General features: G+C 37.0%; 1 protein-coding gene across 1 annotated transcript; it reads left to right on the forward strand.

Annotated features, from left to right (window-relative positions):
• Positions 1-21,226: 21,226 nt before the first annotated feature.
• LOC131146946 (pantothenate kinase 2-like) lies at positions 21,227-50,731 on the forward strand. The gene is made up of 22 exons (XM_058096811.1): positions 21,227-21,681; positions 24,953-25,165; positions 25,338-25,396; positions 27,190-27,306; positions 28,505-28,624; positions 28,724-28,818; positions 28,912-29,005; positions 29,222-29,353; positions 31,163-31,275; positions 31,472-31,664; positions 35,356-35,564; positions 36,335-36,379; positions 36,538-36,586; positions 37,882-37,964; positions 45,820-45,936; positions 46,534-46,597; positions 46,805-46,951; positions 47,077-47,235; positions 48,373-48,456; positions 49,303-49,497; positions 49,680-49,751; positions 50,083-50,731. Exons 1-22 carry the CDS (start codon positions 21,405-21,407, stop codon positions 50,170-50,172), a joined length of 2,727 nt encoding a protein of 908 aa, XP_057952794.1. The 5' UTR covers positions 21,227-21,404; the 3' UTR covers positions 50,173-50,731.
• The last annotated feature ends 21,358 nt before the right edge of the window (positions 50,732-72,089 follow it).

Below are 72,089 nucleotides of genomic sequence, written 5' to 3' on the forward strand. Positions count from 1 at the left end.
ATGTAGCATGGATCAAAGTCTGATAGTATGGATCAAAGTCTGAAGACTATAAGTGCATGATGATTAAAGAAGATCAACTTAAAAGCTCAAAGTCTAAATTAATGAAGAAATATCAAGAGGATTTAAAGAGATGAAAGATCAGACAATTCTGAGAGATCAGAGACTAGCAACAAAGAAAGTTCAAAGCAAAGAAGAATTATTGAGTTCTTAAGACAAGTCTTTGTAAGTACTTTAAGTTTATTCAAGTATGAAGTTTTCATTTTGAAGCTCATTAGGCAAAGAGACTTAGAGACCTTAAGATAAAACTTGGAATATGTTTTTAAAGTTAAAACAAATCTATATTCCAAGCAACAATGAGAGAGAAATCAAAAATTGACTAGAAAATAAAATCATTCAGTGGACAGACGATTGTCTGTTAATAGACAAACGACTAGCTAAATTAACAAGGCTTAAAACTGAAACACAAAAGCTTGACAGACGACTGTCAAGGCTCCGACAGACGACTGTCAGTGAAGAGTGAGAAGACTGTGAAGGTTTCACCAGTCGACTGTTAACCCTCTATGTTATTGAAAGGCTTAAAATTACACATAGACAGACGACTGTCACCATATGGACAGATGACTGTCACCTCATATTCTGATGACAGACGACTGCCACTCAAGGGACAGGCGACTGTCACCTTTCTCCCTATGATTTTCACTCTTATATTAAATGGACAGATGACTGTCAGGACTTCACAGTTGTCTGCCTCGCGGCATTTTTCTGTTTTCCAATGAATATAATTTTTGAAATTAAAATATTTGGAAACTCAAATAAGTTTAATTTATGGAAACAAGTTTAAGTATTCTTGGGGAATAAGCAAGAAGGTTTTCTACATCTATAAATACCCCTAAGACACATTGATTTCCACACCAAGATCATTAAGAACTAACATTCTGCTGTCATACTCTCTCTCATTCTGAATTTCTGAAAGTGCTTCAAATTGCTCTCATCCTTGCTCGAAATTAAGAGAAGTTTTTGCTTAAATCTCTCATTGTGTTTGATCATTGAGTTTCTCATTCTTTCATTGAAAGATATCCACGGTGATAAGTTTCTAAGAGTTTCATTCTGAAATTCATATTCTCAATTTACTGAAGTGCATGAGTGTTTCAAATCTGTACTAATCAACTCTTTGAGGAGCAAGTTCTTGTACATATTGCTTTTCTATCTTTGTAACAGGGTTTGTTGACGATTTGGATATTGAATCGTTGGACCAAACAAGAGAAGATTGTTTGGAGAAGGCCGACTCTAGCCTTACCCAAGGAGTGCTTGTAATTGGTTTTGTTCCGACTGAAAAAGGAACGGTAATAGTGAATTCATGCGCTCACACCCATAATTGAAAATGCACATTTACTTCACTTCCAAACACTTTTTACTTTCCAGGCATCCCTCCCCATTGTTCCCACTACGTACTGAGCATCCCTCCCCATCGTTCTTAGTACGTACTTCACATCACTTCCACAGTCACAACACACACAAACACACACACTATTCATAGAAAAATAGTAAAACGACCTCCTCATGCCTGCCAACACCTTACCCCCATATAAATGACAATATAACGACCTCCTCATATTTTGCCAATGTTATATTGAGATTTATACAAATACAATATAACGAACTTCTCACTTCTACCAACGTTATATTTCAATTTACATGAATAACAACACAACACCATAACATATCACTTAAATACACCATAATAATTAACATATCAATTAAATACACCACATCAATCAACATATCAATTAAATACACCATAGCAGTCGCATTCAATTTATTATATATAAAAACAATTTAATCTTATGCCACACGATTTGAGTATTATTCATACTTAAATAAACTACCTGTAAAAAATATAACATATTACCCAAAATCTTTATTTTTATCCGTTTAATTGATTCATAAAATATTTTATAATACACACACACACACACACACACACATATATATATATATATATATATATATATATATATATATATATATATATATACAATAACCCAAAACTATCATTTTCATATGCCTGAATAATTCAGAAAAATCATATATATAATTCTTGCAATCTCAGATTTCAATTTAATCGGTTAAATTATAAAAATTTCTGACATAATTTATTCCCCTTAACTCACCCCAGGAGTAGTGCCTAGGATCCCCAAATGACTATTCCACTCCGGTTAACTTGTTAAGAATCGAAGTCGAGACCCTGTGGTGGTGTCCGATCATCAATTTGGCTGAATATTGGGGAGAAATTGAATAGAGAGAGTGACTTTACCTTATCCCAAGAGTGGTACCTACGACACTCCTATGACAAATCCACTCCGGTAAAAATGTAGGTGGCGGAGATAGGAGCCTAGTGGTATTTTCCATTCTTCGATTGGCTAAGAATTGGAGAAAAAATTGAAGAGAGAAGGAGATGGGTGGAGGAGAGAGAGATGAGAGAGACGCTATCTGTTTCTCAAAGATATGCTTTCTTGAGGAAGGAGGTAACTTAATATATATATATATATATATTAATATAATATAATTTTATACATATATATCATATTATTTATTTAGTTAACTTAATTTAATAATAATTAATTAATTAATTAATTAATAATTTTTTTTTCGGGGTTACTACACGTACTGGGCGTGGGAGCTTGAATACCCTAGTAATTGATGAGTACTCGTACTGAGTGTGGGAGCTCGAATACCATAGTAATCGAAGAGGACTCGTATCGGGCATGGGAGCCCGAATACCATAGTAACTGATAAGGACTCGTACCGGGCATGAGAGTTCGAATACCATAGTAACCGATGAGGACTCATACCAGGCATAAGAGCCCGAATACCATAGTAACTGATAAGGACTCGTACCGGGCGTGGGGAGCCCGAATACCATAGTTATTAAGGAGGACTCGTACCAGGTGTGGGAGCCTGAATACCATAGTATCTAAGGATGACTCATATTGAGTGTGTGAACCCGAGTACCATAGTATCTGAGGAGGACTCGTACCGGGTATGTGAACCTAAGTATGATAGTATCTAACTCTCTAAGATTCCTTTCCCCATTCAAGCCTATATACCTCACATATACTCATTTCCTTGCAAAATCGTATTGAGTGAGAATATCTTTGAGATCACCCACACTTCCTATACTAGCTTATACTCTCATTGTTATGATTGATTGTTGATTTTTATTGAGAGTTAAACCCAAAGTTTTTCCCATAGATTTAGTTCATAAATTTATTTTATGGGGAAACTTTTTATTAGCTTGTGAGTCTTTGCACTTTTATTGCAAGACTCTTAAGCTTGTCTTGTGTTTTGAAGAAAAATATTTTCAACAAGCTTTGTTTTCAAAAATATCTCATGTGCTTGGTTTTTGAAAATCATTTTCGAGATTTTTGATTGTTTGATTCTAATCTTTGATATTGCACATTGTGATTGAAATTATTATTTGATTCAAAGATCACTAACACATACACTCTCACACTTTGATTGCATATTGACATAATATTGAGAGTGAATTGATTTATCTTCACTGAACTTATAAATCTTATCATATTGAAGTGCATTAGTTATTACTTATGTGTATCGGTACAAATCTGCTTGTATTAGAAGCATCTTTATCTGTACACAAAATTTATATTCATTGTTGTATCCCAGGCGTGGCCAGAGGTGGGTCTTTTCCACCCCATTAAGGAGAGATTGTAAAGGTTGAGGTCAGCCTTGAGAATTTGACCTAGTTGTATTAGATGCCACTCCACCCATTAAGTGAGCCGTAGCGGAATCCTCGGGCTTGCGAGCTGAGGCGGGGATGTAGGCAGTATTGGTCAAACCCTGATAACATATCGTGTGTGTAATTTATATTTCCGTAATTTATTTACTACACATGATGTTACTTTCAATAGTTTGTGAATGTTACGCATGACTTAAATTCCATACTTTATATTTATCTATACATTTGGGATTGCATAGACAGACCCTAGGTTGCGTAATACTGCTGTCATCTAGTTTAACCTAGGAGAAATTTTTAAATACCCAATTCACCTCCCCTCTTGGGAATACACCAATTCCAACAGTTCCACAACCTGCTCCTCAAGATGGTGATACACCTTCTAGTTTCCTTGCTTATCACTAGCAGTTCACTGAGTTTTGTGGGGAAGTGAGATTTGGAATTTGCTCCCTTCAGGACAACTTTGCATTCTCCAAGTTAACTACTCTTCATTGGATCAACGACTAAGTCGCATAGAATAGTAGACAGCTGGTTCTTCTCGTGGAAAAGATTCAATGGAGATAAGTGAAGCAGTATCTGAAGAAGAAGGTGATGAAGAAGGATCTACAGATGATGAAGAAGGAACTGATGATGAAGTTGCAAATGCTTAAATTATTTAGCAAACTTGTATTTGGTTTACAAAACTTGTACTTGACATTTGTATTTCCTAGATTTTGCTTTGTACTTTTCATGTTGTTGTTTTATGGACTCCTTGATTACAACATGATATATAGTATTCTCTATTTTTGTGCTAATACTACTCTTTGCTCTAATATGTCTGTGTTTATCTCTTTTTGAATGATGTCAAAAGGGGGAAAACTTTTGAGCAAAACTGAAAGCACATTACCAAACAGCACATTTCCAAACTTTTGAGCAAAACTGAAAGCATTTTACTAAACTTAATACTGATGATATTATGGTTATGAATTGACAAATATGAAACATTGCTGATAGCTGACATACACTATTGATGATATGGTTATAATGAATTGAAAGATATAAGCTTCACATTGATGAACTTGAAAATGTACTTAAATAGAATTTGATGAACTGAAACTCTGATATGCTATCATATATATGACTTATTATTACACTTATGTTAAGACTATGCTTATTGTAAGAGGGAGCCTTTTTAAGGCTTACTCATTTTTTGCTCTTTATTTGTCATCATCAAAAAGGGGGAGATTATTGACCTAATAAGGCTTAAGAATTTATTTTGATGATAACAAACCAAGGGAACTTAACATATGTGGTTAAGTGATGATGTTTTAGGATATAAGTGGTTTTAATAAAAGATTCAAGATCTCAAGTGCTTGATGAAATTCATTAAAAGCTTGGACTCAAAGATAGAAGATCAAATGAATCTTAAAGACCTTTAAAGAAAGAAGTCAAGATAGACTCAAATAATGGAAGCAAAAGCATGAAGACTTAGTATCAAAAGTTAGAATATTAAGAAGTCTCATGTAAGTACTTCATGAATGTCAATATAAATGGTTGAAGCTCTTAGGAATCATTATTAACTTAGAGACCAGTTTTTGAAAACCACGGAGAATTTTTTTAGCAAGTCTCATTTAAGTTTTACAAAATCAAAAGTTTAAAGTGTTGAAAAACAAAGTTTTTGAAACATTGCAAGTTCATATGACTGACCTAAATGAATCAGTTAACTGACACCTTCAAAGTGTTAAAAATTGAAGTTTTTGGAAATATTGATAGTTCAGGCAACTGACCATGTCTGATCAGTTGACTGACATTTTATACTGACGAAAAATAAACAAACATAATAGGCCTAGGCGACTGACCTTATAGGCTCAGGCGACTAACCCCATTCTGTGTTTGAAAATACGCTATACTTAAAAGGCACAGGTGACTGACCCTGATAGATCAGGCGACTGACCTTCGAGAATTCAAATTTAAAACAATGAGGCAAAGTTTTCAAAATAGATTGCTTGGCCCCCAAATGTTGTAAAAACTTGAGAAACACTCCAAGTAACTTAGGAAATACGAAATATTACCTTTTCTATCTATAAATACATGTTAAACCTAAAAGATTCAATACAATCAACAATTACAAACACTCAGCTTTTGATCAAATTCTCAATCTTTCATAGAGTTCTTGCTGAATACTTTGCTGAAAGCTACTACTGAGTACTTGGTGAATTAAAGCTAACGGTTCTTGTGCTCTAACTGAGTTTTACAATCTAAGAAAGAACCCTAGTGATATTTAATTTGAGCTTCATCTCTCTATATTGATTTTGATTGAAGTATATTGATTTTCAACTGTACTAATCAGCTCTTGTTGAGAGTTCTTACTGTACGCAAGATTGTTTCTTGTTTCTCTTGTTGTTTTTTATGATTCAGGGTTGTTGAATCGTTGCCTAGTGAGAGGGGATTCTTGTTAGAGAGGGAACTCCAAGAGAAGTTGTAACTTAGCTTGGAAATAAGTTGGAAAGGAAAATCCTCCCAGCGATTGCTTGAGGCAAGGACATAGGCCGCTGGCTGAACCTTGTAAAAATCCAGTGTCTCTCTCATCTTCCCTCAATCTCTTTATTTTTCTGCATATATAAATTGCATGGATGCTTACTTAATTGATGAGAATTAATTTGTTATTGAGTATTGCGGAAACCTTAACTAAAGGGAGTACGTTGTTTGATAAGTTGGGGAATCCTTAAAGGGAGTATGTTGATAAATATCAAAACTCATTAACATATTGATTAAATCCAAGTAAATTGTTTGATATCAAAATTTGAATATTGGAAGCTTGCTGAAATTTCTATTTTGATTCATATTGTGAAATCAAGCTTACCTTGTCGATTGGATTGATATACTGAAAAGTTGAATTCTAAATATTGAAGTTGTGATCGTATCATCATTCATACTAAATCTTGGATTGAGTATTGGTTATTGCAAATCATTTGTAATTGTGTGATTGCTGAAAACAAAAAGGTTATAAAGAAAATTTTAAAAACACAATTCACCCCCGACTTGGGAATATACCTTACTTCTCCCCCTAGAACTCAGAAACCCCATCCTCTCATTCTCTCTTCTCCCTCAGTCCCTTCTTCTTCGAGAACCCGAAGCTCAAAGCCTTCTCTGAGATCAAATATCTCCTACAACTCTCTCTCTCTCTTTCTCTCTCTCTCTCTCTCTCTCTCTCTCTCACACACACACACACACACACACATATTCTTTTCTCTTTTCCAATCTTCTGTTCTATGCGAAACCCTCTCTCAGAAACCCCTAAATCTTCTGAGATCCTAGATCGAGCATGTGAAATCTAGCAAGGATGGGTTCGGGACTAGACGTTAGAAGGTATGAAAGAATCAAAAGCTAAGTATTTTCGAACTTGCTTCCTCTTTTATTATTATCATTTTTTTATTGGTGAATAATGCAAATATTGGTTGCTTCTATGATCTTGGTTTTAAGATTTGATGCGTGTCGTCTTCACCCAATGCGTGATTGAGGGTTGACTCAGGTAAACCTAGGTGAGTCACGTGACTATCACGCATTGGGTGAAGACACGTGTGGGTTTAAGTTAGTGGAGGGAATTGGGCTTTTGGCTTTTGGGTTGAGAGGGCCTCGGGTTAAAGTAATTTAATGGGTTGGGACTTCTTTTTTTCTTTTTCTTTTTTTTGAAAAAATGGGTTGGTTTTTAATTTGGAAGTGGGCTCAGGGCTTGGTTGTTTTAATAGGCTTGGGTTAAGTGGGTTTTTAAAAATCAGCTTGGGGAATTTTTAAAATGGTCTGGGCTTGAGGTTTTTTAAAACTGGGCTCAAGTTAAAGAGTTTTAATGGGGTTGGGTTAAAAAAATTTCATGGGCTTTGGGTTAACAATTAAAAATGGGCTACAACTTTAAAAAAAACAAGGATGGGCTTGGAGGTCAATGTTTAAAAAATTTAGGCTGGTAAAAAAAATGGTAATGGGCTTTGGTTTAAAAAGTTAAAGTGAGCTTTGGGGGTTTTAAAAATTAAAATGGACTGCAAGGGTTATTTAGAAAACAAATGGGCTTGAGTGACTTTTAAAACAGAGAGTTGGGTTGGGTTAGTTTTAAAACAGAGATGGGCTGGGTTGGTGGTTCGAACCCGGATTCGGGTTCAAGTTCAGATTAAAGTCTAAGATGTTAGATGGGTCAAGGGTTTGGGTCAGGGGGTTTGGATCAGAGCTCTGGTTTGGGGGTTTAAATCCGAATTTGGATTCGGGTTCGGGGAAACAGGTTTGAGTCTAAGCTCAGGTTCAAAACCTGAAAGAGGGGAAGAGCACCTGCATTCACTTCACACTCATTTCAAAATTAACACACAAATTGAACAATTCCAAAGGGTTTTTAGATTATACCTTCCCCTTTCTCTCCTTCTTCTTCACTCCTTTCTCCTCTAGTTGTCTGATTTCCTACTCTGGTATCTGGTTTAGGTATCTAGGGTGGTGTGTGGTATTTTGAGCATGTGGGGACTCCGAATACCCGTCTACTTCTGAGTGACCTTCTAAGCTCTGCCTTCTGCTTTCTCTGCTCTCTGCTTCTGCATAGTTCTTTGCTTTCTTCTGTAATTCTCCAATTCTCTGCAGAGTTTCTGCAAAGCTTCCTTCCTCTCTCAACTTCCATAGATTTTCTCTTTAATTTCTCTCAATTTCTATAGAGTGTTGCTAATGTTCTCATATGCCCCTTGCTACAATGTGAACCTCCTTATTTATAGGGAGGCTAGGGGTCTTAATTGGCGCCAAAATCCTCTCCCCTCCAACAGAATTCCTCTGAGCTCGCTGGGAATATTTTTGTAACCACTTTTATTCTGCAAATTTATTTATAATTTTCCTAAATTCCATTTACTCACTAACGTGTTGCTTCTCTCTTTGTGTGCAGGTTACTTCAAGGTGCTTTTGAATGCTCCAACTAGCAAACAAGGATTGGACGACCTAAATTTGTTATTATTTTTGTATTTTTGCATGCATGTACCCCCGGGTTTCCCTGTACTGCAACCATTCATTGTACATTTTGTATTATTTATTTCCTTGTATTTGGATTTTCTTCTTTTGTAATTTTTGTATGTACCTCCGTACCCCCTTATACTACAACGTTTCATTGTACCCTTTCTCTTTGTATTTTCATTCTGTTTCCTTTGCACGCACGCATTTCCCTTTTTGTAATTTTCGAATGTGCCCCCATACTCATTCCCCTGCAACTTTTGTGTGTAATTGCTTTTTATTTTCTTGTATTTGTGCTTCTATTTTCCTCATATTTTGTTGTTACTTTATGTATGTATTCTCCACACTGGGACACATGTCCTTCCTTTTCAATAAATCATGACTTCATGCATTTCAATTTGAATCAACCTGAAGTCAAAATGGACTAGTCCTGCCCAAAGAAAACCTGGCAAATGAAAACCGGACCTTAAGTCTGCCCAGTTTTGAAAGTCTCAATTTAAAAATCTAAAAACTTAATTAACAATTGAAAGACTCAATTTAAAAATCCAAGGACCCAAATTAAAAATTTTAAACTCAGTTTAGGACCCGATTTTGAAATTCAACTTTCTGTTAGAAAAATTAATATTAAAATTAAAAAGGACTCAATTTTTTTGAAAATACAAAACTCACTTCACACAACCTAGTCTAATAAGAGAATTATTTTGAAACTACAGGACCTTAATTTAAAACTTAGTAATGGAAATTACAAGGACTCAAAGTTTTTCCTAAAATACTGGGACTCAGACAAGGACCTAAAAACGGGGCTTCTAATTTTGAAAAAGACTTAATTTGAAAATAAGTCGGGACTTTACTTCGAAATTGATATGCCCAAAATATATCAACTGATAAAAGGAAGCCAACACCTAACAATCACTCCCCAAGTCAAACCTTCTGGCGAGAGCAATCAGCTCCAACTCAATAAAGAGGGGAGAGATCTGCGCTGGTGCCTTAAACACCAAGAGTGAGACATGTTGGCGCTTTATAACCCTGGAGCGATCCACGCCCCCGCGTCATAATGACAAATAACCTTAAGGGTCAACCCTTGCCACAATAAAAAGGGGGACACAAACAGGCGAAGGTATCTCATTCTTAACTCGCCTTTACTGTTGCATTCTACCTCTTTGAAACATTTCCTTACTTAGGCATCAGAGTGATCCCCTGGAGTACACCTCAGGTCCTCCAAACCTATTTTGCTTTCACCCTTTTCAAGTCATTGGAAGTCGGAGAGCAGTCTTGCAGGTCATTGCCATTTTTATCCCGCAATAGTTGGCTCCGTCTGTGGGAATCAGCTTCTGAGAGGTGCTCATCTTGCTCTTGACCTCCGATACTCGAATAATGACAACCACTCATGGCTCAAGCTCTGGCCCTACCGCTGGAAAAGAATCACCCTAGTCCATTCACTCCACACTCGTAGAACACTTGAGGGTCACTAGGGAAGAATTTCTTACCTTCTAAAGGAGAATGGAAGCTTCCCAAAAGAAGATGGAAGATATGTTCAACCTACTCTTGCAGCAAAAGAGTCAGGAAGAGCATGTGCCCTACTAACAACTAGTTAGTCCCAACTCGTCTAAGAAAGCAGAGAAACTAAAGGAGAGTGAGGAAAAAATTAACCTCACTAAGAAGGTGGAAGACGTACATAAGAGTCAACGAGCAAAGATCGGCCAAGCAAAAGAAAGGATTAAAAAGATAGATCAAATTGAGAAGACGATGAAAGAGGGTTGAACCAACCCCTTCTACGGGGAAGCCTCTCTAAGATCCTTGGAGCCGCCGTTCACCAAAGAAGTGATGGAGGTGCCACTACCTAGTAAGTTCAAAATGCTGACCTTTGAAAAGTATGAGGGTTTGACTGACCTAGTTGATCATCTATATACCTTTAAGGTGTTGATGCAATTGTAGGGTGCACCTGATGCAATCATGTACCAGAATTTTGCAGCCATCCTTAAAGGTAGTGTCAGGGATTGGTACCAAACCCTACAACCTAGATCAATCAGCTCCTTATCTGAGATGGAGCAGCTGTTCACCTGTCATTTCCTCAACAGTTAGAGAATTGTCAAAACATCAGCCCATCTGATGAGCATGCCTCAGGGGGTACGGGAGACACTAAAAAATTTCATGCACCATTTCCTCACCGCGACCTTGGAGATCTATAACCTAGACATTGGGGTGGTTTTAGCAACTCTAACCATGACCCTTCAATTGGGAAACTTCTTGTACTCATTGGGGAAGAAGCCGCTAGCTAACATGGGAGAACTGATGGCAAGAGCGCAGAAGTATGTCAACTTGGAAAAGATGATGGATACAAGATGAAATCGGATCGAGTTGAAGAGGAAGAGTACTAGAGAGATTGGTGAACCTTCCAGACCCATGAAGAGGCAAGAGAACAGCACGTTGCATGCTAGCTCTAAAGCGAGAGGGCACACCAGCAAGTTCCCCACTTATACACCCCTAAATGCACCATGAACTGATGTGTTGATGTACATAAGAAAGAAAGAGTACATCTTATGGCCCAACCTATGCGAACACCCTCATATAAACGGAACATGTCAAAAGTTCTATTAGTTCCATAGGGATCACAGGAACAACACAAAATAGTGTATTCAACTAAAGAATGAAATTAAAGCATTGATTAAAAAAAAGGCCAGCTGTCGAGGTTCATAAAGAAAGGGGATCGTCAAGGGGAAGCTTGTGAGTAGAAAAAGCCAAACAGGGATGTGAAAGAGGAGCATATCATAGGAGGAATCGTTGTGATCTTTGGAGGATCTGCTAGTGGCAGAGACAACGGAGGTGCTTGAAAGAAGTATTCTAAGCAGGTACTTTTAGCGAAGAAAAGGAAGCCAAGCGGCAAAAGACAAAAAAGAGACGATGATATCACCTTTGATAGCGAAGATGAAGAAGGGGTACAACAACCCCATGATGAAGCTTTAGTAGTCTCCCTTCTGGTGGCTAATTACAAAGTGAGGTGTGTACTAATAGACAATGGGAACTCGACCAATATAATATTCCGGTCGGTGCTCGAGGGAATGAAGATCGGTAGGGAACACCTCAAATCAATCTCCACCCCCTTGGTCAAATTTGGAGGAAACATAGTATATCCCTTGGGAACAATTACACTTCCGGTAATAATAGGGACAACCCCATTGCAAATCACTTCAATGACGGACTTCTTGGCGGTCGATTGGCCATCAATATACAACATCATACTAGGCCACCCCTTGCTCAATGTGGCTTGAGCCATAATGTCCACGTATCACCTAAAGATGAAATTCCTTACCCCACACGGGACAAAGATGGTCAAGGGAGATCAAGCAGTAGCTCGGAATTGCTACATGATGGTGTTAAAAGGTAAGACAAAAGCAAGGGAGACCTTGACTGTTGAAGACCTGAAGGTAAGGGAAGAGTAGCCCCAAATTAGCACACTGGATGATGACCTCACACGTATACCCATAAATGGTAATCACGAGAAGTGTGTGTAGATCGGGAGTCGCTTGTCCAATACTTTGAAAGCAAAACTAAGTGAGCTACTAAATGAATTTGCAAATGTGTTTTCTTGGTCGAAAGAAGATATGTCGGGGATTGACACTGCAATCATGGAGCACAGGTTGCACGTAGACCCCAACCATAAGCTCGTAAAGCAGAAGAAGAGGAGTTTCGTGCTGGAGTGAATCAAGGTGATATATAAAGAAGTGACGAAACTGGTGTAGGCAAAATTCATCAGGGAGGTCAACTATCCAGAGTGGTTGAGCAATGTAGTTCTGAAAAAGAAACTGAATGGAAAGTGGGGGACGTGTATTGATTTCACAGACTTGAATAAAGCGTGTCGGAAAGATAGCTTTCCCCTTCCTCGAATCGATCAGCTGCTGGACTCGACATCTCGGCATAAGCTCCTGAGTTTTATGGATGAATACTCAGGATATAATCAAATCCCAATGCACCGAGCAAACGAGGAGAAAACATTTTTCATCATAGAAAGAGGGCTCTATTGCTACCGAGTAATGCCCTTCAGGTTGATGAATGTGGGGGCAACATATCAAAGGCTAGTGAACAAGATATTCAAAGACCAGTTCGGAAAAATGATGGAGGCGTATGTAGATGACATGCTGGTGAAGAAAGCAAAGGAGCACTGCAAGGATCTAAAGGAAACATTCGAATTGCTGTGTAGGTATCATATGAAATTAAATCCTTTAAAATGCATGTTTGGTGTCTCTGCAAGGAAGTTCCTAGGCTTTATGGTGACGCATAGAGGGATAGAAGCCAACCCTGACAAGATAAGGGCGTTGTTGGAGATGAAGGCCCCTCAAACAAAGAAGGAGATCCAAATCTTGACAGGAAGGATAGCCTCCCTCAGCAGGTTTGTTTCTTGTTCGGGAGATAAAGGTCAGCCCTTCTTCAAGGTATCGAGAAAGAAAAGGAGGATTTGAATGGGGGGAGGAGCAAAGTAAAGCCTCTGATCAGCTCAAGCAGTACCTTGGCTCCCCCCACTACTAACAAAGGCAAAAGCAGGAGAAGACCTCTACCTATACGTGGCATCAACTCCATATACGGTCAGCTTGGTCTTAGTTAGAGAAGAAGAAAGGTAGTACAAACCTATATACTACACCAAAAAAGTGCAGAGCAGAGCCGAGATGAATTATAGCATAGCAGAAAAGGCACCCTTCTCCATCATCTATGCCACTCAAAAGTTGAGACCCTACTTTTAGGTGCACAAGATAATTGTGCTGATAAACTTACCGCTGAGATAGATCCTTTAGCGGCTAGAGAGCTCAGGAAGAATGATGAGGTGGTCGATTGAGTTAGGAGAGTTTGACATACAATACCAACCAAAGCCTGTCATCAAAGATCAAGTACTGACTGACTTCACAACCGAACAATCCTATGAAACAACAAAGAAATCAAAAGTGTGGACATTACATGTGGACGGATTGTTTAACGTAGTCAAAGGGGGAGCAGGGCTAATCCTCACTGCACTGGACGGTTCAGAGACTCTATACACACTGAAATTAGAGTTCTCAACAACAAATAATGATGTCAAATATGAAGCCCTACTAGTAGGGCTGCGCTTGGCAGAAGCATTGGGGGTAGCACGAATTCAAGTATCAAGTGATTCCCAATTAGTGGTGGAGAAGGTGAAGGGAGAGTTTGAGGCTAGGGATCAGAAAATGAAGAAATACCTAGAAAAAGCCCAAGAATACATCAAAGCATTCGCTCATTTTGATATAGAGCACATGCCACGGGCGGAGAATGCGAAGGTTGATGCACTAGCAAGATTAGCCTCAGCTACGAAACCATAATGGATGAACGCCATCTACTTGGAGCAAGTCAGAAAACTATTATATGAGGAGGTCAGTGTTAACCTAGTGGTAGCTAAAGTCAACGAAGGGGATTGGAGAGCTCCTATGATGTAATACCTTCATAACGGATCCCTACTAGAGGACAAAAAGGAGTCTTTAAAGGTAAGGTGGAGGGAGGCAAAGTACACTCTCATAGATAAAGAATTGTACAGGCGATCCCTAACACAACTATACCTACGGTGCCTGAGTACCGAAGAGGGAGAATACGTGCTAAGGAAAATTCACGAAGGAGTATGTGAAAATCATCTAACCAGTAGAGCTTTAGCCCACAAGGCCTTATGGCAAGGATTCTATTGGCCCACAGTGAGGAAGGATGTAATCGAGATGGTCAAATGGTCCGACAGGTACCAATGATGTGCTGGAATATCGCCCCTGTCGTCCAGCCTTCTCTCCCTCCTAATCAGTTCTTGTCCCTTCGCCTAATGGGGACTGGATATCTTGGGACCACTACCTTAAGCGACTAGGCAAAGGAAGTTTTTGTTGGTAGCAATCAATTACTTCACCAAGTGGGTAGAGGTTGAAGCCCTAGCTCACATAACCGAGCGAAACATCACCCGATTCGTGTGGGCATTGGTGGTTTGCCGGTTTGAAATCCCATAGGCCATAGTGATGGACCATGGAAGACAGTTTGACAATGAACACTTTAAGAAATTTTGCATCGACCTGTCCATAGAACTTCTATTCACATCGGTTGCGCATCCCTAGAGCAATAGTCAGGTGGAGAACATGAACCGTACAATATCACACAGTTGAGGATGTGATTTGAATTGTCATGGGGAAGATGGGTGGAAGAGCTCCCATCCATAATCTGGGCTTACCACACAACCCGATGAGCAACAACAGGTGAAACCTCATTCATGCTCGCTTTCGGAGTAGAAGCAGTCATTCCTGCCAAGGTTAGGATCCCCTCTTAGTGAAGGCAACATTTCGATAAAAATAATAACGGTGAAGAACTAAGGGCGGAATTAGACCTCCTTGAGGAGAGACAAGAGCAAGCATATATGAGAATTGCTACATACCAACAGAAAGTGGCCAGGTACTACAACACTCGTGTTAGAGTACGGACATTCCACCCAGGAGAGCTGGTCCTCATGAAGATGTGAGCAAACCCAGTAGAGCCTGGAGTGAACAAACTGAAGCCGAATTGGGAAGGACCATACCAAGTCGCAACAAAAATAAAGTTGGGAACATACACATTGGAGGACGTAGAGGTAAGGGAGGGAAAAAACACATGGAACTTTGACATGTTGAAAAAAATTCTACTCTTGAAATTTCATTCCCTAAAATGTTGTACAACATAATTGAAATCCCAACATTCATAATGTTGTACCACAAAGAAATTCAAAAGTACATTATCAATGTTTAATAGAACCACAAGATGGACTATTCAATCATCAGTCAACTTTACTTCCTTCTGCAACCTCCTCCCCCTCAGGCTTATCCTCCTCATCCATTTCATCCCTAAACTCTAGACTTTCATCACCGTACCCATGCGGGCACACACCAACTAGATAAAGGTTAGGGTGCAATGTCCTGACCTGCTCTCAGCACCTCCTAAAACCAATACGATAAGTCTTGGCAGTGTTAAAGATGAACTATTTGGAATCTTTGTACTCTTTTACCGCGCCTTTAGCGGCATCAGAAGCAACAGTAGCAATAGTAGCAACGAGAATCTCCTCCTTTCGGATCTTCTCTATTTCCTCCCGGAAGGCCCTCTCGTGGAGTGCGGCTTTATGAAGTTCATTTTGAGTAGCAACGTGCTTATCTTTGGCCTCCAAGGTCTGTTGGTACATCTCGGTTAACTTCTTCTCTTGGTCCAGAACCATGGTCGCCAGCGGAGAACCACAAAAGGATATGAGGAGTTAAAAGCAATAAAAATAAAAGGGGCAAGAGGGGGCGCAAACAAAAAAACGGGTTCTAGAGGTACCTGGTACGTAGTATGTCGTATGGTCACAGACAAGTGATCCAGAAGGGAACACCGAGCTACCATTAAATCTTTCATATGTGCTGCTTGACGTAGTGCAGGACCAGAAAGAGTCGGCTCGTGAAAGATGGCCCTGCTAAAAATTTTCGAACCTGGTGATTTCGCCGCAAGAGGGGGCTCGCTCTCGGCTACAGGAAGGGAAGATTCCTCTTCAAGTTCCCTCATTTTATTCTTGCTTATGCTCGATCTCTGCTTCTTTGCCTCACCCATTAGGGACTCATACTTGTTGAAGTCCATATATGCAAAAAGAGAAGAGGAGATAAGGGTACAGAGAACTATTGGATATACAAACATACACATTATGATATCAAGGTTAAGATAAGAATTGGAGAAACGAGGCTGAGCCTACACTGCATAAGGACTTACTCCTTGAGCAGCTCCTCGTGAGGGACAATCCCCTGCTGACCAATAGCTCGCAGGTCTTTAAGGATGGCCTGATCAGAGGGAGATAGCGTGGGGGATATATGACACACTCGAGCTAAAAGAAAAAGAAGAAAGAGGTAAGCAACACGTACCTACACATAGCTCATGCATGCACAATAAGTAGAGAATAAGAAGAGAACATCACCATCGAGAGGAGTATACCAAACTCAAGGCCCAGCATAGTTTAACTCCCTGGATGCAAAAAATTAGTGGGACTTCCAATTGTGAATGGAAGAGCTACCCGGGGTAAATAACTTATAGCCGGGCAAAGAGTTGAAGTAGTACAGTTCCTTCTCTACAGAGTGCATCCTCATTTGAAAGTAGCTCCGCAAGAGGGGCACCATGGGTTGATGACCTCATTGGAGCAGGAGAACAACAAAAGACACCAACGACAGGTAGGAGTTGGGAACAAGTTGTGAGGGGGCTATGCGATAAAAGTGTAACACATTAGAAATGAAAGGGTTAAAAGGTAGCCTAAGTCCTAAGTCGAGATAGTCAGTATATAAACAGATTTCATTCGGACCAGGGTCGAGAGCAGACTCGGAGTTGGTAGGTAACCTAATGATAATGTTTGATGGGATAGCAAAGAAGCGACAGACATTTTGCATATTCGAGGGAGAAAGATCACATCAAGCACTCCTCACAATGATTGGAGTCTTAGCTTGAGACATCGAAGACTCCATGAGAAAATCAAAGTGTGATACAAACAAGGCAAACAACTTACGCTAATATATAGATTGGATCAACTAGGCAAACTTCCCACAAGAACACGAAAGCTACTATGCAAAAGTGGATCAACAAGGCAAACTTTTCACAAGACCACTGAAGAACATGAAGAACAAAACAAAAACAAACATACAATGCCAAACACAAATAGAATAAAGCAACCAAGATAAAGGCGGATGGAGAATGTACCTAGTAGACAGAAGGGGACCCTTTGGGTGAGATGAGGAGTAAAAGAGTGAGTCCACGTCCTTTATAGAGAAGCCTACATGGATCCCCAAAAAGTTAGCATCCTGAGAAGGTGGGAGATCATCTATTCGGGTGTGTGTCTCAAGGGAAATAAATCTAATCCCCATACATATGCTGATGTGGCGCCAATTCCAAAAAGTCTTGATTCTCCCAAGGTATGGCACAATTAACAAGAGATTATTAAATTTTGCAAGGGCAGCGAACGTCATGGAAGAACTTCAACGTCGCATCATAGTGGCCAAACTGACAGGCAACACTAGCAAGGCCAGAATGGAGCCCAATAAATGAGCACAGTTCATTAGACAAACAAAGCCCAACTGATGAGTATAACTCACGAGGCCACGCAACAGCCTAATAAATGAGCACAACTCATTAGGAAAACAAGGTCCAATTGACAAGCAACGCTTGTGAGGCCAGAAGAATGCCAAACAAATTAGGTAGAGAAGGCCCAACTGACGAGCACAACTCATGAGGCCACAAAGTACACCGAAAAAAATGCCACGAAGAGCAGCTTGACGAACACTGCTCCGCAAAAAAAATGCCACTAAGAGTAGCTCAGTTGAAATAGCTCGACAAAAAATGCCACTAAGAGTAGCTCAGTAGAAATTACTCGAAAAAAAATGCCATGAAGAGCAGCTTGGCAGAAACAGTTCGGCAAGAAATGCTACGAAGGGCAGCTCAGCCGAAACAACTCGACAAGAAATGCAGCAAAGAGCAGTTGGCACAAATGGCTCGGCAAGAATGGCCACTAAGAGCAGTTTGACTAAAACAACTCAATAAGGAATGCTATGGGAAGCAGCTTAACACAAATAGCTCCACAAAAAATTCCACGGAGAGCAACTCAACTGAAACAGCTCGACAAGAATGTTACAAAGAGTAGCTCGACACAAACGGCTTGGCAAGAATTGCCACCAAGAGCAACTCAACCGAAAAAGCTTGGCAAGAAATGCTATGGGGAGCAGCTCGGCACAAACAGCTCGGCAAAAAATGCCACGAAGAGCAGCTCAGCAGAAACAGCTTCGTAAGAAATGTTGCGAAGTGCAGCTCGGCCGAAACAGCTCGACAAGAAATTCCGCAAAGAGCAACTCGACACAAACAGCTCGGTAAGAAATGCCACCAAGAGCAGTTTGACCAAAACAGCTCCATAAGAAATGCTATGGGGAGCAGCTCGACACAAATAGCCTGATAAGAAATGCCACAAATAGTAGCTCGATAGAAACAATTCGGCAAGAAATGCCCACGAACAAAGCTCGACAAAAAACGGCTCGGCACGAGCTGTCGTGAAGAACAGCTAGGCAAGAGCATCTCAACCGAACCACCCGAACATTGGCTCAGCAAGCATCGGCTCGAACCAACCAAACCCTTGTGTCATCAGCCTAGCAAAAAGCAACTTGAAAGGCAAACCGCTTGGTTGAGCTGAATGAGAGCCCAACCGGCTCGGACCAGTCGAACCCCCGTGGCGTCGGCTCGGTAGAAGGCAGTTCGGCACACGAATCGGCTTGGTAGAGATGAAGGGGAGTCTAATTAGCTCGAACTAACTGATCCTTAAGAGAGAGAGAGAGAGAGAGAGAGAGAGAGAGAGAGAGAGAGAGAGAGAGAGAGAGAGAGAGAGAGAAAGGGAGATCCCAGTTCGAAATTTCAAAAACAAGTTCCGAAAATTCGAAACTAAGAGGGGACAACTGATATGCTCAAAATATATCAGCTGATAAAAGGAAGCCAACACCTAACAATCACTCCCCAAAAGCAATCAGTTCCAACTCAATAAAGAGGGGAGAGATCCGCGCTGGTGCCTTAAACGCTCAGAGTGATACATGCTGGCGCTTTATGACCCTGGAGCGATCCACGCCCCTGCGTCATAATGACAGATCACCTCAATGGTCAACCCTTGCCACTATAAAGAGGGGGACGCAAATAGGCGAAGGTATCTCATTGTTAACTCACTTTTACTGTTGCATTCAACCTTTTTGAAGCATTCCCCTTACTTAGGCGTCAGAGTGATCCCTCGGAGTACACCTTGGGTCCTTCAAGCCTGTTTTGCTTACACCCTTTTTAGGTCATCGGAAGTCAGAGAGCAGTCCTGCAGGTCATCGCCATTTTTATCCCGCAACAGAAATAAAATGACCTGGACTTGATCCGACTTAAAATTAGTTTTAATAAACCAGGTTTTTTTAGGGTTCTCTGGTTAAAATTGGGGTGTCGACACTTCCTAAAATGTCTTTAATTTATAAATGACTGGTTCCAATTCAATTCAAAACTAATTTACAAAATCATATTTGAATTTAGTGACACTTAACACTTAATTTTACCAAACACCCCCTCAAACTATATTCATGGTTGCCAAAAACCTCTTTCATTAACAAACGATGCAACATCTAATGGATTTTTGTCATCTATATCCCATCTAAATGCTTAGTATTTTTTTTTTCTAGAGAAAATTACCCTTATTAGTCTAAGGAATATTATCATTGATAAATTTTACTATACGAGTGCAACAAAGACGATCGTACAGAAAAGAAAAAAACAATTATTTTGTGCTCAAATGATAAAAATGTTTTGAGGAATTAATTGAAGGGAAACTTTTTTTGAGGAATTAAATAATTAATTATATAAAATAAAAAAATATACTGTTATACATTTCATCGGGTAGTATAATATAAATTAATAAAATAACATATGTTATATATTGCAATCTTTATTCATCCACATGACATATATCTTATGAAATTATATTTTACTATCTAAAAAATTTAATAAAGAAATAACCTGAACTTAATTAAAAAAATAATTTCTTATTATTTATAAAATTTTACAGAATTAAAACATTTAGAAATATTGGGTGTATTAGTAATTTAATAAACTAAATTTTATTTTAGAATTTTAAAAACTCTTTATAACTTTTGCCATTTTCTTAACTTCCTAATACAGTTTTATTCTTCAATTATCTTTCTATAAAAACATATTAAATGCCTCTAAATTTTGCAAATCTTTCTTAAAGAAAATTAATGTGCAATATTGTACTTTAGCAAATAATTTACAAAAATTCGAATAATTCTCCTCCCTTAAAAACTCATTATCGTTTAAATTCAAAACTTTTCATGATCATTAAATTTAATCAAGAAATAATCCAACTCCCTCCACTTTTATTTTCTTTTCCTGGTGAACTGATTTCTATTTTAAAATATCAAATGCTTCCATATTTGTACTACTAATTAGGGAATGTTGGGCAATTTTCAATCATTTCTCAATGAAAACCATCCCATATTTGAATTATTTTATTACATAATAAATTAGTATCTAAAACCATCCCATAAATATATTGATTATTATTTAAAGCCTCCCTATAACTTTGAATATTATTTTTTTAATTGCTAAAAATATTTGAAATAATGCTTTTAGTAATCAATACTAATAATTAAATCAAAAAAAGTAATACAAGGTTAAATTAAAAAAATTATGTTAAGTTTTAAAAAATTGATAATTTTATTTATGTGGGAGTTTCAAAATTTAATAAACATATTAAATTATAATTTATAATAATAAAAAGAAAAAAAAATCATAAAAATAGAGAATAATAAACATCAATTTTTTTAATCTGGGTTTTGGATAATGACTCTTCAGAATTTATGCTGTTTGGTTGTTTGGCTGGGTTAAATTCATTAAATATCAGTAAACAATTCTTCTTTTTTTGTTTCTCTTTTTTACCTGGGTCTTTTTTTATTTATTGGGATAATTCCCAATCTTATACTTGCAAGGTCTTGAGTTATGCCATCAATGCCCGCTTTCTATTGGGTTAAATCTGTATTTGTTTGTTTTGCATTCTTTTTCTCTTCTTAAAAAAACGATTAATTGGGTCTGCGCAGGACCAGTAGGCAAACGGGTCGCTGACTGTAACAGCTGCGGAGTAGGCAGCAGGTGGTGGCGATTTGGTTTGATGGCTGGTCCAACAGATGACCTACTTCTTGGAATTCTCGGTATGAAAGGGGAAAGTGCAGAAGAAGAGGAGAGAAAGAAGAAGAAGGATATAGAGGAGGAGGGAGAGAGAGATATGGCGCCGCCGCCCGCCGGAAACTCGATTCACCGGTCGGGATCTCGGCTGCAGCTCGACCTCAGTGGCGCCGCAATTCAGGGGAATTTTGAGGAAAGGAACCCTACCATTCTGTTGCCTAATCAAACTGATGACCTATCTCATCTGGCTCTGGATATTGGAGGTGAATTGGTTTTTATTAGGTTAATTATTAATCATGATTGTTTTCATTAGTTGGGTGTTTTTTAATTTTTTGATCTTCAATTATGATTGTTCCTTGCTGGGATTTATTTACTTTTTTGTTTTACAAGTTTATCTTTTTTTATTTGCTGCCTTTAACTGATTCTATGCATCATCTTGGAAATGTGTTTGAGCAAATGGGCATCAAAGAGGGGAAAGGGGCTTGATTTTATATCATTTAAATTTTAATTATGCATGCCTAGCTACTTTCCTTTTCCCTGGTACTGTGGGCAGAACCTGGTTCAGCATCTGTCATCTTTAAGAACATGGAATTTATATATGATATTTATTACAGTTTTGGAGGGCGGGCCTTGGATCAACGGTGAGGTTGCTCCTTTGTGACCGTTTGGTCATGTGTTCGACTCTGAGGAAACAGTCTCTCTGCATAAAAGTAGGGGTATGACTGCCTACACTGTGACGACCCTTCCCTTACCCTCGCAAAGCAGGGAGCTTATGGCCTGATGACACCCTTTATATTTATTACAATTTTGATGTGAAATTGATTATCTTTCTTAATATGCTAAATGCCAATGTTATCACCTTGATGATGGTGATGCTAACTACTCGGATGCATTTCACTGCAGTTACACTCTTTGCGTATTGTTATTCATTGTTTGCGATTATGGTGTCATTTTTATGCTTAATGGCTTTAATAGTTACTATCAAAGTGAAGTTGTAATGTTCAAGAACTTGAATACAGATAAAGGGCCAAGTGGACTTTTGCTGCTTTGGCCAGTAAAATATTTTTCCAATATATAATTTATGTTTGTTTTCATCACAGTATCTGTCAATTGGCCCGTTACGTAGTTTTCTTGCTGGAATATGCCTACAAATAGTAATCATTGATTCACTAGGTGGTAAAAATTAATTGCCAATCAGTGTCCAGTCTGTCTAGCACATCTTGATGTGGCACCTTGCTCATGCTTGTGCAGTTCATGCTACCCAAATCGACAAGTATCAACCTCTATTTCACTTAAAAAATGTGTTGAAGAGAAAAAAATTTACCATGCACTCCTGCCAATATTTATGTTGGACGTCCCAGCTGAGAGTATATAGTCTAGAGGGGGGGGGGGTGAATAGACTTTTTTCACGTATAAACGAACAAAAGTCTTGGCAAGATGCAGGCAATTATATCACAATATATGAAATTTAAATCATGCACAAAACAAATAATAAAGAGTATAGGGAGAGAAAATCAACACTGGTATTTTTACGTGGTTCGGCACCAAGCCTACGTCCATGCCTTAGCACCAAGTCAAGGATTCCATAATCCACTATGAATACTCCTTCACCGGCGGAGCAAGCCTTACAACTCGGGAACAAATCCCTACTGCACTTACCAAGAGCCTTCACCAAACGGTTCACCAAGAACCTTACAACTTGGTTCACAAAGAACCTTTACAAGAGGATGATTAAATACAAATGATGCTCCTTTAATTTGAGCTGATAATAAATACAAAAAAAATCTCACACTTAATCTCTCAAGGATTGAATCAAACACAATTTAGAGAGCAAGAGAGATTGAGCACTTTGAAATGAATAACTAGAATGCAAGAGTGCCTAGGTTTTGGATTCAAAGAAATCTTTCACTAAATGCTTGTATAAATCATCAAAACCATGCTAAACAAGTCTATGAACTTGTATTTATAGCCAAAAAGCCCTTATAGCCGTTAACTAGTCATTGGGAGCAACTCCCAAACAAAACTAGCCGTTTTCTAGCCGTTACAGTGTTGGGCACGAGGCCACTGGTCGACCATTCACTTTCTATGGTCGACTTTCTTTGGTTGACCATTCCCCCAATGGTCGACCATTGCCCTGCACTGGTCGACCATTCACCTGGTCAGTGAGGAAAAATGGCTACTGGAATTGCTGGTCGACCATTCCCTTGCTCTAGTCAACCATTCTCTTGATATGGTCAAACATTGCCCTGAATTAGAAAAGTCACCAACATAAAAGTTGTTGAAAATTTTCTTAACTTTCCATAGACACCAAGATTGTCCTATTTGGACCTTTCTAGCAAATGTTATGCCCCAAAAACCGAAAGGTGTTCAGGACTTGAGGCCGCACTACGTTAAACGACAATTGCTCGGTTTTTCTTTGTCAAAAAGCCTTTTGATGATTTAAAACATTTCTTGGACAAAATATAAGAAAGTTATTGAGTCTAATGAAGTTCAAAACTTATCCAAGTGAGTTTCCCCTTGATTATAAGATATCTTGCTAATAAAAACCCATTTGAAAGCTCGTTTGATATCTTATATGCCATTATGTCCTTTTATGAAAAATACTTCTTTGAAGCTTGTGGACATAAGACTCGTTTTGACACATTTGGGACCAAGTATGATAATGTTTGTAAAACCAAGATGTTAAAAACTTGTCCCTTTGAAAACCATGTTTTGAGTTTAGGATTCATTTAACAAACTCTTTAAGTAAACCATGAGTTTGTGTTTATGACTTTAGTGCAATCCTATAAACTCATGTGTCCTAGTATGCATGTGCATTGCTCGACTCTTGCTCAGAAATCATGCAAGAAATAAAACGCAAGAGTTACAAAAAGTTCCTACCATACACACAACCCTTATTACAAATAATTCTACAATTAAGCTTCCGGTTGTGCTGGGTCCTTCCGAATACGTGTTCTTTTGATTTTCCAATTCGCATGTCAACTCGGTCCGATCTTTGCCTTCGATCCAGTACTTTATGTACGAGTACCCGTACTAAATATGATCTGCAAAGATAGGAAGACACTAGGAACAATATATAGGTTAATATCATCAAAACATTTTAAACAATGATGGTGTAGCCACCAAAGCTAACAATTTATTTCTCTATGGCCCTCTAACAGTGAAGCTGCACAGCCGCTCAAGCAAACACGTACCCATGTTCATGTGGAACTGCCATATTCATTTTTGGTTCCGTAGGTCGCAAAGCCATACTTAGTCTCTCAAATTAAATGAATATGATTTTTGGCAGAATATTGAGATTCAACATTATATATATATATATTTTCAAACTGTTGTAGTTCAAAACAAGGGAAAGGAATGTAGCCCATGTATGCACCGTGTATATAAAACCAAGCAAGTATTGTACTCTTCCACTACAATTGCTATTTATTTTGTCATTTTAGGCCTTCAAAGTGATGATTTATGGCCTGAACCATTGGTGGCATCTTAAGGGATGACCTTCTAAATTATAATTTATCATTGGTTTGTTTTTAGGATCTCTCATCAAGTTGGTATACTTTTCAAGACATGAGGACCGATCCGTTAACGATAAAAGGAGGAGATCCATCAAGGAGAGATTGGGAATTTCAAATGCTAATAGGAGGAGCTACCCTATTCTTGGTGGGAGACTCCATTTTGTGAAGTTTGAGACAAGCAAGATTAATGAGTGCTTAGATTTTATATATTCGAAGCAGCTTCACCGTGGTGGTAGACATCTCTCCACTGTTCTTCCAATTTTTTTAGTTACTTTTCTGTATTGTTGTACATAGTAGACTGCACTACCTTTGAAATGCATGCTTTTGGCTGTGGAAAATTTATAGTTTTCTCCAAGTTGTTAGTCACATATTGTTTACTATTCTGGACATTATTTCATGGATAGGGATGGATTCTCCTAGTTGGCCGTCGGAGGCTCCTGCTAATGAAAATGCGATAATTAAGGTATAGTTCATGTAATTATGTTTTGAGTTTACTTCTAACATTTTCACTTTCAGTTTTCTGGAAGATGAATTGGCGCATTCACTCGTCTGGAAGTAATTAAGCTTTAGACAATATTAACAAGTGAGAATATGCTATTGAATTTTTTATCAATGATGAAGCAAAATGTATGACTGAGAGGGCACCAGGGTGTCCCAACCCATGTAAAAAAGTCATTTACAAGCCAAAAAAATGAACGAAAAATTTAAAACAATCTGCAAATGCTTATCACAAATCCCACCTGAAGTGTAACTCTTCAGTCTTTTTTTTATAGAAAAAGAAATCCATTAGATAAAGGAAGAATGTACAATCAGGAGAGAAGACATCTCCTTAACAAAATCTGAGAATCCCCAAAATACAAAAGCAACAAAACAAAAAAAGAAAACACAAAAAAATCAGCTCGCCCTAGAAGTGACTTTCAATCATGCTGAACATCTGTCGAACACATCCCCTTAAAAGTTCCATTGCCCACACCCCACAAAGAAGCCATAAAGAGCACTTTCTCCCACACCAACCAATATGGGATCTTCTTCCCTGAAGAAATATGTAGATTATGTTCCTTCCACACGCCCCATAACACTGCAAATAAAGCACAATTCCATAACAAATACCTTCGTTCCTCCTACCAAACCCCACAAAAGAAATTGCCAAGAATTCCTCCACTGTGAGAACAAACCCAGCTTTCTCCAAAATAATTAAATAACTTATTCTGAACCTTTCGTGCAAAATCGCAATGCAATAAAATATGAGAACCAGATTCTGAACAATCCAAACAAAACATACAAAATCAGGGGATAGAGCATTTAAAGGTCTCCTCATCTGCAGCAAGTCATTAGTATTTAACTATTTATACTATTAAGCACAACCAACCAAAGAAATGCTTTGATTTTATGGGGGATTTTAACCTTCCAGATTACTTTGTAGAGTGGAAAGGAATGATTAATACCAACCAAGAAATCAAAGAAAGATTTACACAAAAAAGAACCTGTGGTAAGCAACAACCAAGGACAACTATCATCCTTGGACGACACCCTACAGTTGTTCAACATAATTGCTCTTTAGTCTTTAACCGCTAATCTTTGAGCTTTGAGAGAGATACTTCCTCTCCCTCAAAGCTCTTCTGTTTCTTTTGTTCCATGAAGCCGCATAAAAAAATGAGAATAAGATAAATTTTCTCCTTTCTACACTGGTCCTTCTGCCAATTAGGGCCCGAGCTCCTTTACTGAATCTGTTACCACCCACAATAAACCCACATTGAAAGAGCCACATTCCAAGCTCCTTAGATCTTCTTGGCTGTGGCACTGATTTAAAGTATGCTCTTGTAAACTTTAGAAAATTAGAGAATGTTTTCGTTTGGCATTTTACATGTGTTGACCACAATGCAGTAGCAATGTCATCTTTGAATCTGTGTTTTCATTTTGCCTCAAAACCATATATATTCCATATTTTTGGCTCTCTTATTATGAGGCCCTCGTTGAGAATCTGCCTATTTGTTGGGCCCTGCAATTTCAATAGATCTTTTTCTCTTTGTTTGTTTGTTTGTTCCAATCTATAGGCAAGTAGGAAGTTCCTTATTTCTTGAATTATGATAATGGCTTTACTGCCACTGATCAGTTAACTAGATGTGGACATGGTATGTGAATCAGCAAATGATGAAGTTTGTCTAGTGTGACATACAAAAGTCCAGTTTCTGCTTGTAGTTGGTGATTATTTTGCTTATATTTATTTATTTATTAACCAGTTAAGTTCATGAAAAGGCCACAGGTGGTGGGGCTTACAAGTTTGCAGATTTATTCAAAGAAAGGCTTGGTGTTAGTCTTGACAAAGAGGATGAAATGGATTGCCTCGTGGCTGGAGCCAATTTTCTGCTGAAGGTGAAATCCTGAGTAAAATACCATCTTCTATATGTACTAGTGTGCATGTACAATGCTACATGGAGATTTAAATACATTTTTTGTTTGGTTCTTTAGCCTTTCCAATCAGTGACTCTGTTAATAGTGCTGATTCTGAAGTTTAGAAACTTAGCTTCTGGTTCTGCTCCCCTGATTATAGCATAGATGGTTTCCCAGTTGAAAAATATGAATAGCTATTTTTTCCTTATTTAAATGTACTCATTTATATTCTTTTCATTGCTACTGCTCTATATAGACAGTGTTTAAGATGCTGAGTGTTACATATAAGTTGAACTTGATGATCCAGAAATAGTTGATTTTAAGGTAACAAGGGCTTTAGTTGGTATTTTATTATGTAGATGACTGTAGCTGAACATAAACGATGACTATATAAAGAAAAGTTTGACATGAGGATTTTAATTTTCATGCAATGTATCAGCACGTGTAACTCAGTTACCATGAAAAAAAAAAAGTAATTGCCATAACTCATAAGTTGTATCATAGCCTTCCTCTTAGCACCACTAATAGGTGATTTAGAATTTGGAAGCTCAAAATGAGGACATTTACTTCTCCCTTTCCATGTGCAAGATTTTTCCCTCCTGTATTTGTTATTTTTATTTTTATTTTTTTCCTTTTTGGGGGGGGGGGGGGGGGGTTGGCCGGTTGTGTAGATGGGTTTGTTTTTTATCTGGTTAGAGCTATAGTTTCCCATCTGAAGATCTCTTGCACATAATTGAGGAAAGTAGAAATCAATTTATTGAGGGTGAAGAAGAATGATCTATTTATCATTCACAGATGCAGATTAGATAGAGTGGGATGAATTTGCAGTTATGGAGTATAAGGTTGATGTTTTGATGCTATTATTATTCACCCATTTAAATTAACTTTCTTTTATCTATTTCTTTGAAATCCTATATTTTTTTGTAGTATCAAAGCCATATAAAAATTTGGCTCACATTATTATGCAATGAAAAACTCTGTAGAGGATGAAAACTACTATTTTCTTTTAAGAGAATGATTTCCACCAACAGAGTACCAACATCCAGAAGAAGTTTTTTTCCTGATTTTTTTTTTCATCCATATTCGTGGGACTGTCAGATTTTTTTTAATTTATTTTTTTATTGTCATTGGATATGTATTCTGCTGAAATTCTCAACAGATTTTTCTGTGCTTTGATTAGGCAATCCGTCATGAGGCTTTCACGCACATGGATGGTCAAAAAGAGTTTGTTAAGATTGACCATAATGATTTGTTCCCTTATCTTCTTGTTAATATTGGTTCTGGTGTTAGTATTATCAAGGTATGTTCTCTTCTCTGTTGTTATTTACTGTTGAACGCCTTGAGGTATGCTCTTGCAAAAACTTCTGAAATTATGATCTATGCTTCTTTTTTGAAATAGGTTGATGGAGATGGAAAATTTCAGCGGGTAAGTGGGACGAATGTAGGTGGTGGTACTTATTGGGGATTGGGAAGGCTGTTAACAAAGTGCAGGAGGTCCTTTGATATTCTGGTCTATTTTCTAGTACTCGTAAATTTCTTTTCTACGTGTAGAAACTTTATTCTGTCTTTACATTGTTCTTGTTTCAGTTTCGATGAGTTGCTAGAGCTCAGCCAACGGGGAGACAACAGGACCATAGACATGCTTACTAGGGACATATATGGTGGTATGGATTACTCTAAGGTATATTTTATTTTTTCAATTACATATTTAAATATTTCTTTAAGTTTCTTAACTTCTAGTTGGCTATATCATGGCACAACTGAAAATTTATGGTTTCAGGTTTAACAGTGTTAACATGCACTAGCATGCATCTTTGTGCATTAGCATGTAAATTATTATTATTTTTTAAATTCTGTTTGAGTGACAATGCATCTTCTAATTTTTAAATGCATGCAGATTGGTCTCTCTGCATCAACTATTGCTTCCAGTTTTGGCAAAACAATTTCTGAAGACAAAGAACTCCAAGACTATAGGCCTGAAGATATCTCCCTCTCTCTTTTGCGTATGATTTCATATAATATCGGGCAGGTGAGTTGCAGAATGACAAGAATCTTCTGTGCAATGAAATGACTGAAAAAATTATACAAGAAATAAGAGGAGGGCACATGAAGACAACAGTATGCTCTGCGTAAAGCTTCAATTGTGATTTGCGTTGACATAATTGTGATAATTTGTTATTTATTTAATGTGGGTGTATCTATTTGATGCCTGTGTGTCTGCACAAGCTGCCTCTTCATCTTCTTTACTGCCTTCTTTGACAAGTCAAACCATACTTATCAAAAAAATGCTAGCACCCTAGTGAACCATAAATTGGTACAAAAATATTGAATTGTGGAACATTTTTGTTCTAGAACACTAAATTTAATGATCCAAAGTTTTAATTCAATATTTTTACTTGACATACTTTTTATTAATTAAATTGGAGAATTATCGCTTTATAATTCTATTTTCAGTATTGTGTAAAAGAGAATCTTTTCTAGATCATAATTGTCAAATCAAGATTTGAATCGTCAATCGTAATTTGGGAATCAAGAATCAAGAATCAAATTGAATCGTAAGATTCAGCACAAATTTCCAAAACCAATTGTAAATGACATGCATATATTGATATACAAACAAGAAGCAAACTAGTAAAATATATTTACAATTTGACAATAAAAAATCATCATATTTCATATGTATGCTTTCCCTAAACAAATGAGAAGTATAAGAGAAGGAATAAAAAAAAAACAAAACTGAGCTTCCAGTGTTTATCGACAATTAAAAAAAAAATATTTCATGCATATTCTTTCTCGAATTAAAAAGGAAAAACCAATTAACCTAAAAAAATAATAATAATTGAACAAACTACTCGAAAAACCAACTTTTGAATCTTTAAAATACAATGAAACATGAGTACCACCTGTACTACCTTAGCCAATGAGTGTTTGGCTCCTTCTCAATGGCAGAGCATCATAACCCTCTAAGAGTGAAGAAATGGTTTTGTGAAGGCAACATTAGACCGAAGTTCTATTTTCTCCTCTTTTCTAGCACAAAATTGGCATAGACAAGGGATGGAGGGTAATCATGTAAAATAAAAGCAAAAAACAATGTTGCTTTTTGGGGTTTTAAACTAGTTGAGTATGCCAAGATATGTTAGGTGCAAAATTGTGTGAATCGGTAGATTCATGACAATTACTTAGATCCATGAGGTGAATCAATAGATTTGGTAATGATTCAATTGTTTTTAGATTCGGTAGTAAGAGTTGAATCGATTTGGTGTGGAATTGATATGAATCGTATGAAACAAATCGAGAATCGTAAGATTCTAACAACTATGTTCTAGGTTGAGAAACACCTCAACACCCTCTCCAAAATATACAAGTGCCGTCACATATTTTTTTCACCAACATATCTATTTAAGTAGACCCCTAAAGTTTCACATTTTGAAGCATCTGTCGATCCTGTTCCTGTTCCAGAAAGTTCCACATTCTAGGTGACATTGGAGTCAAATGAGGCAGCACAGCAGCCTTGTCAAGTGTTGGTACTTTGGTCAATTTGGATCATATTGTAAAATTTACGTCTTTGCTCTTATGAAAATGCTTCAAGTGCTTTTAGAATAGAATATAAATGAGTGATAGAGGAATTTTGCAGACTAGTCGAAGATGACCTGTAACCCACATGACGTCTTTGTTGCGTTAAAACTCTTGTTTTTAGTATTTATTTAATATTTAAGGTTATTCTTTCAACTTGATTTTTCTTGTATAATACAGCGTCTTCATCTTCAGTAACCAATATAGGTATGTTGGCTATTTTTAGATAATTTTTTCTTCTAATTTGTTGGCTTTGCTATTATAGATATCTTACCTGAACGCACTTCGATTTGGGCTGAAGAGAATATTTTTTGGAGGATTTTTCATTAGGGGTCATGCTTATACTATGGACACTATCTCCTTTGCTGTTCACTTTTGGTAATTCTCTAACTCTTTCGTGCTTTGGACCGGATTTTCTTGATATTTTATTATGAATAATGAAATTGTAGGTTGAGACTAGTTCTTTTACTTATTAAAATTTACTTCCCATTTGGTTCCTTGCTGTTTAGGTACACTTTTTTTATTTTTCATTTTTTCTTCCAAAATTTTAATATGCATTTTTGTTTTGGTTTAGGTCAAAAGGAGACGCACAAGCAATGTTTTTGCGGCATGAAGGATTTCTAGGAGCTTTAGGTGCATTCATGAGCTATGAAAAGCATGGGCTTGATGATTTGATGGTCCACCAGTTGGTTGAAAGGTTCCCAATGGGTGCACCATGTGTAGGTGGGAAGATTCATGGACCACCCTTAGGTGATTTGAATGAGAAGGCAAGTACATCGTTAGTGTGCAGAATACGATCTTTACCTGCTGGTTACCAACCTGCTTGAAATTAATGAATTTGAGTTGGTGCTTTTCTTGGTGGATCAGTTTTGGATAAACTTCGAATCCTATAATGAATATTGGTGCTTAATTCTATTACCCAGAACTAATTTATCATTTTTTGAGAAGAAAATTTTGTTCTTCATTTATCTGATATATTTATGATGTGCCATATATTAAAATGTCAACTCTTTTTTTTTTTTTCTCTTTATATTCAGTTTGCCTGGTTGGTTTCAGGTTGATCACTCAATTAATTTTGGAATGTGTTAATACCAACAACCTGATTATGCTAAACAGATTGGACAATTTTGTGCATGATATGAAGCTGACTTATGCCAGCCCACTGCCTTTGTACTGGTAGTCTGCAAGGTGCAGATGCTAGGCAGGCACCAGCCTGTGGTTTATGCCAACATGGCGCCTAACACTATCATTTGTGAGCCAAGGATTTTTTGTTATATGAGATTTTGAATTTCCTGTAAAATTTGTGTTCTACAGAAATATAAAAAATGAACAAAACATAGCAGTAAGTCAGTAACAAACTTTGAGTCTTACCATAATCAAAGATTAACCGTCGCTTTGAAGTTTTGAGTCATGACCATGGGACTTCCTACTATATTTTGAGTTCGTATAAATCTCTATTTTTTGGCCAAGGTGTAACAAGGTTTATTTTTTTCTCTTTAATTGTGTATTTATTTTCCCTTTTGATTTATTATATTTCATTGCATCATTTAGTGACTAGAGCTAAAGTTGGCTGCTGATGTCTGTGTCAGTTCTTGACATGTTGATTTTGGAGCAGGCTTTTTTAATAAATAAAAAGTGAAGGTTTTCACAACAAATTATACACATTTTGTTTTGCATGCAGTCAAACATATATTCACCTTAGTTCACGTTTGAGAAGTATGTCATGCCAAATGTTGGGACATTATGTTAGAATATAAATCTAACTGGGTATGTGTATAAGAAAGCTCAAAGCTTGTGTCCCAGTGTGTAACATAAGCACCCTATGCTGGTGCTCATTAGATTTCAATCCTGTGGATCTTGATTCTATGGCAGCTAAACTCTACTTGTCATGTATAAGTGGGTCCTACTTTTTCTTGCATTCCTTTTTCCCCATTGATTGTAATGATTCTGCTGTGTACTGGATGAAAGAAATTCCATAGTAATGATTCCATGACATTTTTCTGTTTTTATTTTATGCTAAAAGTATTCTGGCTTCTGAGGAGAATAGATTCTTTTAGCAACTGTATTGGCATATATTCTGTCAAGTATGATTTTTTGCAGTCCAGCTAAGCTAACTTGTAGACGGTAAAAGCTTGTAAATTTGAACCAGCCAAGCAATTCATCATCTCCATGTTTTACTAACTAATTTATTGCACCGAACCACCAGCGTATTGCAACTGCATATGTGTGTGTGTGTGTCTGCGTGTATGCAAGCATAAAATCTGAGTATTTACGATTTATTCATTGAAGTTTCATGTTATTAGGGGTGTCATCGAGTAATGCAACTGTGAGCTTTGTCAAGATTTGAGCTAAATATTGGCATCCCCCATTCATGAACACAATCTTGATATGTGATACATCCATGGTTTTAAATAAAGGCCGCGACCGTTACGTAACACCGTTACGTAAAGGTTTTTTGGGTTACCGATACCGTTACACACCGCGAAATTGGTGGGAAGAAAAATCACGGCCGTAGCAGCCGTTACGGACCGCGACCGTTACGTAAAGGCCGCTACGGCCGTTACGTAACCGCTACAGGACAGTTACACCAAAATTTTTTTTTATTTTTTACTTTTTCTTCTCACGTTTTCTCTCTCTTTCATATATCATTCTCAACATTCCAAGTGGCAAGAGGGGAAAAAGATTATAATGAGGATGACAATGATACAAAATTTACTTTTTCTTTAAATACTCACAATAGATGCATTAATTAACAATTTCAAAATACTAACTTGTTAGGAATTTTTTTTTTTTAATAATATTAGTAATGTGATATTTATGTTCTTTATTTTTCAACTTCAACCTTCTTTCTTTTCTAGCTATTTTATATTTATATTATTCGTATGTCTTATGTGTCTAATAGATTAATGGAGTGTATAATGTATTTTATTTTATTAATTCATTTAGCACACATAAGAATTTATCACAGATAAGAACAATGAGAAGTATAAATACGTGCACACACGTAATTTTCTATCAATGATGGTTTAAAACAAATGTAAACTTGTTGCCCTTACCAAATAACTTAGTTACTCGAACTAAAGGGTCCAAAATACACTAAAACCCTTTCTAAGAATGGCCAAAAGCTTAAAACATGCAAGTACGCTAATATGCACAAGGTTGTGCGTGCTTCAAAAAAATTCACAACCGTTACACCCGCTTCCCGTTATGTAACATCCGCTACTCCTGCTTCCTGTTACACCTGTTACCATGGTTTTAAATAAAGGCCGCGACCGTTACGTAACACCGTTACGTAAAGGTTTTTTGGGTTACCGATACCGTTACACACCGCGAAATCGGTGGGAAGAAAAATCACGGCCGTAGCAGCCGTTACGGACCGCGACCGTTACGTAAAGGCCGCTACGGCCGTTACGTAACCGCTACAGGACAGTTACACCAAAATTTTTTTTTATTTTTTACTTTTTCTTCTCACGTTTTCTCTCTCTTTCATATATCATTCTCAACATTCCAAGTGGCAAGAGGGGAAAAAGATTATAATGAGGATGACAATGATACAAAATTTACTTTTTCTTTAAATACTCACAATAGATGCATTAATTAACAATTTCAAAATACTAACTTGTTAGGAATTTTTTTTTTTAATAATATTAGTAATGTGATATTTATGTTCTTTATTTTTCAACTTCAACCTTCTTTCTTTTCTAGCTATTTTATATTTATATTATTCGTATGTCTTATGTGTCTAATAGATTAATGGAGTGTATAATGTATTTTATTTTATTAATTCATTTAGCACACATAAGAATTTATCACAGATAAGAACAATGAGAAGTATAAATACGTGCACACACGTAATTTTCTATCAATGATGGTTTAAAACAAATGTAAACTTGTTGCCCTTACCAAATAACTTAGTTACTCGAACTAAAGGGTCCAAAATACACTAAAACCCTTTCTAAGAATGGCCAAAAGCTTAAAACATGCAAGTACGCTAATATGCACAAGGTTGTGCGTGCTTCAAAAAAATTCACAACCGTTACACCCGCTTCCCGTTATGTAACATCCGCTACTCCTGTTTCCTGTTACACCTGTTACCGTTACGTTACGCTACCCGCTACCGCGATTTAAAACCATGCCTGTTACCGTTACGTTACGCTACCCGCTACCGCGATTTAAAACCATGGATACATCCATTAATGTTGATTTTTTAAATAAAAAAACGTACTATTAATATTGATCTAGAGTTCTAGATGTTCACATTTGATAGTTCTACAACTGTACAAAGAAGCATTCAAGTTTCTGCAACAGTCGTGTCTATTTGCTTAATTCATCCATGATCTTTTGCTGTTATGTTTTTTCTCTCCTAGGTGCTCGAAAACTTTGTCCTTGCAAGCATTTTTCTATTGATATCTGGTGTTCTAAATAACCTAATATCTGGTTGTGTGGGTTTAAATGCAGATTTCATGGATGGAAAAATTTGTGCTGAAGGGAACTGAGATTACTGCTCCTGTACCCATGGCTCCACCTGGGACCACTGGCCTTGGGGGCTTTGAAGTTCCGTCATCGAGAGGGCGTGCTCTGCGTTCTGATGCGAGTGCTTTAAATGTTGGTGTCTTGCACCTGGTACCAACTCTGGAAGTGTTTCCATTGTTGGCCAATCCCAAAATGTATGCCCAGATACCTGATGGTGTTGATAAATGTGGTTAAAGATTTCCTGCTTTAAATTTGCCGAAAACTTACTTTCATAATTTCATGATACTTTTTAATGCTTTGATCTCATTTGGATCACTGTTAGTGATTGTAAGGACACAACATCATTTGTGTTATGAGTCACTTACAAACATCTTAAATATTCTCCTTAAATTTTCTAGTTAATTTCTTTCATGTAGGGGTTGCAAAAAAGAAAAAGAAAAGAGTAGTTATATGTTTACGATGTCAAATTATATTTTTCTGTTTGATTTGTTACACCATTTTTTAAGTTAATAATATTTTGTAGGATTAATTCAATTTGGATGATTCAAGTGTCAAAGACAAAGAAGGATAAAGATCCCTTTTTTTTTTTTTTTGTTTCTCAGTGAATTAGGGGCAACCTTAGGTTTGATCTGATTGATGGCTATGGCACTTGTTATATTCCATACACACACTGCAGCCAACATATTGAGGAATACAATCAGTCCTCAACTCAATTCAGCTAAGCATTAATCCCTATCACTTGTGCAGAATGTTATAGGTAAAATATATAGTTAAACAAATAATGTGTGGAGAATTCAGCTGCCAGTCGCTGTTTTTATAATAGTTTTACTTAGCCAGTATCTGACAAATTGCTCAAATTTGCATAGGTTGTTTTCTCATCATTATGCCATACACTCAGAACATTATTATCTAAAGATACCTTACCATTTTTTTATTAACATGATATAGGCTTACATGTTCACAGGTACGAGCCCAACACCATAGACCTCTCAGATCACAGTGAGCTAGAGTAAGTTGAATGCATAAAATTGCTGCTTATTTTGAAAACAACTGCAATTCATCTTCATAGCACATTGAATCTTCATAATAAGTGTAGTTTGATTATGATTCTGCAAGATAGGAATGTAATGTTCCTGTAGCTAATATTGGATATGAACTTTCCTGTAGGTATTGGTTCACTGTGCTGTCAGAGCATTTACCAGACCTTGTTGATAAGGTATAAAACATCTCTCTCTCTCTCTCTCTCTCTCATACGACACACATACAGTGATACAGTCACAAAAACACACAACCATACACACTCATAGGCATGTGGGCTTTCACACATCAAGGTCTCTATGAGTGATGTAGTAGTGAAGGATCTGTTCTGAACTAGTCCAGCCAGCGAGAACTATTTTTGGCTTGAATTAGCGATCCTGAAAGTAGTATTGTTACGTTTTTATTATTATGATTTACTTCTACTTAGGTTATGTACTATGTATCAAATCCTTTTTTTTAAATATTCCTACATCAATAACTGCTCTTTATTTTGAATGAGGTCAAATTGTTATATTCATTGACATATGAAACAAATGGGACTCAATTTCTTCTGGATGTCTATGACCTTAACTTCTAAATATCTGTGCAAGTGTGCAAGATAGCATTCATGATATTGAATGGAATATGTAACAATGGTATAGATTACACATATAAATATTATCCTATGTTGGGTGCATCAGTTTCCTTATGTTTTCTCTTGATGTGTGATTTCACATTGAGCTCTTAGTTATTTCCTCTGCAAATATTTCTAGTCCATCTAACAGATTACGAAGGCTTATAAATATAATCCTAAGTTGAGTGCACCAATTCCTCATGTTTCTTTTGAAGCAATGTTTGGGATTGAGGCTCATGGTTATATTTTATTCCTCAAATATTTCTATGCCGTCAAAAGGATTGTACAGGTTTAATTTAAGACATGATCAAAATATTGGCATTTTCTCACAAAATATCCTGATATTAACAGTTTCAGATAAAGGCAAAGTTTGTTTGAGACTATATGGATATGATGATGGTGAAAAATATGTATGTCTGATAGTGTATTGTAAAGGTAAAAAATGATGCTGATCTTATTGGAAGGAATTGAATGGAAAAGGAAAGATAAAAAGGGATGAGGGAGAGAATTTCTTTTTCTTTCTAAAAAGAATTTTATCCTCACTGGATCCTTTCCCTAGTCTAATTGAGGCAGACGGTGTTAACGACTATCTGCTTGATTTGCAGCATGTGCCAATTGGCAAAATGAGAAGTTCTGATTGAAGATGCAAATTAGACAAAGAAACCTCCTTATTGGTTGACTTACTGTTTTGCAAGTTGAAATTGTTTCTTTGGTCGTGAAAATAACATTTTCACATCTTAGTTAGTATATAGACTTTCTTAACTTGTTTCACTTGAATAGTCTCTTTTCCTGGTAGTTGGAAGTAGGACAGTTCTAAGATTATTCTGTAATTTTTCAAGAGCTAAATGTTAATGTTGCAGGCAATCGCAAGTGAAGGAGGAACTGATGATGCTAAAAAAAGGGGTGATGCATTTGCTCGTGCATTTTCTGCCCACTTGGCAAGGTAAGTATCCTATGATTTTTTTTTTCTTTTGTTTGGAGTACTCTTATGTGCTATCTCTTATATAATCAACAGGCCCTAGGTCTTTATTTGAGAGTATCATATTGGATGATGTTGGCCCAGCTATTGAGGGGACTTAGGGTGGTGGTGGGGTGGAGGAGGTGAATTGGGTCTGATTAGAACTTCATATAAAAACCAGGTTAGAGAAAATAATGAAGAATCAATCAAAAATCAAATACAAGCAATCAAGTAATTACAGACAAGACACCAAGGTTTATATTGGGTCGGTCTTGGATGAACTATGTCTACTTCCCAAGAACTCGACCTGGGTATTCCGCTATCTTAATATGATTATACATGCTCTCAGCACTCAACTCTTGGTCCAATACAACAACTTGGCTATTCAGCCAACCGGTGGATAGTTCATGGATACTTGATCTAGAAACTAATACAAATAGCAAATAAGTAAATAGAACCAGACTCAACAAACAAGATACTTATATAGTGTGTAAGAGCAGTGAGCAGTTGAGCCGACTTTTCAGCATTATGATGCAGCCACAATAATTTCAACACTGTAAGCTACAGCAATGCTATTGTGCTTGTAAGGAATTATAAACTTGAACAATACTCATGAGAATGGATCCAAACCTTGCTTTGAGCCTTAGCGTGAAGAACATAGATACAAAATAGAACTTTATCAATCAGAGAGTAAAGCTGTATCTTTCTTGTTTTTCTTCTTTGAATTTTATGAGTTTCTTTCTGTATCAACATGAAATTCTTTTAACACTGCACAAGTAGGGTTAAATAAAAACGTCCATACACAAACAATGTTCTTACATATAATTTCCTATTGTCTGAAAAGATATTGTATCCTAGAGCACTTTGCAAAATAGGTAAGATTTTGTATCACTTTATTTTGGAATCATCAAATATTCGATCTCAAAGATAAGGCAACAAGTAAGTCAGTTTGATTCAGAAATATCTGTCAGTAGCTTCTAAATTTAAATTTCTAAATGCATGCCTGTTGAAGGCAAGTGCTGCTCCAAATCTGGCAGCACACAATATTTCTGAAATTAAGTAAATAAAAAAATATAACATTTATTCCTCAAAAATCATGTATAAATATGTGCCCACGTACAATAATACTGAATTAATTAATTAACAAGGGTAGCCAAAAATAACCATGCAAAACAATACAGTTCCTTTTTTTTGGCCAAATAACAGTTCTCTATGTGCTAGGTCATCAGCTGAATCATGTGTTTGCTTACTTGAAGCATGAGCCGTTATGTGCTATGCTAGAATCATATTATTTACAAGAATACTTTAATCTCATGCACTGTGAGCAGTAAGTACATATATAAATCATTGTAAGTGAGACTTTGGAATCATCAAATCATCAAAACCAAATAATGTTCAACAGAAGACGTAACACATTGTAGACACCCCATTTCGTCTGAGGCATCATATAGCAAAGACTTGGCATTTTTGACCGCCAGTTTGTATCTTTTTATCTTTCAAACAAAACAAGTTTAAGAGGTCTTAGAGTCAAAATTTTCAAGAAAAAAAAAAATCTTCAAAATAGAGTCTTTAAGGGTTAATAAAACTTTCCTTTTTTTGTTTTTCTTCCTCAATAAAATTTTGCAATTTAAGGTCTTTCATATTGCATGGTAGGGACTTTGTATGGGGGTCCTCTTTCTCTCACTTTGAAGGGCTCCCATATCTCTCTTCCTCTCATCTCACCAAGCTCTCAAACACCACTTGAAGTGGTTTTTGGTAGGCATTCTCTTGTGGGTGGATTTCCTTCTCGATTTCATGTCCCTCTTCCCTTTCATCATCCCACATCAATGCAAAGCAAAAATTAAAGGGGGTTTTCTTTACAATTTTCAAGTGTTACATCGTCACCTTCCAAATACAAACCCTACAACATGACAAGTGTACAATCATCTCTCATTCGATGAAAACAAATTGAAACGAGGATCAACACAAAGAAGAAAAAAAGAAACTTCTTCAACAAATAGAAACAAGGATCAAGACAACAAAGAAAAAAGGAAACTTCTTCAAGCCCTCATCTTTAGTTCACCTCCACCTGCACATATCCACAAACACATAGCCAAGGGTTAAAATTTAAAGTTTGGTGGCCATGTTTTCAAAGGTGAGGCCCAATTGTACCATGTTTTCAATATTGAGGCCCAATTGAGCCTTGTTTTCAAAATTGAGTCCTAAATGGGCCATTTTCTCAAAATATAGCCTAAGTAGGCCAAGTTTCCCAAACTGGGTGCCAATTGGCACTTCCAATCAAGCCTGAATTCACCCAAATGGACCTTGACTCAATCCTTACCCTTCATTTGGACCAAATTTCATCCCAATTTCATGGTGGGTCCATAATTTCATGCTAATTGAACCCAAATCAACCTCAACCACCACCCCCCTCCCCCCGGAAAATTCCCAACTCATTTCCTTAATCCTGGCCTTGCTAAACTTCCATAATCCCGACCCAATTCCACAAGTAAATGTCTAGAGGCCCTAAAATTGAATTCCAAAGCACTCTTAACAGCCTCGCAAGTCACTCAGTTTTACAGAAATTTAACCTCACACTTCACTCCCATTCCATATATATATATATCACACGTCACACCCATTTCACTCAATTTCATTTGCATGCCATCAATTCCATCCACAATTCACTAAAGTCCACTTACATTACTTACATAATACTCACATTTCACTGCACACGTGCACATAAAATATGCATGTGTTCCCATTTTCCCCTTTGCTCCAATTCCTACAATTAGATTACATTTAGTTCCCAGAGCGCCTATTCCTAATAATAGATTAGTCATAATAAAAGAATTTGATAGTTTATATTTGGAAAAAAAAGAAAAGAAAAGGAAAAAGACACTAACCTCTCCTGAGGTTTGGTAAACAGACAAAGACCTCCCCTGAGGTTTAAAAAATTTCAGGGACCTCCCCGGAGGTTTCAAAAATCCTAGGGACCATCCCTGAGGTTTGTTAAGAAGACACAAGTATCCCCTTATATTTTGCAAAAGGAAAACTTTTTTTAGGGGAGATTTGTGTCTTTTTGGCAAACCTCAGGGGAGGTCTCTGTCTTTTTGTCAAACCTTAAGGGAGGTGAATGTCTTTTGTCCTAAAAAAAAAAAATATGAAAGCCAATAACAATGTTAAATATTTTATGAATCATGGACAAGAAATAGATAAGGAATAAATATTCCCAAATTTCACCATGGGATTGTCTATTCCTTTCCTCTTGCATGTTGGATGAAATAATAAGTAATGTACAAGGATTATCTATTACCTCTATTCCCAAATTCCTCATTGTTTTAGGGGACGTCTTTCTCTTTTTGCCAAAATTCAAGGGAGGTGAATGTCTTTTACCCTAAAAATAGAAATATGAAAGCCAATAACAATGTTAAATTTTTTATGAATCATGGACAAGAAATAGACAAGGAATAAATATTCCCAAATTTCATCATGGGAATGTCTATTCTTTTCTTCTTGCATGTTGGATGAAATAATAAGGAATGTACAAGGATTATCTATTACCTCTATTCCCAAATTTCTCATTATTTTAGGGGAGCTCTTTGTCTTTTTGCCAAACCTCAAGGGAGGTGAATGTCTTTTGCTCTAAAAAAAAAAAAAAAATGAAAGCCAATAACAATGTTAAATTTTTTTATGAATCAATATCAAGAAATAGATAAGGAATAAATATTCCCAAATTTCACCATGGGAATGTGTATTCCTTTCTTCTTGCATGTTGAATGAAATAATAAGGAATGTACAAGGATTATCTATTAACTCTATTCCCAATCGCTGATTTGAGAACCAAATGTGACCTTAGATTCCCCCTAACCACCCTTTTTTTTTTCATCATTCTTCTTTTTCTTAAAATTGTATATTCCCTCCAGCAAGGACCTTCCACCTTAACCTGCTGTCTTTCTTTCCTTTCAGCCGCCTAACAATCCAAGAAATCCCTCCTCTTTTTTTTCTTCTTGCTTTAGTGCCTTAGATGGTAGGGGGAAATGTGGGAAAGATGTGAATCTTGCAATAGCCAACTCCCATCACTCCCTATAACTAGGGATCCTTGTTTTCCTTGCTAGGGGGCTGCCCACTCTGGCAAAGTACTCCTGTCCTTACTACATGCTCCCTTCCCTTCTCCTCATAGCAGCTGATTTTTTTCTCCATTGGAGGAGGATTGAATCACAGAAAAAGGAGATGGAGAGGTAGAGGAAGAGCTTGGGTCTTTCATTTTATGGATTTCTCTCTATTTTTCCTTCCTATACAGGAATCCTAGCACTATTTCTTTACTTTCTGCCACGGCTGAGTATAGGTACTGCCATATTACTCTCAATTTCATTGATTTTTGAGGATTTAATCCGTGAATGCTTGTTAATTTGTAGTTAACTAGCCTATGAAGTTTCATGTGCTGACATTTATGCATATATCCTCTCTTTATGTGCTGAATTGCAGAAATGGGCAATGATGTGTTTTCTTTGAGTAAAGTGCAAGTGAAAGAATGTGGAGGTGAGAATGGAGGTGCTGTGAGTGCTGTCTGTGTTCTTGTTTATGTTTTAGAGAGGAATTAGAGAGCAAGTGCATCATGGGGGTGAATTAGAGAGTGAAAAGTTCAAAAGCCATGAGGGAATGTTAGCTGGGTAGATATGTGTTCCAGGATTGCAGAGTTAGCCTGAGGATATCATAGATAGTTGAGAGTTTGTAGAGGCGACTGTGGAGAGAATTTCAGTCTTAGAAGTTAGAAGGGTATAGTCTTGTTTGGCTAAGAAGAAAGCAGGGAAAAAAATCTAAAAAGTAATACTAATAAAAGTTGTAATTGGCTAATAAAAATCTCATGGATGAGAAGAGTGCTGCTTAAAAGAATCCATGTAAGAGGCTTGATGCTTGAGAAGAGGGTTTTTTTTTTCCTTCTTTTTTTCTTTGACCTTTGGTATAGAAAGAAAAGAAAGAAGAGTAAGATTAGGAGCAGAGATGAAGGATTACAAAAGGACTAGATTTGGAAGTCCTTAGTTTGTTCCTGAAAGGTTGCATGGAGTAGAAGAACCTGAGAGGAGTGCTAGAGAACAGAAATCTTGAGAGAGAAGAAATCAGAGTCAAGGAATGGAGGAGCATGCATGGGCAGCCATGGCCTCTGGTGGCAGCAATGTTCCTTGGCAGCCGAGAGCGAGAGAGAGAGAGGGAGAAGACGGCGAAGAAGAAGCTCACTTGACTAGCTGATTGCACGATGAGGCGCACGGTAGTGGCGGCCAGAGGAGCACACAAGGGTGGTGCTGGAATGCCCACAACTGGAGTTTGAGCTGTAGAATACAGTGGCACTTTGGGGTAGCATAGTGGCTGCTGGTGGTGTCTGCAGGAGGAGAGCAGCCTTGGGCTGCCTTTTGCACAGCTACATGGTTGGTAAAGATGGAGAAGAGGAAGATTTGAGAATGTCTTTGGGTTAAATTGAAAACCCTAGGTTATGTGGCAACCCCCATTTGCAGTGACTGGTTGGCCTATCACGAAATCTAAACCCCTCGTGCTTGTTCCAACCTAATCAAGTCATTGGTTCAAACCAACTCAACTTAGATGCCCACTTCTTCTTTTTTTTTTTTTAATGAAAAAAAATATTTATTTTCTGATTTAAAAATCATTTAAAATTCAAAATTGAAGAATATTGAATGGAGCTCGGAGGAGGGACAATTGCGTCCCTTCAAGTTTTCCTAAAGTGAGATGAACTGCATGTGCATGAATGAAATTTCAAATGGCCATCTGGGATTCAATACCTAAAGGCTGGGTAATTTAAATAAAATTGATAAAATTTTTAAAATTGATCTGACAACAAAGCTCTAGGGAGGGGCGATTATGTCACTTCGAGTTTTCCTAATGTAAAATGAACCTCATGTGCTTGAAGGAATTCCAAGGGCACGAGGAATTCAATATTAAAACGGCTAGTTATTAAAATAAATAAAACCTAGTTGCATGTCATTCTGATTCAAAAAATGAAACACAAGTAATCCCTAGTTAATTAGGTAACATTCATAGGAAGGGTGTGTAGGGAGTATTAATACCTTCTCCTTGCATAACAGTACTCATGAATGATGAACCCGACTCGTGTAGCGTAGAACATGACCATTGGTCTCTAGGTCCTTATTGTAGCTTATTGACCAATTAATTGGTAGTAACATATTAGTGACGACGCTATTCTCCACCCCATATTTTTCATCTCAAGTTCGCCATTCAAGTTGAGGCAGTTTGGAGACCACCTTTGGTATGGGGTGGCCTCCAGGGTGCATCGCAGGCACATAAATTTTGTATTTAACGCATTGCAAGCCTAGTAATCATCAAAATTAATGCGTTAAGTAAAAGGAACTCTGATAAATCATTGAACTTCCACTCATACTAATAAATTATCTTAAAAATTTTCTTGTGTGGTTTAGATGAAAGAGATGTTAGTCATATTTCCTTGATGTGTGTTGACAAGTTGATTCTTGATTGAATGGTTTGTAGTTGTTCCTTACTAAAAAGTATTCATTTTCATGTTTGTTGATATGGACATTATCTTGGAAGGATTGGAATGTCTTGGGTCAGGATTCTTTTGAGCACTTATCATGTTAAAATCGTCTGATTTCTGTGCCAATCCTGGCTTGTTTTCTGTATTACTGCCATGTCAATATAAACAATTTGATTTATGAATGGATTACAAAACTAATTTGTAGGTCCCTACTTTCCTTGGTGTCATGGGTCATGCTTGTTCAGGGCATTATGCATGCACATGACAGCTTGTCTTGTGTGCATAGGATGTGTAACCATCATATAAATACCAGTGTAGGTTTTATTCTGAGTTGGATAATGCCTTGGTGAAAATAGTGAGCGGCTCTTTGGTCACTTTGATGTTTTTGACAGAATGAGAACAAAAATAGCGTAAGAAAAGCTCTTTAGGGGAGGGTTAGTGTTCAAGTATCATTGTAAAACTCATGTGTTGAGCCTACTTGCTTCCCTTGCTAAACATACATTGTCTACAGAGGTGTGAATATTGAATTGCATTGCTTTACAGTTCACTGCGTGACTCTTGTTTACAATCATGTTTGCTTACTGCTTCAGCTTCATTTGCATTCAGTGGTTGTGAATTTGTTGATGTGGTGAAACTACAGTATACTTTTGGCTGATTAAGTATGCTATAACAAGTGACGCACAGCACTTCATAAGGTGTGACGTGTTCAGCTTATTACACTTGGCCATATCTATAGGAAACAAACAAAAGTTGTAGAAACTGCTGGCTTTATCATATTTACCGTGGAAATCTGTTCTCATTTTTCATTTCTAGTTTTCCAAAGAACGGAAAAACTACCACATTGTTTTCGATTTCTAAAATTTAAATAGGAAACTCCACCCATGCTCCCCCCCTCTCCCCAGGTTTTAAGTTTTGGATCTCAGAGTTCTTCCTTGAGCTTTCAACAAATCTTAAATGTAAAATCACCAGGACGGAAGACATGAACACCAAAATAGTAACATAAAGGTGGAATACATAAACACCAAGGAAATGATTTTTTATTTCCCTTTTCTTTGGGCAGGGCTGGCGGGCGGGGGAGGGGTGGTGGCTGTTGTAGACGGGCCCATCTTGTAGTTTTTTTTTTTTTTTTTCGTCTTACTGTCCATACTGATGCTGCTTCAATTTTTGCATATTTTTTTTAAAGAGTCATGCCTTCTTTTTTGCAATCATTTATACAGTTCACAGTGTTCCATTATTTATGCCTTGTCAGGCCACTGGTTGTCGAGCAAGTCATAAACTTCCTGCAGGTTTATTTTGAATGAGCCGAGTTTCATTGCAATCGTTTAACTTGTTTAATAGGTTGATGGAGGAGCCTGCTGCTTATGGAAAGCTAGGGCTGGCCAATCTTTTGGAACTAAGGGAGGAATGTTTGAGAGAGTTCCATTTTTTTGATGCATATAGAAGCATAAAGCAGAGGTATCAACATTCTTGATCAAGCTTATTAATATCTAGTCTGTGTTTCCTTTTTTCTGGTTTTTTTTTTGTTGGGGGGGGGGGGTTGAGGGGCGCTTTGGCCAGTTATCAAATTTTATGAAACCTTTTCTTTACAAAAAATACATCTCCGTTGGTGGGATCAACAACAGTAATCTTGTTTCATTGTACATTTGTGTTACTATTTTACGCTGCACAATTAGAATGTGCATACACTTATTGCTATTGATTTAGGCATTGTTTCCTGTATAGTTCCATGAGCATAGAGTAATTTACCTGCATACTAGCTTGCAGGAATCTCATGAATGGCAATCATCAACTTGCCTGCTTAAACAGGTCATAGTGGGTAAACTTATAATATCCTAAAATAAATTAAAGGAAAAAAATAATATGTGATCATTTCATCTGTTTTAATTCTTATGTCTTTACATGTGAAAGTAAATAGGAAAGAAAAAGTGAAAAAAAGGATAGGGATGTGGATGCTTAGATTAAAGCATTGAATGCTCCCAGTTAGTCACCTAAATATGTGTATCCCCCACGCCTTTATAAATCTTTTTTATTTTGTTTGATTGCATGCAACAGGGAAAATGAAGCATCCCTTGCTGTTTTTCCTGACCTTCTGATGGAGCTCGATAGTATGAGTGAGGTATGCCTCTTTGTATCTGTGTTTGTTTCTTGGCTGAAACTCCTTTTGTTGCTTAAACTACATAAATTTTAGTTTGAAATGATTCCTGCTGAATTATATATTACAGAAGTGTTGTCCTTCAATTATTTTTGGCTCATTCTTGCCACCCCACCTGATGACACCCTTTGCTCCAATCTTTTGTTGATTTAAAGCTCCTCTGATTTGCAGGAAACAAGACTGCTCACAGTAATTGAAGGAGTTCTTGCTGCAAACATCTTTGACTGGGGATCTCGTGCATGTGTAGATCTATATCATAAAGGAACAATTATTGAAATTTACAGAATGAGTCGCAAGAAGATGCAGAGACCTTGGCGGGCAAGTGCAGTGAAAATATTTTCAGTTTGGAGAGAATAGTTGATTGGCTAGATAAAATTCTTTTGAGTTTTATTTGTTTTTTGGGTAAATGAACATGGAATATTAAAAAAAAAAAATTTTGTCAGGTGGATGATTTTGACATTTTTAAGGAGAGAATGTTAGGGTCTGGAGGCAAGAAAGCTCAGCCGCATAAAAGGGCACTGCTTTTTGTGGACAACTCAGGAGCTGACATTGTCCTGGGGATGCTTCCCCTGGCACGGGAACTCTTGCAGCATGGAACTGAAGTAAGTTTGCTCCTCTGAAATGCTAGCAAAAAGGATTGGAATCACTTTGTTGAAGGGTGAACATTCCACAAGCTACCATATGGGAATCCTTTGCCCTTTCAAATCTTAATTCATTTTAGTGATAGCACTATTGATGGGTTTCACTAATTGTTTTTGTCCTTGCAGCTGTGTGGTTAAAAGATGTTTTTGATCCTATTCTCCTCAATATCCCATTCTTATTGGAGCTAATTCAATTTGACTTTGAATAGGCCCACCTAAGTAGCCTTGAGAGAAATTCAACTCGTGAAAATCACAACACATACGCTTCCTAATTAAATAAAAAGCTTCTAAAATTCATTATTTAAAATAAACGGCCAACATAAAAATAATTCTGACTAGATAAACATAGTTTATCGGGCTTAGGACCCAAGAAACACTTAGTCCTATTCTTTTGGATCATCACCCAAAGTGCATAAATTTATTCATTCGATTTCCAGCTTACTGCCCTACCTCACTTTCTTTGTCCCTGAATCTTTAAGTGTCCGTTTGGATCAAGGGATTTACTTGGGAAAAGGAAAGGAAGGGAAAGGGAAATAAGAAGGAAACTCTTTTTCCCTTGTATTTTCTCTCTATAAAGTATGATAAAAAATGAAAGTTGTTTTAATATGATTAAAAACTAAGAAAAACTAAACATTAATGATGTGTAAAATCGAAATTTTGTTTATGGATTTTGTATATTTTATATTTTATATTTTTTCACTTTCCTCAATAACCAAACATGAAAATGTGGGTTCCTTGATATTTTCCTTTCCCTTCCTTAATATTCTCTGATTTCCAAACAGAGCCTAAACTTTCTAATTTTAGTGGCTGTATGGTAACATCTTATTATCTCTAGTATCCTGCGTTTTAAGTTATCTGCTCAGTTTTTTTTTTAACCTTCATTATTTTAGTACCATTTCATTTTCATTGCATATACAACACATTTTCTCCAGGGTTACTGTTTCTAAAATGTAAATGCGAAACATTTTTAGTAATTTTCCCCCAAACCCCCAATGTCTGGAAGTTTGAAATTATTCTGTATATAAATACCTTAGGTAGCTGTTATAATTACTGGTGTTTATATTAAATTGTATTTGTTACCTTAAATTATTTTTACAGGTTGTTCTGGTTGCAAACACCCTTCCTGCTCTAAATGATGTTACTGCAATGGAGCTTCCTGATATTGTGGCCGAGGCTGCCAAGGTTGGTTTATCTGCATCGGTACTCCACACTTCTCATATTTTTCATGTTTCCATATCCTAAGCTCCTAGCATACCTATTGATTTGTAACTCTGCTAGGATAGTCCAGTGTTCTTTAAACTGACAAAGTTAGTTCAGTTAATGTCATCCGAGCATTTAGCATTAACAATTTTACATTCTGTCACTAAATTAAGTGGTGTTTGGATGGCACTAAAAACATGACATTTGAATTGAGTTCTCGCTTTGCATACCAAAACAAGTTGCTTTGCTGTATTCATGAAGAAAAAAGAGTTTGTTTATTTTCCCAAATTAATATTTAAGATTATAGTGGTCCATGTGAGAGACTGACAGACACAATTATACTGGTACATTTTTTGTGCCATAAGCATTAATGCATCATTTTTCATAAGTGATTTTTTGGGAGTTTTATCATCAAAATTATGTTGAATTAATGCTTTTCTTCTGCTGAAATCCTAAGATTGTAGGGTCATTGTATGAATTAGTTTGACCATGAAGAACACTCACTAATTGCCTCTCCATTTTTTCTTTGGGATGGCGCTCCCCCCGCAAAAAAAAAAAAAAAATATGCCCACAGCAGCGTTCAGTCACATGGTTTTGGTTTTTCCACTATACCGTGATATTTAAACACACCAATAGAATTGCAGTTGACTCTTCTAAGCTGCAGTATTGCCACAGGCCCCATGGGGGGTTTGTTAAGAAAATTGAACACGGGATCCTCACCCTATATAATGCCTGCTCTGCTATTCGGTCACATGATTTTGATTGTTGTTCCACTGTATGTTCAAAACACACATGGATGGAAGTGCAACTGACTCTTCTAGTCTGCAGCACTGTGACATCCTCCGTGGAGCTGCTGAAGCAGGAGGTCTACTGGTGGATGCAATGATTAACATCCGAGATGGTTCTAAAGAAAACTCACCTGTGCCTTCTTTGACGGTTGTTGAGAATGGGTGTGGAAGTCCATGCATAGACTTGAGGCAAGTTAGCTCTGAGCTAGCCGCTGCTGCAAAAGATGCTGACTTGGTATGATTCTACAACCAATTAGAGGAAAAAAATTCTCTTTCTGAGGAAATTGTTAGACATGTTTAAATTGTTCACTTTTTCAACCCGAAAAAGTGTTCCTCTTCTGTTTTTTTTATCCCTCATCTTGTTGGAATAAATATAAATTTTATGAAGGTAAAAACATTTGGGTTTATCCTATGCAGATTGTCTTAGAAGGGATGGGCAGGGCTCTTCATACCAACTTCAATGTTTCCTTTAAATGCGAAGTTCTTAAGGTCAGATTTAATCGTTCCATTTTCATTTTTCAAACGTCAAGATTTAAAGTAGTAGGTGTTGGTGATGGGGTCAGACTTGCAAAATCATGAATATCTTCTTCTTGTTTGTGGAACCCAGTAACTGGCAGCTCCATCCTGTGTAACGACTGCTGTTATTGGTATTAAACCAATAGCCATTTATACATGCTAAATCTTCTAATCAATAATTGGGCCAAAAAAGAACTTAAATTGAATTACTTTCTCATTTATCTCTATCAAAATGTTTGTTTTCATCCAAAAAGTCACTTCTCTTCCAATACTTGCATTTTACCACCAACACTATGTTTTGCAGCTTGCAATGGTTAAGAATCAAAGGTTGGCAGAAAAGCTGATTGGAGGAAACATTTACGACTGTGTCTGCAGATACGAACCAGCCACCTAAAACATCTAAATATTTAAAGCACCTAATATTTAGATTCAACTTCCATCATTTTTGTCTTGGAATGATGTGATAGCATCTTAATTGGAATCAGAATCATGTGGCTCAACAACTTGGGTATATTGTCCTAATGGCAGCTTCTTTCCCCTTTTTTTCCTCCCTTTCTTCTTGGAAGAAAGTAGGGGAAATTTGGGTAGGGGCTATTTTTCTATTGTGAGTGTTCTATAGTATTTAGGACCGAGCCATTCGGTTGCCCAGGGCATGCCAGCAGGAATCTTCAAATGGAGCTTGCAGGGTCTGCACTGCACCTGATTGTGGAAGATGATCGAGACTTGCCCTTGGACTGAGCCATTTGAGACTTGGTCTGTGAGTTGATCCATTTCAATGGCTATACTGATTTTTTTTTTTTGTGTTCAAAATGTTACTGAGTAAATTTGTTATGGTGCACCTCAGTTTCACTGTTGTACGTGTATTTATTTTGTAAATTTAGGCGTGTATTATTCTACAGATTCTGAAGTTTGTAGCCCAAAATTTTTTCTTCAAGTTCCTGTTTTGTTTCTCAGTTTTGATCTTCAGATGTTCATCTGCAAGCCTTTCTGAGCTGGGCATCCCTGCTTCAACTTGAGCAAAAGGTTTTAGCCCCTTTTGATCAGATCATGCTCAAAAACCTCGACTTCCCAAACCGGGGGGAAAAAATGTGAGAGATAAAGAAAGAAACCAATCTCACTCTATATCACTGTTGCATAAAAGAATAAATTTCGCACTTTAAATTTAGATTTATATAGATTCACTGTATTTTGTTTTATGCAAATATTCGAATCCCAAGTTCTCAAACATGGGATAATTATTCTTGAAATGCTGTTTTTTTTTTTTTGTTTAGTATATTAAAATAAAAATGTCAATTAGTAAAATAGTGTATCCTCAAAAAGTACCTATAACTCTTTCATTCTCTTAAGCTCAAGGAAATATTACCTTTTATAATCATGCCCTTTTATTTAGAGAAAAAGATAAGAAAAAAACGTATATTTCAAATTCAAAAAAATCAGAGTAAAAATTAGGGCAAAGGACAGTAAGCTTCCATCAATGTTTGGTAAAAAGATAATAACCTCTTTCGAGCTTTTAAAAATTTTAGAGACCTATTCTAAGATTTTAAAATTGTTAGTAATCTCTTTTGAAGTTTGATAAAAAGGACACAAATCTCATTTCTTGTATTTTGCAAAAAGACAAGTTTTTCTTTTGACAAATTTTAAGAGAGGTATGTGGTATTTTTAAAATTCGAGGAAAGATCTCTAAAAAAAACTAGGGATTCCTTTTCATAAGTGATGTGTAATATTTCCTAGAGTATAGACAATAAAAATTGCACATGTAGTAATTTAGGTGGTTTTCAATTAATATTATCTTCTCATTATTGTTAAATTATCATTTAATCACAACATTTACACACCATGGTCACATAAGTAATTTAACATAAAATTAATTAAAAATTTTAAAATATTCTGATCGCTTCCTACATCACCAATTTTCTATTGTTTCTTAAAAAAAAAAATTGATAAATAGCATGCAGCTCATTTATTTTGACTTTGTGGGTGTTTTATTATAAATAATGAAAAAGATGAATTTGGTAAATACTTACTAAACTTTAATATTGAACTTAATATTATTTGTATTCTATATGTTTCAATGTAATGTTTAGCTCCATGTTAAAATGATATATTGTTCTAATTTTATATTCTCCATATCCTCTACTGACCGAAGAAGTTAGGTTGATATATTTTTGTCGTGATTTAATTAATAATTAATCTCACTAGAAAGACACAAAAAAATTATACTTAAATATTTTATGTCCTATATGTGCTTTAAAGGACCTATTTAATAAAATTATCTATTCCAGATATGTTTTTCCTATACACATTTACTAATAGTAGGATTGTATTTACGTTCAAGTTCCATACTATAATTATATATTATTGCAATTTTGTATTTTTATCATTAGTCTTAATATTTAGATTTATTTTTTTAACATATTTCACTAGTTTTTTGCTTGTCCTTTTTTTCACTGTCTTCCCTATCAAGCACCAAGTTCCTAGTGGGACATTATTTGGAAAAGTATCATTGTTTATGACACTTGAAGTACACTGCACTACCAGAACTCTATTGAGAGGATCCATCATGGGTGCATTTCTTTTGTCCATAGACTGTTGGACTGTGGAATTGCTCCCTCAAGAGGTAACTCGACATGATTGTGTTAACCTTGTATCTTTTGAGAGTATGACTCATTTGAAGAGGTATCAAACTATTTTCCCATTGGCCCTTTAGTCATTTGCTCAAAGTCATGAGCTAAATTATAGGCCTTCTTGACTTTTTGAGTCCTATCCTTATTTTGATTACGACAAATCACAGTATCTCATTTGTGTGCCAAGTGTGTACAGGTTTATCTTCTTGAAAAAATACAGATGATGATGCAATATGAAAGTCATGAAAGAACTTAAAGCACACATCAAAATGGTGTATTCCATGAATTACAAAGAGCAAAGACTGAAGACTTTACAATTTTAAGTTGTAATAGTAATTAGGGTCTATTTGTGCATGCTTGCTTATATGGTTCATGTTAAAACTCAAAACTAACCTAAATTGAGCTTCTAACCCACATAATTTAACAAATCCTCGAGACACAAACAAGTGGGTTGCACCTAAATCAAATAATACAATGACACTATCTGACAGTATGTAAATAGGATATAACCTGACTTAGAAATTTCACCCTTAACATAATTAATACAAATATGGAATAATGGAATTGATATAATATATGGGTTCTAATTTAATAATTCATATTCCAATTCTATCACAAAACCATTGAGGTGAAAATCTCCATCCTAAGATTAACTTTACACACATACCCACTCATCCTAACATTCCAATCTAAATTTTCTAAGTTCAAGTCCCTTAACCTAGAAACGAAACCATCGATGGATTTATCATGGTTTTCTGAAACTCGCGACTGATTCATAAAATCAGAGAAGTCCATCAATAGATTTCTGCTTCCAAGCTTCCAGACCAAAACCCATCTTAACCTACCCAATCCTATCCCTATCCTATCTCAACATATACTCTGATAATTATCAATCCTCAAATTCTGCAGAACCTGACAAACCTAAGCTCTGATACCACCTGTAATGACCCCGACTCGCCACGTGGGCCCGGAGTGCTACTTTAATGATGTCAGTGTACCAGATACCTTATTCATCAAATATAAAGTATACATACACAGCGGAAATAAAATATAAAATTCTCAAATTACATTACCAGAGTTCTAATTATCTTTATACACAAATATATCCATTTTCACATAACTACATCCTATAAAACTAAACAAAAATAAAATCTCTATCTACACACTACTTACATGAATTTACACCTCTAACCCGGCTCCTCTAACCTGCCAGACTCGATCACTAGGATTCCCTGAAAAGACAGTTTGTAAAATAGAGGTGAGGCACATCGCGCTAGACCCGATCTCTTAGGATTGATTACTTTATATATATTATAATATTATATTATTTTATTTAATTATTAATAATAATTATTTAAAATTAAAAATTAATTAAATTACATATTAATTTTAATTTTAATTTTTTTTATTTTTTATTTTTACATTTCCATACATACGATTTTGGGGTCATTACATTTTCCCCTCCATATAAAAATTTCCTCCTCGAAATTTGTTAACTATTACTAAATACCTCCTTAATTCACGATCCTTATCTACAGAAGAGTCGGTGGCCACCCACATAGCGGCTCCGTCCCACGTTTATTAACTACCCTCACTTTTGGCGGAGGAATACCGTTGTTACAATACTGCCTTTGGAAAATTACAATATCCATAACAAATTTTCCCAAAGACTATCCATGATTAAAACTACCAACAACTAACTACACAACCTACTCTAATCCATCCATATACAACCACACCCTTACCCATTTGACACTAGCCCTCGCTGAACAACTGCGGGTATCTCCGGCGTATTTCCTTTTCTAACTCCCAAGAAGGCTCCTCAACTGCATGATTTTGCCACAACACCTTCACTAACGGTATATATTTAGTACACAGTTCCTTTATTTTTCGACCCAAAAACTGAACCTGTATACCAGAGTCTCCCCGATCTCCAACGATTCATAACTGATCACATGTGAGGGGTCGGAATGTACCTCCTCAACATGGACACGTGGAACACGTGTATCTTGGACAGGGCTGGGGGTAGTGCTATCATGTACGCTGTCGAACCAATCCTCTCCAGAATCTCGAAACGACCCAATGTATTTAGGGCTCAGCTTGCCTTTCTTTCCATACCTCATCACCCCCTTCATCAGAGAAATTCTCAAGAATATCATATCACCTACTTCGAATTCTAGCTCCCGTTGGCGAGTATCAACATAACTCTTTTGCCGACTCTGGGCTACCTTGATCCTTTCCTTGATAAGTTCGACCTTTACAAAGGCTTGCTGAACAAGTTCTAGTCCCAAAATTTGCTGCTCACCTACTTCGTCCTAGTACAACAGAGATTGGCACTAGAGCCTCATATGGTGTCATTCCAATGTTGGCCTAGTGACTGTTATTGTATGCAAACTCAACCAATGGCAGATATCAGATCCAATTGCCCCAAAAATCTAACACACATGCCCGTAGCATATCCTCGAGAATCTGAATTGTTCGTTCGGACTGTCCATCCATCTGAGGGTGAAATGCAGTACTAAAAGTGAGTTGAGAACCCAACGCTCCCTACAAACTCTTTCGGAAACAGAAAGTGAACCACGGATCCTGATCTAAAACGATGGACACGGGCACGCCATATATTTTGACTACCTCCTGAACATAGAGTTCTGCTAGCTTATCTATGGAATAACTAGTTCTAACCAGAATGAAATGGGCAGTCTTTCTCAATCTGTCAACCACTACCCATATGGCATTCTGTCCATACAACGCTGAAGGCAATCCCTATACAAAGTCCATCGAGATATGCTTCCACTTCCACGTAGGGATGTCAAGTGGTTGAAGTGGTCCCGTTGGCCTCTGGTGTTCTGCCTTCACCTGTTGACATGTCAAGTACTGACCCACAAATTTAGAAATTTCCTTCTTCATGTTACTCCACCAGAATGTTTCACGCAAGTCTCTATACATCTTCGTGCTACCCAGGTAAATAGTATATAGAGAGCGGTGAGCTTCCTTTAGAATCGTCCTCTTTATCTTTGCGTCATCTGACACACACAATCGAGTGTGAAATATGAGAACTCCATCCTCAGCAACATTAAAGTCTGTATGCTACTCATCTTGTATCTTCTCTACTATCTCCATCAACTCTGCATCTTTCAACTGAGCTGTTCTGATTCTCTCCCGTAAAGTCGGTTGAACCACTAGACTAGAAATGAATGCTTGATGATTTCCTTCTACAAATTCTACACCCAACCTATCTAGGTCCATCACGATCTGGTTTGAAGCCATAACTGCTGAGGCTGACGTACCCCCAGATTTCCAGCTCAATGCATCGGCTACCATGTTCGCCTTTCTTGGGTGATAGCTAATGGTGCAGTCGTAATCCTTTATCAACTCGAGCCATCTGCACTGCCTCATATTCAACTCCTTCTGGGCGAAGAAGTACTTGAGACTCTTATTGTCAGTAAAGATCTCGGACCTTATACCATAAAGGTAGTCTCACCAGATCTTCAATGCAAACACAACTGCTGCTAGCTCCAAGTTGTGCATAGGATAGTTCTTTTCGTACTCTTTCAAATGGCGAGACGCATACGCAATGACTTTCCCCTGCTGCATTAGAACACAACGAAGTCCCTTCTGCAATGCGTCACTGTAAATTACAAATCCACCCACACCTGATAGAAGGGTTAACATTGGGGCAGTGACTAGACGCTGCTTCAACTTCTGGAAGCTCTGCTCACATACGTCGGTCTAGTCAAACTTCACATTTTTCCTCATGAGTCATCTTAAAGACCCTGATAATCTAGAGAACCCCTCGACAAATCGGCAGTAGTATTCGGCAAAACCTAGAAAACTTCTTACTTCCTGCACGTTCTTCGGCCTTGCCCAATCAACTACAGCCTCTACTTTGCTCAGATCCATTGAAATCCCTTCCTTGGATACCACATGACCCAGAAATGCAACCTGCTCTAGCCAGAATTCACATTTCTTAAGTTTAGCAAATAACTTCTTTTCCCTGAACACTTGAAGTACTAGTCTCAGATGAGCTTAATGCTCCTTAGGGCTCCTCGAATAGACCAAAATATCATCTATGAACACTATAACAAACTAATCTAAGTACTCGTGGAATACCTTGTTCATTAGATCCATAAATACTGCTGGAGCATTCGTCAACCCGAACAACATAACCAAGAATTCGTAATGGCCGTATCGAGTTCGAAAAGTAGTTTTCGATACATCATCTAATCTAACCTTCACCTGATGATATCCAGATCGCAGATCGATTTTAAAAAAAATCTGCGTACCTTGAAGCTGATCTAACAAGTTATCAATTCGGGGTAATGGATACTTGTTCTTCATTGTTACTTTATTAATCTCCCAATAGTTGATGCACATCCTCATCGACCCATCCTTTTTTCTTTACAAACAACACCTGCACACCCCAGAACGATACACTCGGTTTGATAAACCCCCTATCTAGAAGCTCCTGTAGTTGCTCCTTTATAGAGCCATTCTATATGGGACTTTAGAGATTGGTGTTGTCCGTGGGATCAAATCAATTGCCAATTCCACCTCCCGATCAGGAGGCAACTCGGTAAATCCTCTAGAAAAAAATCAAAGAACTCCTTTATCATTGGGATATCTTCTAACTTTAGTTCCTCTTTTGGCGCTTCCTTCACCACTACAAGGTAACCCTGACATCCCCCCAAAAGTAATCTCTTTGCTTGGATAGCAGAAAGGATTCATGGTGCCAAACGCACACACGACCCAAAAAATACAAACTCCTGCTCCCTAGGAGGTCTGAATACCCCCTCCTTCCTACGACGGTCAATGCTCGCGTAGCTAGGTGCTAGCCAGTCAATGCCCAGAATAATGTCAAAACCATACATATCAATGACTATCAAACTAGCAGGTAGCACTCTCTCCTGAATCTCTACTGGATAATCTCTTATCACCTTTCTACATACTAACACTGACCCTATCAGTGTGCCCACTACTAACTTTGTCTCTAACAATTGAGCTTCTAACCCACATAGTTTAACAAATCCTCGAGATACAAACGAGTGAGTTGCACCTAAATCAAATAATACAATGGCACTATCTGACAGGATGTAAATAGGATATAACCCGACTTAGAAATTTCACCCTTAACATAATTAATACAAATATGGAATAATGGAATTGATATAATATATGGGTTCTAATTTAATAATTCATATTCCAATTCTATCACAAAACCATTGAGGTAAAAATCTTCATCCTAACATTAACTTCACACACATACCCACTTATCCTAACATTCCAACCTAAATTTTCTGAGTTCAACTCCCTTAACCTAGAAATGAAACCATCGATGGTTTTACCATGGTTTTCTGAAACTTGAGACTGATTCATAAAATCACAGAAGTCTGTCAATAGATTTCTGCCTCCAAGCTTCCAAACCAAAAACCATCTTAGCCTACCCAATCCTATCCCTATCCTATCTCAACCTATACTCTGATAATTATCAATCCTTAAAGTCTGCAGAACCTAACAAACCTAGGTTCTGATACCACCTATAATGACCTTGACCCGCTATGTGGGCCTGGAGTGCTACTTTAGTGATGTCAATGTACCCGATAACTTATTCATCGAATATAAAACACACATATGCAGCGAAAATAAAATATAAAATCCTCAAATTACATTACCAGAGTTCTAACTATCTTTATACACAAATATATCCATTCTCACATAACTACATCCCATAAAACTAAACAAAAATAAAATCTCTATCTATACACTACCTACATGAATTTACACCTTTAGCCTGGCTCCTCTAGCCCGCTAGACCTGATTTCTAGGATTTCTTGAAAAGACAGTTTGTAAAGTAGGGGTGAGACACAACTCAGTAAGAGAAAGACTAAATTAATGTTAGCGTGTGGCCATCAAGCATTTAGTGTACAGAAATTAACCAGTTCACTAAATAAATAAATACATTTATAAAAACATTCTTAATTTACACTCACACACACAATTAGCCGAGGATAGGGAAGATTACCCACCCATACAAGTAGCTTCCTTATGCTCTAATACCATTACTGCTACTAGGGCACTCGCCTTTCTCAGCAAGCCCTCAAAATTATCTTATTAATTATTCGTATTCACATAAATTAACAGATATGCATATAAGACACTCCCTGTGACAAACACGCCATTTACTTCCCCCATGGTACGGATTGTGTGGCCCGAAGGCTGGACTAAGCCTGGGTGATCAGCCCAAACAAAGTAAAAAACAAAAAAATAACATCCTCTACAAACACATCTGTAGGCATCTACAGCAAAGTTGTAGGTCTGACGCACTTACTTCAACCTCACGCAGGCAATCGGCTAGACCCCCCTACACTTCTATCCATAACAGTGTGGGTGCACATAGTCTAACTAGCAACGGTACCGTACTCAAAATACACTGGTTCTCGGGGTTCCTAAAACATATCATGCAATTTAGATAATATAAATCACCATTTAAAATATCAATTCACATATATTTCTTGTTATTCCAAAAAAACATGGCCCCCGACCACAAAATACAACCCGACATATAACCATCAATTAAAACTCGGCCCTCAGCCGTCAAACAATAATCTTGGCCCTTGGCCAATCAAATAATACCCGACCACTGGCCGTTAGTTCAAACTCCTGCATTTCATAAACAGTTCCAGTATTTTCATAAGCATTTCCAGTATTTCTCAAACAATTTAGTATTTCAAAATCTCAAATCCACATATACAATATACCATACCAATTAAATCATCTGCCACACGATTTTCCACATTTTAACATATCCATATAAATAAACAAGCTTTCCACCATTCATTTTATTCAAAAATACCATACCATATATCCTAAGTTTGTAAAATCCATTTCGAACTGTTGGTTTTCAAAATAGCCTTTAAATTCTCAAATGAATAAATAAATAGATAAATAAATAAATTTATATAAACATAACAATTAAATTGATTCAAATTTTATAAAATTACTGACTTAACTTAATCCCCTTACCCGATTCCTGAAAAAGCCCACTAACACCCTAGCCTACGCCCCATGGCGTTCAAAATCCCTGAAACCCTGAAATTAAAATTTCACCACATTACTCATCACAATCCCTAGAGTTACTTTCCCTAAAATTCCCCTAGGCTCTAAATACCCTAAATAGCCTAATAAAGCCTAAATTATTAAACTTACCCCCGATTTAGGATTGGTACCCTAAAGCTCCAGTTCGAAAACCTGCTCCGACTAGATTGTAGAGAATCTCCCCACGAATCTCCTGAAAATTTTCAATCGTTAATTAGGCTCTTAGTTTAAAAGAAATTGAGTTAAGTTTGAGAATTGGCCTTACCCCAGGAGATATGCCTACGTTGCTTTCACGACATATCCACTCCAGTAGAAGTTTCGGTGGCGGGGAATAGAGTCCAATGACATTTCCAGATTTTCAATCAACTGAATATCAGGGACGAGATTGAGGAGAGTGGGAGAGAGGAGACGAGGAGTGAACGGAGTGGGAGAGGTGGTGTGTCTAAGATTTCAATCTCAGTGTGATCTCAATCCTGAGATTTCAATCTCAGGATTGATTACTTTATCTGTATTATATATATTATTATAATATTATATTATTATTATTATATTATATTATTGAATTAATTCTAATTATTATTTAAAATTAAAAATTAATTAATTTATATTTTAATTTTAATTTTTTTAATTTTTTTTTACATTTCCATGCATACAATTTTTGGGGTCATTATAGGATACAGTCATGGGTGCATTTCCTTTGTCCATAGATTGTTGGACTGTGGAATTGCTTGAGAGGTAACTTGACCTGATTGTGTTGGTTGGAACTTGTCATAACCCTGTATCTTTTGAGAGTATGACTCATTTGAAGAGTTATCAAACCATTTTCCCGTTGGCCCTTTAGTCATTTGCTCAAAGTCATGAGCTAAATTATAGGCCTTCTTGACTTTTTGAGTCCTATCCCTATTTTGATTACGACAAACCACAGTATCTCATTTGTATGCCAAGTGTGTACAGGTTTATCTTCTTGAGAAAACACAGATGATGATGTAATATGAAAGCCATGAAAGAACTTAAAGCACGCATCAAAATGGCGTATTCCATGAATTACAAAGAGTAAAGACTGAAGACTTTACAATTTTAAGTTGTAATAGTAATTTGGGTCTATTTGTGTGTGCATGCTTATATGATTCATATTAAAACTCAAAACTGACCTAAATTGACCTTAGGAACCCTAATTTCATAAAAAACCTTTTATACTTAAAGTTAAATTGTAATGTCCCAACCTGGGTCTACTAGGAAGCACTACATCTCTCCTCCACCTGGACCAGACAACAGGGGGTGTGTAGCACCCCGACCCTACATGTGGGCCCTGGGTGCTACTTTAGTGACATCTGAATATTTGATACCATCATATCATACACAATATATAGTGGAATAAATGAAACAATCTCAACATACTATTACCAGAGTCTAAATTAACATATATATATATATATATATATCAAGGTTCTGTCCATGCACATATTACATCCCAAAAACTAGTTCACATGCTCGGTCCACATGACCAACGATACAAGCCCGAAGGTATATTACCAAATCTACTCATATCTGAGTTCTTGAAGGCACTCACAAAAAGTAACTAACTAGTCTCCACCCGCTGGATCCCGCTAAACTAAATCTCTGGGATTCCTTAAAAAGATATGTTGTACAATTGGGTGAGACACCTCTCAGTAAGGAAGATTAAGTTAATGACAGTGTGTGGCAGCATGCTTTTCAGTGTATGCTAGAATACCTCTCTCTTTTACTGAGCATAGAATGTATACTCATTTCTCATAACATATATCAATACTGGGAAAACATTTACATCATTACATAAATATACAGATATGCATAAAAGATACACCCTAGAACTACTCGCCATGTATAAACCCCCGTAATCAGCGTTGTGCGGCCCGAAGGCTGGACAAAAACTCGGAGGATCAATCCAAGCCAAGTCAACTCCCTGCTATATATGTCAGCAGGCTTCTGCAAGCTCGTTTACGGGTCCAATTGCATCTAGGTCAATTGGTTAGAACCACGCAACACCACACTCTCGTAAATGTGGGTGCATGCGGTCAACTGGTGAAATTCTCTCTAGCAACGGTACCGTGCTTGTAACATTGGGTTCACAGGTTTCTTAAAGCATATCGTGCAATTTAAGTAAATAAAACAGTACTTTAAAACTTATTTCATAAAACCCGGTCACTAGTCATTTAACACTAGTTGGGCCTCTGCCCTCTCATAAAATACAAATCTCGGGCCTCTGCCCCTCTGTTACAACTCGGATGGTTAATATAAACTCCAGCCTCAAAATAAATTCTGTTATTTATAAAACCCGACCTCAGTCATTTAATACAAACTCGACCTTGGCCCACTTATAAGTTCTTGCATTTCTAAAGACAATTCCAGTATTTTTGCAAACAGTTAAGTATTACACAAACATATCCATCTTGGTATTTCCATCACTCTAAAACTCACATTCACATTCCAAACAATTTTCTATATTTAGAACATAGCCCGTAGGCAACCACGGAAAATACTGAATAAATGGTTTGTAGGATCAAATTGAACTTTCCACCGTTCATTTCTACGCAAAATATCATACTGTATATCCAAAGTTTAAAAACGAGCTTTTTGAACGGTTGGTTTTTGCTAAAAACAACTGAAAACATAAACATACTCACACCATATACATATCCGCCAGTCAAAAATGATAAAACATTGCATTAAACATAATCCCCTTACCTAATTTCGAAATAGAAACCGAAATGCTTGGAAACCAAATCCCGACCTTTATCACCAAACTGAAAATCTAAACCACTAGAACTATAGATCCTAGCTCCCTGATCCTCGCAGTAACTTTCGATCATCAAAACATGCAACGAACGACGAAGAACTGTAGAGAGAGAGAGAGAGAGAGAGAGAGAGAGAGAGAGAGAGAGAGAGAGAGAGAGAGAGAGTTTTGGGTTTTTTAACCCTCAAGCAATGAAAAATGATATTTATAGGCCTTTTGACCTGGTTAGACTCATCGACGAATTGGTCCCTCGTCAATGAGACATAGAAGGTTGTTCGTTGCCAAAACTCCTCCCTCGTCAACAAACCTAAGCCTGATATTTTTTCATATTGGTCAGGATCTCTTCGTTGGTGAGACTCTAAATCTCAGCGACGAAGCACTAAAGGGCATTTGTCAACGAGAACAATGGCTTCGTTGACGAAGCCTGCAAAAATCCCCTTTTATATTTTTTTCTTATTTTTACGGGTTCGGGTCTCTACAGGGCGGGCCTTATCGGACTAATAACCGGCCCCACAGACCAATACGTGTCCTTTTCAGTGTATTTTGTCCTCACTCACACACTTCCTGAGAAAACTTCCTAGAAGGTCACCCATCACAAGATTACTCTAAGCAAAATACGCTTAACTGTAGAGTTCTTATGGGAAGGATCCCGAAAAGAAAGGTGGTTGATATGGGTAGTAACATCTAATCATTTTAAACCTTTCTTCCACGGGGTATCACATTCTCCCCCTACTTATAGAATGCAACACCGTCGTTCTGAACCCACATTTTTCAAACCCAGGTGATGTGAATCTCATCACATTTTTGGTTAGGTAATTGCTCTGATATCATTTTGTAACACCCCAACCTGGGACTGCTAAGGAACACCGCGTCTCTCCTCCTTCACCTAGACCAAACAATAAGGGGCGGGCCTTATTGGACTAATGACTGGCGCCACAGACCAACATGTGTCCTTTTCAGTGTGTTTTGTCCTCACTCGCACACTTACTAAGAAAACTTCCCAGAAGGTCACTCATTCCAAGATTACTCCAAGCCAAGCACGCGTAACCGTGGAGTTTTTATAGGAAGGCTCCCAAAAATAAAGATGCACCTTGTTGATATGGGTAGTAACATCTAATCCTTTTAAGTTTTTCTTCCATGTGGTATCATATAAACATTTTCACAAAAGGTTTAAAATGTTTTTGAAATGAAATACTTGGCTAAAAACTTATTTTTGCTAAGGCCAGTCGGCCGGCCTATCAAGCCTAGTTGACTGGAGTGCTCTTAAAGCCAAAGATGATGTTTTAAACAAAGACCCCAGTCGACTGACCTCCCATAATTATACTTGGGTCAGTCGACCGGCGAAGGTATAAGGGCCAATATGGTAATTTGCATAGGCCTGGCAGACCGGCCATAGTTAAACATTGCTGGTCCAGTCAACTGGACTAAACAAATGGGAATTTATATAATGGCCCAATCGACCGGCCTATTAAAGTTTTAATTGGCTCATTCGATCGACACTGTTCATCCAGAAGACCGGATCTTGAGTTTGGTAGACCGTTTCTCGTAAAAAGGGAAATCACCTTAGGGCTAGTCGACCGGACCTCTCGGGATTTCAAATTTATGGGCATATAATAGTAAAAAAATTCAAAATATAATAATATTTTAATATCCAACGGTCATATTTCCAAAAAGCCTATAAATACTTGGCCAAAACACTTTGCAAATGTCAGAGAATCATATTGAAATATTATTTGATTATTCTTTGATTTCATTTCATATTTTCTACTCCATTTCACAAATCAAATTCATTTTCCCGTATTCTTTCTTTTGAAAAATCTTTTTTGGAAAATCTTGGGGGTTATACAAGTAGGCTTTGAGTATTTATTCAAGTTATATATTTTCCTTAAGAAGCCTCTTGTTCTTGAGATTTCAAAAGAACAAATTGTTATTTCTCTAACTTTCATTTTGAAAAATTCTTTCTTGGAGAAATTTTTTTAAGGGTTCTTGAAAAAGGCTTGAGCTTATATTAAAGTTCATATATCTAACTTGAAAGCCTTATGTTGTATTTGGTGCTAATCTCAAAGATCAAACTCTCCTATACACTTCATCATTGAATATTGTTTGTGGAGAAATCCTTGAGTAAATCAAGAGTGCTTTAAGCAATATATTCATTTATATATTTTTGCTTGAAAAGCGTCTTGTATTTTGATTTCACAAAAGGTTAATCATAAGGAAAAACACTTTCCAAACTCTTAGTCTTTATTTGAAAAATATTTTGGAGGAAAATTAAATACTCTACCGAGCTTCCTTCTATAAATCATTTGAAGAGTGCATATAGTTTTCAAACTTGTACAAATCAGCTTGTTAGAAGCATTTCCTTGTACTCAAAATTGTATATCTTTTGTATCCTTGCGGTTCAGGTAGTGAACCGTGTTCCAAGTGTGGGGTATCACCTGAGGAGGAGGGATTCATCCTGTAAGGAGTGTGTCAGGCGTGGGGTATCGCCTGAAGAGGAGGGCTCCATCCTTTAAGGAGTGGTTGTAACGGTTTCAGCTCCACCTAGTTAAGTGAGCAAGGTTAGTGGAATCCTTGGGGGGGAGGGGGGTTTGCCCATGGCAAGGATGTAGGCGGGTATAGCTGAACCTCGTTAAATATCGGTGTCACTCTCTCTCTCTCTCTCTCTCTCTCTCTCTCTCTCTCTCTCTCTCTCTCTCTCTCTCATATCTCATTTACATTACCACACTTTAATTCCTATAAGTGTATGTTTATTTGTTAATTGCTATGATTGTTTTACATACACACATCTTAATTTGATTGAGATATAGTTGGGTGAATTGTTTAAATTATCCAAAAAAGTTTTAAAAATCCAATTCACCCTCCCCCCCCCCCCCTCTTGGGACTACACCATTCCCCTCAATTGGTATTAGAGCCCGGTTGCAAAAATTTTAACCGTATTTATATAAATATTGCAATGGCTTAGAATGGTGTACCTATGTTTAGCGAGAGTCGATCTTGGTCAAGGCCTCCAATGTTTTGTGGTAAAAATTACAATGTTTGGAAACAAAAAAAAAAAAAAAAAAAAGATGATTTTTATTCAAACTATTGATTGGAGGGCTTGGAAAGTAATCGACTAAGGGAACTATATCCTAATGAAAGTTATTCAAAATATAGAGTTTCCAAAGATAGAATGTGAAATGAATGAGCATGATTATAATTTATTGCAAAATAATTCTAGTGCTATGAACATTCTCTATTGTGCTTTAGATTTTGATGTTAAAGAAGTCATAGCGTGTTAGAATGCAAGGATATTTAGGAGGAACTCTATAGGAGATATGGAAAAATCGAGAAAAAGGAGTCCACTACTCCAAATGCTTCGAGCTCAAACGTTCACAATGGAGAATATCATTGTTTAATTTCCTTGACTAACGAATAGGAACATTCCTCTCTTTCAATATCTACTGTTGATTCATGTGATGATTCATGTGCTAAATCTTGTGATATTTCTGATAGTGAATCATGTGATAGTGCTGATAGTGTATGCATGCCAACTTATGATGACCTTCAAAAGGAATATGTCAAAACTCATAAGTTTCTTGTTAAAACACATAAACGATATAATGATTTAAAAAACAAGAATGAGACATCATTGAAAGATTTAGAATATAAAATTCTTGTTGTAAAAGAAAAGGATTGGAAAATCATGAGAGTAGATAATAAGAATTCAATGTTGGAAAAAGAACTAAAAGATTTAAGATCCTAGATTTCCATTGATAATGAAAAGGATCTTCAAATTTTTGAACTTGAATGTAAAGCAAGCAATATGACCAAAGAATTCATAAAATTACAAGCTGTTTGCGAGGGCCTAAAAGACTTGAATATTGTAGGCTTAGAAAGAAAGCTAGAGGATCAAGCTAAGATCATCCATAAATTCAATAAGGGGCAAGAAAATTTTGAAAAACTATTGGGCTCACAGAAGATGACCTTAGACAATGAGGATATAGGTTATAATGGAATTGAAAATAGGAAAAGAAAGAACCTAGACATGGGGTACCTTGTTAAAGCATCAAAATTCTATGCCAATAGCTCCTCCAGCCTACACACTCACACCACATGCCTTCTTTGTAAAAATAAGGGTCATATCAAGTTTGATTTCCCTTTCAAAAGAAAAAGCGTGAAACTGAAAGAGGTGTGGAGAGTCAAAGAAACGCCCCGTTTCGACCCGCCAATACTCAAATAAAAATGGGTACCAAAGCAAGTACCATTGTTCCCACCTTAGATCATAGGCTTATGAACTTAAACGCTCTCTTCACATGCTTCAAAAATTAAATGAATTTATTGAAGGGATTTTTATTTAAACATTTTTATTGATCTGGTCAATAGTGCTTAAAGATTAAAAGCCAATTAGTTACTATTGAAAACTTAAAATGCCTTGGCTAAATTTGTTAAATGAGAAAATGAAAAATGGGGCAAAATATCAAAATTGGCAAGCCCTAGTCGACTGCCCGGTCAACCACACCCCTCTGGTTTCCCTATAGCCGACCGGACCCAGAACTGTGGCTTTTTGTCTGAAGCCCAGTCAATCGGTCCCATCTCCTAGCCGACCGAGCAATGAAATATGAAGCAATTTGCTTTGCCTAGTTGATCGGTCCCATGTCTCAGCTAACCGGGCCCTAGAATATGAACCGTCTACCTAGCCCAGCCGACCAGCCCCTTTCCCGAGTCGACCGAATAGATATAAAAATTGGTTGATTTAATGCTCGCCAATCGACCGGGACCCTCCCTAGTCGACCAAAACTATGGGCTATATAAAATTTTTAGCACCCATAATGCTCATTTTTCATGACCATTTGAGAGCAAAAATTCCCCTTTCCTTCATTTTCGTATTTTAGCTCTAGAATCCTACCACCAAACCCTCAAATCACAATGCTGAGACCAGATAAACCCAAATTTGTCCAAGAAGTCGGTGATGCCTTGGGGAATTGGTTCACCTTCAAGAATGAGAGGATCAAATACGAAAAGGACTTTCACCCTAAAGAAGCAATTTTGGGTAAGGTTCTAGACATCTCTTTCATGGAACAACATTTTAGAGATTTTTTAGAGATGTTCAAATACCAAGGGTGGTACTCTTTCATTGCTTACCAATCCAGAGGCATGTACCCCATCCTTGTTATATTATTCTACGCAAACCTAGGACGATATAATAGGAATATTATTCTAGAGTCCTAGATCAACCGTTTAGGTTTGACGCCCAACTCCTTGCAGAAACTTTTGAAATTGAGAGAGCTGATTTTGAATGCCCTGACACCGGGACTAATTGGATTAATGAACATGATTTTTCAATTGAAACTTTTGGTTACCTGGTCATGGTACATCCTGTAGTCAATCATATCCACACCTCGACCTACAATTCCTTCACCCTGGAGGCCAAAGTTGTACACCACTTGATTACATATAATATTCTACCAAAGAGTGGGTCTAGGGTCTATGTATCATTTTTGTACTGCCTCATTATGTGGTGTCCCTTCATGAGAAAGAAGGTGGACCTAGCCAGTTTAATCATAAAGTGGATGTTCAATAAGACCATGGGTAACAAGATAATTATGGCATATAAAGGCATCCTGAATAGGGTCTTTTTGAGATTGGGGGTCACTAGGACAAATTATGCACTGCTTAAGAGGAGGAAGCACACATATATATTCTCCTCTACCACAGTGAAGCAGATGGGGTACGAGCTTGCTAGGATTATATGGTTACCTCAGGCCCGTAGACGAGTAGGAGATCATGGCTGCGATTAAGAGACTCTCCACTTCCTTTAGTGAGTTCAGGGAATCCACAGCCAGATCCTTAGAGCTATACATGCTCGCCCCACCTCTATGTAGGGTGAGCTCAGGGAACTTGCAGCTACCTCTGATTTACGGTACTCCTCCATCCAAAATGTTTTTAGAGAGTATGCAGTTTCTATAGAGAATCAGTTAATTGACGTTTAGAATAATTATACAGAACTGGAAGAACTCATCCAAGCTAACTTCGCTGAGATAAATGACTACTTCAATGAACTGAAAAGCGATGATGATGAGGATGGAAAGGATCATATGGACATCAGCGGCAATGAGGCATCTGGTGGAGGACCTCATGATGAAGAGGCATAGGAGCTAGATCTGAGGGGGAGCAGCTACTGGCTTTAGTGGTTTTGGGCAGCTGATCATATTTAAATATTTGAGTTGTTAAACACTTTTATCCTTGGTCTATATTTTTTTTATACACTAGATATGATTTTTTTATTTTCTTTTTATCTTGTGTTTTATCTTTTGAACACTGCATTTCACACTATTATTCTATTTTGTTTTACTATTTATATTATCTTGATGAATAGTCCATATTCTTAATTTTTAGCACAAACTGTCATTGGACTATACTGGATATCTTGAATTAATTATGCTGATATGCATACTATTTATTTGGAATGCCAACTGCATGGCTGATGCAGTATTGTAAAATGCATACTAATAATTGATATTGGGAGTGCATGCCGATTGAATTGTATGCCACCTGCATGGCTGATGCAGTGGCTTGTGAACTGCATGATGTAGAATCTACTAGGCCATCTGGTGCGTGTTTTTGTGATCTGCGGGTATGAGAAAATGTTCTATTTGTAGACGGCATGCTGCTGAAATTTTTTTTAAATTCCCATACATGATTACAATCCATAAACCATATGCTAAAATGATTATGATATGCTGCATGTTAAAACATTTTTGAAAGGATGAGTGAACTACCAATGAATTTTGAACATCATCTTTAAATTTAATTTTGCATATGTTTTGTGAAAATCCCCTTAAACCTGGTGTCATTTGCATTGTAATGACCCAGCCCTTTGTCCGAACCAGCACCATTAACCCAAATACAAAATACCTATACCTGTTCAAGATACATAGACAACCCGCCCTAAAAAGGGACAAACCGGTGTAAACCATACATAATTACAATGTAAATGTTGCGGAAAAACATAAACATTCATTGGGATTTCTGTTAGACTTATACCAGAGCTTACTATTACATCCTTAAGTATATAAATTCAAACATAAAATACAACCTGTTATTACAACCCTCTAAAAAAGAACTTCATCTAAGTTTAATACATGATTTGAACGCTTACGTAAGTTAAACCAAAAACAATCCCCCAGGTCCCTCTAGCTATGAGGACCGACGACCTGGTGGACCTAAAAATAAAGGTTGTATAATGGGGTGAGACACTTCTCAGTAAGGAAGAAGGTGTTACAACAGTGTGTGACTGCATATGTAACAACCCGAAAAATATTGGTATTTAAATAATAAAGAGGGAGGGGAAATGGAAACAGGAAAAGAAGGGGGCAGTAGGAAGCGTTCGTCGATGACATTGCACTTTGGATGGAATAACCCAGGATTCTTACACAGGCTCTTGTCGACGAAAACAGGGAATTCGTCGACGCACGCATAAGGGGACCTCGTCGATGAAGCCACGCCTCGTCAACGAGAAGATACCAAGAGAGGGTTTAAAGTAGACTAAAACTCATTGACGAGGGTGCAGGCTCGTCGATGAACTTTCTATAGGACTCATCGACGAGGTGATGTGCCTCGTCGACGAATCCAGCCCTATAACTAGCTGAAACTCGAATTTTTAATCAAATTTCAGCACAGAAACCCTTTCCTCTCTCTCTCTCTCTCTCTCTCTCTCTCTTCTATACCCCCTCCCCTTCTCTCTTCGATCCTGGCCCCATTTCTCGCTGAATTGAAGATCGGAGGCCACCACGACGCTCCCAGCAAAGTTCTTTCCAAGTCTGATGGAGCAGATCATGGGGAGAGTTAATTTGAAATTCATCCCAAATCTAGGGTAAGACATTTTATTCAGATTATACCTTCCTTGTAGTTATAAGAAATTTTGTAGGTAAGAAAATACTGATGTTTTGTTTTGGGGGATATTGTTTTCAAGATGTTGAGTTAGGAACCCTACAGGTATAGAGCTAGAATTTTGTAGGGGCTTTTCAGAGTTAAGGTAAGAGAAATATGCTACGCTAGTAATTTTTAATATGTATACGAAAGATTATGAAAGTGTATTTCTGAGCATGTATATCAGGTTATTTCCAGAGAATTATGAATACTATTTTTATAGAAAAATTATTGAAATTGAGCATGAGACTATGTTTATTCAAATGTGTGGCATGAGTTTATTACTATACAATATATAGATTTTACAGTATTTTAGATATACAAATATTCAGATATTTCAGAATATTAGAAATGAATGAGACTTACAGTATTTTCAGAGAAAAACATGATTTCTAGACCATAACACTCAGATAGATGATACAGTGATAACATCAAGATGCTACAGCAGATATAAAGAATATACAGATATTATATACAGAGCACACAGATGTTATATACAGAGCATACAGATATTATATACGGAGCATACAAATATTATATACAGAGCATACAAATATTTTATACAGATATTACAAATGGTTCAGACTGAAAACACAAATGATACAAATAGAAAATATATATATTTCAGTCAGATATCTCAGATAATATAGCTCAGAAATATAGTGTTATGGTTGTTTTTGAAATCATGTTAAGAGCAGCAAGATGAGTATATATTTATAATTATATCTGTCTATAATTTCCACAGGGATCTAATATCATGTAATACTGTATACATATATATATATATATATATATATGTATACAGTATTACATGATATTAGATCCCTGTGGAAATTATAGACAGATATAATTACAGCAGAGCACGGTACCGTTGCTAGTTTTAGACACGTGCAACCACATGACTCAGATAGCATGTGGATTCCGCCTAAATGTGCTAGGAGAGATTTGCAGTCTCCTCAGCGTGCTGGGTTGAGGTAGCCGGTTAGATGATAACAGAGGTTTGAGATAGCCCGAAGTGATTGCAGTGGGCCAAGATCTACATAAATCATTACAGATTGGCGGATAATAGAGATTGACTTACCTGGAGAGCCAACCAAAGTAAGTCTAGCCTACGGGCCGCACAACCCTATCATGTGGGGATATATCAGGGTATAGTAGAAGTTCCTATGTACAGATATATCACGATATACAGATCCCAGGGTATAGCAGAAGTTCCTATGTACAGATATATCACATAGCAGCAATTTATATTATTATACTAGCAGTACCTTTAGATAGTAAACTCAGATACACAGTCATATTTTAAAGATTACATGATAGATAGATATGTTCTATACAGTTTATCAGTTTTCTTAGATTACAGTATTATTTCAGTATTTTAACTATTTAACTCAGCCACCACACACTAGTAATAACATATTTTCACTTACTGAGCATTGTCTCATCCCAGTGACTTACCATTTTTCAGGAGATCTAGTTAGGCGAGCAGATCAGGCTTGCGAGTAGAGATTGACTTGAGCTGCCCTTGTGGGAAGGGTAGGTATTTTTGAGATAACTTGGGATTGTCTTTAGATTGTAGTAACGTTACTGGGTATTTTGTATTGTAAATATATTATAGAGCTCTATAGTTTTCTGGTAAAGTGTTGTATATAGCAGTTCCCAGTTTTATGTACCGTTGCTTAGATATGTATGACAGACAGAGTTTCCTCAATGCTCTTTGAGCCTCGGATGTTATTTTCAGTTTTTTAGATAGATGACATTTATTATATTCAGAAAAAAATTGTTGAATAAATAGCAGGTCGTTACAGTTTGGTATCAGAACCTAGGTTGCTAGGTTCTGTAAACTCTAGAATGCAGCGGATATAATACCAGAATATAGGAAAAAAGTTTGAGGTTGTGTTCTGTGGTCTGAAT

The sequence above is a fragment of the Malania oleifera genome, chromosome 13 (assembly GCF_029873635.1).
Source record: "Malania oleifera isolate guangnan ecotype guangnan chromosome 13, ASM2987363v1, whole genome shotgun sequence".
Classification (NCBI taxonomy): Eukaryota; Viridiplantae; Streptophyta; class Magnoliopsida; order Santalales; family Ximeniaceae; genus Malania; species Malania oleifera.

Coding starts and splice junctions, on each gene's coding strand:
- LOC131146946 (XM_058096811.1), top strand. CDS start 21,405: ATGGCTGGTCCAACAGATGACCTACTTCTTGGAATTCTCGGTATGAAA. Junction 36,380..36,537: donor TCAGATCACAGTGAGCTAGA/GTAAGTTGAATG, acceptor ACTTTCCTGTAG/GTATTGGTTCACTGTGCTGT. Junction 45,937..46,533: donor TATAGAAGCATAAAGCAGAG/GTATCAACATTC, acceptor TGCATGCAACAG/GGAAAATGAAGCATCCCTTG.